A 55726-nucleotide genomic window follows, 5' to 3' on the forward strand; every position below is an offset into this window, starting at 1 on the left:
CTCTCTCTCTCTCTCTATATATATATATATATATATATATATATATATTAGTTCAGTGAATAATGAGTGACCTTTAATGAAGATTTCTGAAAGTGTTATCATTACTTCTTTTTTTATTAATTAATTAATTAATCTTTGGCCACGTTGGGTCTTTGTGGCTACACACAGGCTTTCTCTAGTTGTGGCGAGCGGGGGCTACTCTTTGTTGTGGTGTGCAGGTTTCTCATTGTGGTGGCTTCTCTTGTTGTGGAGCATGGGCCCTAAGCACGCAGGCTTCAGTAGTTGTGGCATGTGGGCTCAGTAGTTGTGTCTCACGGGCTCTAGAGTACAAGTGCAGTAGCTGTGGCACATGGGCTTAGTTGCTCCGTGGCATGTGGGATCTTCCCAGACCAGGGCTGGAACCCGTGTCCCCTACATTGTCAGGTGGATTCCTAACCACTGTGCCACCAGCGAAGTCCCTCATTACTTCTTTTTAAAAATTTTTATTGAAGTATAGTTGATCTACAATGTTATGTTAGTTATCATTATTTCTTTTACTATTTATTTTGGCAATAACTGTAAACTGCTAACTTCTACAGGTCCATCAGGCCTTATATTAAATGTCACTTCCTTCGGGAAGCCCTCCCGATTCCCTACGCTAAGCATTCCCGAACTCTGCTCCCTCTCACACCACTCATTACTGATAAGAGCTCGATGACAGAAGTTACTTTGTTCACCTTTGTATCCCCATTACAGAGTAGGTGCTTAATTGGTACTTGTTGAAAAAAATGAAGTAAATTAGGATGTAATTTGTCTCAGTCTAAAAGGCAAGAATTCATTCAACATAGCCAGGTATTCTTGTACTACTATTCACTTGTCAAGACTTTCAAGTCTTCTTCTTCTTCTTTTTTTTTTTTTTCAGAGAGCAATGCTTTGGATTTTTTTTTTAATTAATTAATTTATTTTTTGGCTGTGTTAGGTCTTCGTTTCTGTGCAAGGGCTTTCTCTAGTTGCGGCAAGCCGGGGCCACTCTTCATCGCGGTGCGCGGGCCTCTCACTATCTTGGCCTCTCTTGTTGAGGAGCACAGGCTCCAGACGCGCAGGCTCAGTAGTTGTGGCTCACGGGCCTAGTTGCTCCGCGGCATGTGGGATCTTCCCAGACCAGGGCTCGAACCCGTGTCTCCTGCATTGGCAGGCAGATTCTCAACCACTGTGCCACCAGGGAAGCCCAAGTCTTCTATTTTTAAAGAAACAACTTTAGTGAGGCATAATTTACATACCACAAAATTCATGCATTAAGTTTTCCTTACTAATGTCTTTTCCTCTCTCGTGTTCTGTGTGAAGGTCATTTTTCTGATGGTAAAAATGGGAAGAAAATAGAAGTGGAATGTAGTGGAATTCTGGATAGAGAATGGGCTCCTTGAGCCCAATTTACCAGGGTTTGCTTCTCAGTTTTACTCTTCAGTTGTGATCTTAAAGCAAATTAACCTCTCTAAGCCACAGATTCTGAGCTGTAAAACTGCACTATGAAGAGTTTCTTCATTGGCTTCTCTAAGGGTTGTGAGATGACATGCAAAAAATCTGATCCACAGTAGAGGTAATAACTCAAAAACAGCAGATCCCCTCCCTTCTCTATGTCATCTTTTAACCTTGGATCCCCTAAACAGTAGGTCTATTCTTTCACCATCATCATTATCTTGTTCTGAGCATAAGTGAAAAAATACCCAACCTTCTTTTCTTAGGATTCAGCAAGCCCCACTTCATTCTGAGGTTTTGTTTTCCTGCACTATTCTTACAGATTTTGTTCCATTTTTTATTCATTCTTAGGCATATGCTATTTGTCTCCATCTTTTGAATATGCTGGTAGAAAAAAACCCAAACCCCACCTGAGATCATTAGAGAACAGTGGTTTTTAAAGTTGCCGTTACCTTTCTTCTTCACTGGGAGTATTCTATTGTGAACTTAACGTTTTATTTTTCAAAGCCTCCCATTCCTTGAAAAAAGTGCGTTTCCTTTTACAGCCTCTCATCTTGAAATTATACCTGTCTTTTCCCCTGGATATGTTTCCTAAAGTCTCCGACAGCCTGCCTTCTCTGTGTGTCGTATTACAGCCACATCCTCCAGGTCTCTACCGCTTCCCCAAGACCAACCAATTCTTCCCTGGGAGTCACATTACATCAGCATCACTAATGCAATATATGCTTTATTACAGACTATGTTTTATTCTAGGCGGTCAATTAAAAACGAACCTCGGTGCTGGTTTGCTTTAACATGGAGGATGAATTACCTACGGTCAAATGCAAACTGCTGCTAGATTTATATTCATATTAAATATATACCTGTTGAATTTGGGCTTTTTCTCAGTGCTTCAGAGACTCTAAGCTTTCAGGTAACTGGGATGGTCTTAAGCGTGGGTTTCCAGAAACTTCACAAAAAATCAGACTCCATCAAAAGGACTGCTCCACACGCTCAAGGAACACCCACCAACAAAACCCATCTCCACAACCACCAGATTATCTCACCAGCAAGTGAGACTGCAAGGTTTGGGGGCTTGGCCGTACCACTCCGCGCTGCGCAAGGGGGGAGTTCGTGCCCATTTGGCTGCGACTGACCGTTTCTCCTCGCTTGCTTTTGCCTCTGCTCCCCCTGCGCAGGCACCCAAAGTGCGTCAGGCCGGTGCTTTATAGCTGCAGCCTGGGCGTCTCCGCTCTCTGTTTTTCCTCTTCTCTGGGTTGTGCTTCCCGCCGTCGTTCGCGAAGATGCAGCTCAAGCCGATGGAGATTAACCCGGAGGTGAGCATCAGGTGCACTGTTACTCGGGGAGCGCAGGGCCGAGGGTCAGCCCTCACCAGCTAGCGGTATCAGTGACTGCTTTTATCTTTGCTTTTTTTTTTTTCTTTGCATTTGCCTTCCAGATGCTGAACAAAGTGAGTGACGTCTCGGGCTGCCTCAGTCTCCCTCCCCCGGGAGCCCTGAGGCGGAGGCGCCCACCGGCTCCGGCTGTTTCTCAGGGACCGAGCGGCGCCCTGCGCGCTCCGGAGGCGGCGGGGCTGGGGCGCGGCCGGGGTGCCCTCACTCTGCCCCTGCCTCGGGGGCGGCGGTAACTGCGAAACCAGTCAGAGGTGGGATGGAGGAGGCTGCGCCCAGATGCTAGCCCCGGGCGTCGCGGGAGCCACGTGTGGGCCGCGCTTTGTGCTGTGTCATTGCGCTCGGCCTGGGTGGGGGGCGGGGCGGGGCTCCTCCCAGGCCCGGGGAGAGGTGCGAGGATGCAGAGCCCGCCCCGCCTCCCCCGCCTCCCGGTAGGTGCCCGCCACTCTCTGCGCCTGGCCGCCATGTTTTTTCCCCGCAGGTGCTGGCCCGGCTGGGGGTTGCGGGTCAGTGGCGCTTCGAGGACGTGCTGGGACTGGAGGAGGAGTCTCTGGGCTCGGTGCCGGCGCCTGCCTGCGCGCTGCTGCTGCTCTTTCCTCTCACGGCCCAGGTAGGGCGTGGGGCCCGGGGTGCGCAGGCGCTGCGCGCGCTGCCCCTAGACCGGAGTGAGGCGTTGAGGACGGTGCAGGCTCTCCCGTCCTGGCCTGGGCGCCCAGAGCTGGCACACTGCCCCTTCCTTGTGGCGGGTGGAGGAAGGAACTCGCACTTTCATGTAGCTGCTCACTGGGCTTCTGCTGTAACGGCGTTTATTGCCTGGTCGTTCATCCATCCAGTATTGCCTTGAATTTGAAGGAGAAGCAATATTTCAGTTCCATCATCCCAATTATCCAGGAAGACAGCTCACCCTACTCATGAGTGCACTTTGAACCTAGGCTTTTTGGCAGTTTGAGCCAAGGAATGGCTGGCTGGTTCTCCTTTAACGGCTGTGACGTGTGGTTTTATTGTTTGGTTCTCAGATTCCCACCTTGCTGTAAAATGGAGGGGGATGGGCTTGCCTAAACCACAAGAAAACAATAGGTTCTTTAATTTTCCACCTCTGCTGCCTGGGTCTTCAGTGGGTTCAGGGGTTTCTTCCCAACCCTCCGCTCCCTACAACGTACACGCTTGGTTTTTAGTTTCTCCAATGTGTTTTTCTAAAGCTTAATCATTTGTGTGTGGTGCCTGTGTGAGAACCTCCTTCTACCTCTCAACCTCTTTCCTCTCTGACCTTGTAGTTAAGTGAATAGGTGGGCATTAGACCAGTCTTGGAAATGCTTTTTCATTTCCCTTTAGATGGTCTTCCGCCTGCAAGTGTGCAAGTATATAGGTACCTCAAAGGCTGAGCATCAGATATAAAAAGGTAGCTGGGGTAGTTGTTGTCTTGGATGTGTGGAATCCCACTAATTAGCATGGTTTTGTCTGTCTCCTATTGCTGCCACTCCGACCCCTGATTGAGGAGTGGTTGAATTTTGCTTTAGTGAAACTCTGGGGTATTAGCATATACGGCATCATTCCAAACAGAATGAGCTAAACTGAAGCACCATCCTAATGCCAGGAGTTCTAGAAGCATCCTCAGCATAAACTAAGCCCTATGGGAAGTTCCAGGCATTCCTCCTAGTAAATGGGCTAATTGTGGGTTAAAAACACTTATTAAAGCTATTAGGATAGTCCCACTGACACGTTTGTTACTGCCAAAGCCTTTACTTAGGTGAAAATGGAGTTCCCCAATAATTGCAAGTCAAATTAGCTTCCCCATTGATCAAATCAAATGCAATGTTCTCTCTCATTTGAGCCTCTCCCAGAGGTTTCTTATTAGAGGAACCATGATGACTCGGAGGTTTTTGAGCAGCAGTACTCAAAGGCAAGGCCTTGGGGAGGCAGTGGTGCAGCACGTTTGTCTTGCAAAAGCCCACTGCTCTCATTTTGCTGGATCAAGCAGATCTTGGTTAGTAGAACATTCTGGGTAGAACATTTTACGTTTGAAAGAGCTCGATACTTTGTCTTTTCGCTCCAGTTCTGTCTGTCAGATTTACTGAATGGCACAAAACACCTATTGGGCTAAATATTGAAGCAAATTCAAAGAAAAGTCGAGGTTTATAGGTTGACTTCCAAACAAGCTAATGTTAATTTAGAAAGCATCTAATTTTGTCTAAGAATATTACGAAATCCAAAATGGACTACTTTTAACACATTTTAAGGGATCATGAAATATTTACAGAAATGTCTGCATGCAAGAGCTCAAACAACCCTGAAGGATGACGCTATCCCATTACAAAAAAATGAAACCTTTTTAGAAAAGTGAAAATCCTTAACAGTCAATGAGTAGCTCAACTCAAGGACCCAGTAGGTAGATACATGATGCTAGAACTTCCTACGAGTTGGAGTTTAAGTTGATCTTGTGGGACAAGAGAGCTTATTCCTCTGATGGTACCACAGACAAGGCTTACTTCAGTTCTGTGTACAGTAATGCAAGGCTGCTAGAATTAGAAATATATGTACTTCTCGGGTTCCATACGGTTTATACCAGTAGTAAGAAAGTAGTGTTTCTGTAGCATCAGCACCCTGCTTTTAACTGAGCAGTCATGCCTTTAAGGCCTTTAGAACTTGTAGTGAAAGGGCCAGACAAGCCCACTATATTACTGTACAAAGAGATAATGCTTTGAGGAAACTAGTCTCCTCAAATTGTGTAGTTGTCAAGGACAAACAAGAGTTACATCTTCCTCTTGTAGGAGGAGAAAGTTTTGTGAAATCACAGTCCAGCACCCCAGACCAGTTGTCTTCCCTTCGTAAAAAAGGATGAGGGAATAGTTAATTTCTTTAAATTGCTCCTTTCTTTAGTTAAGTTTTGTATTGTTTTGTATTTGAGGAGACATGTATTTGGGCAGAATAGATGTAGAACTTCAAAGAATAGTGAGGTATAAACTAGCTGGTGTTCTTGGGCATTCAGCTGACCAGCGCTTGATTGGAATGCCTGTGTGAAAGTCGTTAGTGTTAAAGGAAGAAAATAATGAACTTGTCTGTTTTTCTGACTTCAGCACGCCATCCATTTCAAGCTAAAAGGTTGCAGTGGTGTCTAGACAAAGGCTTGGGCAATATCCAAGGCCGCTACTGCACTGCAGCATCAGGGTGGGGTGTCAGAACCTCTCAGAACCCCACGGGCTGGTGTGGGTGTGGGTGGCAGATGGGCCATTCTCTCTGGGCACCAGCCAGCACCTAGAACCAAGGCTCCTGGTCACATATCCCACTTCTGTTTCCATTTAGGTGCTAGAACTCGCTGTGCTGCTGTCTGTTCTTTGCATTTTCATTTTGAGATGTAAAAGTGTTTTTTTGCACTCACAGCATGAGAACTTCAGGAAAAAACAGATTGAAGAGCTGAAGGGACAAGAAGTAAGCCCTAAGGTGTACTTCATGAAGCAGACCATTGGCAACTCCTGTGGAACCATCGGACTCATTCATGCAGTGGCCAATAATCAGGACAAACTGGAGTTCGGTGAGTGGGTTTTGAGGCCAGTCATCCTCTGGTTGACCTTTAATTAACTGTAATGCTTCCTTCCAACACCCCCAAGCCTCTGTTTGGCAAAGCCATTGCCTTAAATTTTTTTGAAAATCTACTTATGCAGATAGAATCAGTGGGTGAATTCTCATTGTTCCTCCCTTTTGAGGAAGGGAGGTGCATCCAAGAAGCATAGTGTGGTTTCCTCCAGGCGGGGTGGGTGACAGTGCAGTTTTGTACTTGCCTCTCCGCCTGGGCTCTTCATATGCAGATCCTCCTGCTAGTCTTGACAATTCTAAAGAATTAGAGATGCTGTTAAGGCATAAAATGGCAACCTTCAGGACCTTTCTTTAATGGTGCTGTGTCTCATAAGCAACAGGAGAACCAAAACAGCCTAAAGCAGCAGGACACAGTGCGAGGTCCTGCAGGGAGGCATAGCCGCAGGCTGGCACCTTGAGAGATCCATCTGTGAACAAAGCTTGGTCAGGAATTTTAGCTTGCCTCCAGTGGATGTCATGGAGGATAGAGAATAGATGAGTCTCAGCCCTTAAGTTGTCAGAAGTGCAAGTAACAGCATTGAAATATGTTAAAATACACGGCATTGTGTATGATTTTGGCCAAGGGTCAGCAAACTTTCTTAAAAGCCCAGAGAGTAAATCTTTTAGGATTTGAGGGCCATATAATCTCTGCCCTTGTAGTGCAAGAGCAGCCATAGACAAGAGGTAGAGCAGTGGATGTGGCTGTGTTCCAATAAAACTTTATTAGGTGGCAGTAGTCTGCCAACTCCTGATTTAGACAATGGATGGGGGGGGCTGAGAATTGAATAAGTTCAACTAACAGTCCATGCTGTTGCTTGTAGCAGGTCAAATACTTTTTTTTTTTTTTTTTAATTTAAACAAGGGAATTGTGGCCAAGATTCTACTCCTGGTATACTTCTGAAATTAAAAAAAAAAAAAAAGGCTCGTCTGGCCACAAAGGTCCAGATCTTCTAGAAGTTGCTTTTTTCAAATATTGACTTCAGTGAGTCATTAAAAAGTCGTAGTTTGATCCTTTTTATTTCTTCTGCAGTAGGTGTCATTTCTTTTAGAATACTGTGTTCCTGAGGTCACAGATAACTGTAACTCTTCCATAAACATGCTCATGATGGTGCCATCGGCTTAATCTGAGTCACAGCCCTCCTCATAAAGTTGAGAGGATTCCTATAATTTCCAAATTTTAAATGGTCCCCATTTAACAAATTGGTTGAAGTTTAGAGCTGAAAGTTCAGATTGAGGTCTTTTGAAATACAAGTTGCTCTTGTGTCCTAGACTCATCCACACTGAGCAATGACAAAATGCTTATGCCAACCATCAGCTAGTTAGCTGTCTCCAGGCCAGACTGTTAGGGTCTTTGTATTTCTATTTAAGATCTGTAGGTTGAAGTCTTTCTGGATAACCATATTACTAAGATTGCATTTTCTACCCTGAAATAAAAGTCTTCGTTTGAGAACTGTTGATATTGATAGATTAGAATGTTATTGTTACATCATGTATGCAATAAACATTAATTGTGCATTGCTAAGTGCTGTAGATAAGAGCAATAGACAAGACAGTTCCTGCCTTTATGGCACTGAAAGTCTCACAAATACATGTTACCAGTGGATCAGTGCTGTAACGGAGGTGGTAGGAGATCTGACAGGTGAGGGTGAGGTGGAACGTGGGGAGGGATCGGGTGACAGGGAGGATGTGAGAAAGAGCTTGGCATGCTGGAGGAACTGAGAGTTCTCTGGCTTGAATGCAGTGAGAGGGGAGTGGTTAGAAAAAGAGGCTGGGGAAGAGGCACCCTGCTCATCCACATCCTCAGAGGCCATGGTAAAAAGTCAGGTTGCCAAACGTGACAGACTATGCAGTGGCCTAAGTCAGCAATAAATTGCAACCATTTGCATTATACCGGTACTAACATATACTTTTTTTTTCTTTTCTCTTTTTTTTTTTAAAGAGGATGGGTCAGTTCTGAAACAGTTTCTTTCTGAAACAGAGAAGTTGTCCCCTGAAGACAGAGCAAAATGCTTTGAAAAGAATGAGGTAGGAAGAGAACTTCTAGAGCATCGATTTTCAATGACTCTGGATGTTTTCGTGCTAACTATTCTCTGTTTTCTGCAGGCCATCCAGGCAGCCCATGATGCTGTGGCACAGGAAGGCCAGTGTCGGGTAAATACAAGTTAGAGCCAGGCTGTCCAGGTGTCACCCATGTTTCCCCAGAAATATGTGCAAGAACCTCTTGCTGGAACACAGCACATGTTTCCACCCAAGGCTGATGAATGCCAGAAAATTCTACCAGAATAATGCCGTGACCAGACCTGTTCATAGAAATGGCTCTTCAAAATATCTGATTGGCAATTGACACAGTCTTGAGTAAATTCAAGCTGGTAGTGTTTTATATAGATCCAAATGGGTCTAATTGAGTAGCACCCATCTTAATAATTGAACATTTCACATACTCTTCTCACAGTCTATTGGAGAGCAAGCTGAACCAACAAGGACTAAGTTTCTAGATGACTTAAATGTACCATTAATCTGAACACAGCCTTCAAGTCAACTGTTGATTAGATTTAAGTCAGTGATAGTGTCTGTATAACGGCAGTTGACTCTGTCACATTCTAGTCTTGACCTTGGGTGAAGTACTTATCCTCCCTAAGCCTTAATTTCCTCCTCAGTAAAAAGCAAGTATTAGAGTTCTGAGAGTTACAGTATATCTACTTTAATGGTCTTAGAATAGTACCTAGTATATAAGAAATAAATATTAGCTATAATCATTTAATATGTAGGCAGGTTGGTTCAAGCATATTTACTTAGAGAATTTATTTTTAACAGATTAAGTTCTGCTTATAAAGTAATCATATTGCAAAATATGTGTATCAAATCAACAGGTTGTAGACCTTAAACTTACACAAGGTTATGTCATTTATATCTTAATTTTTTTCTTTCAGCTTTATTTTTAAATGCAGTTTATAATACAATAAAAAAAATACTCATTTTCGAAAAAATATCTTGACTCTCTGCAGGTAGATGACAAAGTGAACTTTCATTTTATTCTGTTTAACAACGTGGATGGCCACCTCTATGAACTTGGTACGTTTCACTCCAGTTTTGGAATCTAAAAGAGATGCATGCATTCTCTCAGACATAATTCCTCTTACAGTACTGGTGTGTGACTTTATGGCGGCACTTAGTATATCCGTTCATGAAGCCAGAACACCGAGGTATTCTCAAGGGGGCACTTAACCCTTTATCATACCCAGAGCACCTCCCTCAGGAACCTGGCCTGCGGGATGAATGGCTTTAGTCACAAAGAACTGATCAGCCAGTTCAAAGTATACACGTTCAGATTTTCTCTTTCCACCTTCCACTATAATAGCATCACCAGTATAATGTCTCAACCACCATCCTTTCCAGGCAAGGAATACTTTTGGAAGGAGGTAAATGCCTAAACACAACCTGGTTTGTGTAAAAAGAATTCAGACATGTCCATCTCTGCATTAAGAAGAGTCATCTTCTTTTAATGGAGAAAGACTTGCAGCTGTGTCATCTCAAGCCAAGATACTACCTATGGCCAGCAAGGGCAAAGAAAACTTGGGGCTGCTCAGCAGTCATTGAGGGGCAAATGAAATCTCAAGGATCCTTTTTCTTCCCTCCACCTTTCATGTACCTCATAGACTGCTTCTGACTTGCTTTGTGGTCCTTCCCAAGAGATGGGCACAAGCCCTCCTAGTAGTAGCTAGTTTGGCCTTGTGTGGTCTTGTGGTCTTGGTGCTTTAGATTAGAATTGCCTGGGGTGGATATCTAGGAACACTTGAACCTCATTTCCAGCCTGTTGATTCATAACCAGCCTAACCTTTGTGGGAGTGGCAGTGGTATTTGGAAGAATCTAAAACTTGCCTTTAAGCTGGACAAGCAAAGTAGACAGAAAATGTGCAGAGAAAATTGACATGCCGGGCTTTTTCGTTACAGATGGACGGATGCCTTTTCCGGTGAACCATGGCACAAGTTCAGAGGGCTCACTGCTGCAGGTAGTCTTTGGAATCCATTTCCACTAGGGCCCATATTTCTTTAGCCTGTTTGTCTATTCTAAGGTGCAAACCTTTTTCAGGCAGCATCAGTCATCTGGGATAAGAGCAGTCTTTAGGGCTTAAAGATAATCTCAGTAATTCTGTTTGCTTTATTTTATAGCAAATAGTTTTAAACAGCATCCTTTAGAGCAGCCCTGCCTAATCTGTGTTGTGTGCTGTCTTTAGCCCACAGTTAGATTTAGCCTGAAAGCCATTGTTTATTTCCTTGTGGGGTTAAGGTGACTCTTGTCCTCTTGTCAGATTACATCATAGCCAATGACTCAGACTCATGGAACAGCAACCCAAGCCTTTCCTGATCCCTCTCTGACTGCTGGATTTGGGTCAGTCTTGTAGGTAGCACACTATGGATTTTGGTTAGGCAGTTACCTCTGTGATTGTTTTCTTCCCACACGGTCGGTCCACTGTTAACAGGTCAAAGGAAGCAAATTCAAAACACGCCTGACCAGAACTTTAAGATCCAGGGTCACTGTGTAACCGTCCTGGTAAAAGTGACGGCAGAAATCTCTTAATTCTGAACATGAGTTGGTAGACTAGTCCTCTGCCCTCTAAAATATGAATCTCTAGAGTTTAGTCAATTTGCTGTTAGGAAAATGGCTTAATTGTGATAAAATTAAAAATGATTTTAAGGTATAATTACTTCATTTGCTGTAATAACAGCTAAACTTTTTTGCGTGCTTCTTGTGTGTAGACGGGGGGTGGCAAACTTTTTCTGTGAGGAGCCAGGAAATATTTTAGGCTTTGTATAGCATATGGGCTCTGTTGCAGGTATTCATTTCTGCTGTGACAGCTCCAAAGCAGCCCAATAGGCAGTGTCTAAATGAATGTGTATGGCTGTGTTCCATTAAAACTTTATTAACAAAAACAGGCAGCAGGTTGGATTTGGCCCGCAGGCTGCAGTTTGCTGACTCCATGCTAGATGCTGTTCTAAGTTAGTTACCTCTTTTATGGACTCCTTTTTAATGATGCTCTGAGCTAGTTAGTATTACTCACATTTTACAGATGAGGAAACGGAGGTGCAGAGGTAAGTGATGCCCAAGGTCAATGGCAAACTGCAGAATCATGGTTCAAATCTAGACAGTCTGTCTCTAGAGTCTGTGCTCTTAGCCACTGTACAATACTACCTTTATAGTAGACTTGTCTTTGGAACATCATAGACCTGATGACCTCAAGGTACTAGTGGACCAAATTATGCAGTCCTAGGAGGGACAGTCACTTTCTCTAGCCTGCTGTCATATACACCTGAGATCAGTCAGAGCTAATTCTTGGATATACCGGGGTAAATGAGAATAGTGATATGGAATGAGAACTAGACCTAGAGAAACAGAATGGGGATTTGCATGAGAGTCAGGATTCACTTATGGGAGAGAATAAGAACAGGGGCAGAATTTCTGGTTATGACCCATTTGGAGAAAAGATTCTGGTCCATCTAATAAAGCTTCCTAGGTACATACCAACTCCTGTCGAACACTATCCTAATACAGGCACACCTCACATTGTGGGTTCAGTTCCAGACCACTGCAGTAAAGCAAATATCACAATAAAGAAGTTTTGAGTTTTTTTGCTTCCTACTGCATATAAAAGTTATGTTTACACTATACTGTAGTCTGTTAAGTGTGCAGTAGCATTCATTATGTATAAAACCAATGTACGTATCTTAATTTAAAATATTGTTAAAACAATGCTAACCATCATCTAGTGTTCAGTGAGTCAGTCTTTTTGCAATAGTAACATCAAAGATCACTGATCACAGATCACCATAACAAATATAATAATAATGAAAAGTTTGGAATATTACGAGAATTAACAAAATGTGACACAGAGACATGAAGTGAGCCAGTGCTGCTGGAAAAGTGATGCTGATAGACTTGCTCCATGCAGGATTGCCACAAACCTTCAATTTGCCCAAAAAAAAAAAAAAAAAAAAAAAAAATGCAGTATCTACAAAGCACAATAAAGTGAAGTGAAATAAAATGAGGTATGCCTGTACCATAAAATGTACTCTGCATAGGATACTTAAAACTGTTATGTGAGTAGAATTTATGAGGTGTGGGCAAGGTAAAACTTTTTTGTTTAAAAAAAAAACCCTCAAATTAATTGACTAGAAAATAGCATCTTTTTTTTTTCTTTACATCTTTATTGGAGTATAATTGCTTTACAATGGTGTGTTAGTTTCTGCTTTATGACAAAGTGAATCAGTTATACATATGTTCCCATATCTCTTCCCTCTTGCGTCTCCCTCCCTCCGACTCCTCCAGGCAGTCACAAAGCACCGAACTGATCTCCCTGTGGAAAATAACATCTTGATTAGTGGAAATTATTATCCTAAGTAAGGCTGGTTCTATATGGTTAGAGATGTTTTAGGTTGTCTAAACTATACCCCGAATTAACTTGTTAAATTGGTGAGAAAATCCATAAACTTAACCCAAGTATCCTGAACTTGAGTGAATTAGGTCACTGCTTATTGTCTATGTAGGAGATGGCTGTTGTCTTTACAGGCACACCCTTAACATTTAATCAACAACATGGGTCCTAAAGGAAAGTGGCTTTGGGGAAGGCAGGTCTGGGGTATCAATATATTAAAAATTCTGATAGAATAAAATGTAGATGTTACTCTAGATCCTCTTCAGTTTTTCTAAGTGGTTCCAAAGCAGAAACAAAACCGGGGTGGGGTTGATGCTTTTTCAGGACCAGAACTCATTATCAGGTTGGTGATTTTTAGGCCTTAGGAGCTGATGTTCTGTGACTGTTCTCTGTCAGCATATCCACTGTCCTCTTGAAGGTCTAGTATTTAACATTGTTGGTGGGGCTTTCTTTCCACTGGACTTTTTGCAAATTGAACAGTGATTGATATTCTGATCCCAAGGCATTTAAACACCAGAATTTCTCAAGTAACATTGGGGTCAGTTTTCTATTCCCAATCTTTGTAATCTAGGTCTTAGAATTAGTAACACATGTCATTCCCTAAATATGTAGGAATCCATCACTTATCTGTACTTGGAATACCAGGTATTTAAACTTTAAGCCTGTTTTGTAAAATGTTTACTTGAAATAAATCTGTCTTTACTCTGGGAATTTCTGAGTTAGAACTTTTTCCTTATGGAAGAGAAATCAATTTTCTATCTTTGGATTTGAGGGAAAGAGCACCAAGAGTATAGTTTTCTTGTCAAAACCAGGCACAAGGTGGCAGAAGCACAGAGCATTTGGTAGAAATAATAAAGGAATCAAAGCTTCTTGAGCTGGATTTGTGATGTGGGTCCTTGTCTTTCCTATCACCTGATTTTTTTTTTTTTTTTTGCGTGGTACACGGGCCTCTCACTGTTGTGGCCTCTCCCGTTGCGGAGCACAGGCTCCGGACGCGCAGGCTCAGCGGCCATGGCTCACAGGCCCAGCCGCTCCGTGGCATGTGGGATCTTCCCGGACTGGGGCACGAACCCGTGTCCCCTGCATCGGCAGGTGGACTCTCAACCACTGTGCCACCAGGGAAGCCCTCATCACCTGATTTTTTTCCTCTTGCCTTAAGCCCTGGTTTTCAGGTTTATTAGGAGGTTTAAAGTGGGTCAGGGTGAACTTTGGGCATTAATAGACCTTACTAATACTTTCCCCTTGAAGCTTTCATTTTGAGCCGTTGCTGTTTAGACCTTAATTCGTGACATTCCTCCTCCTCAGGATGCCGCCAAGGTCTGCAGAGAATTCACTGAGCGTGAGCAAGGGGAGGTCCGCTTCTCCGCCGTGGCCCTCTGCAAGGCAGCCTAATGCCTTGTGGGGGGGCACTTCGCTTTCTCCCCGCTTCCCTTCATCGTGAAAGTATATCCCTACCTATGTGGTCTAAATGCTTCAGTACTTGTAGAGCACAGCTGTTCTCCTTCGGTTCCACAGATACGCACTTACCCTCAACTTCGCCCACGCACTAGCAGAGCTCCATCGAGCAAGTTTGGTGTCACCCTCTGATGGCAAAGCATTCCCCTCATTGTATGTCTTATACCTCAATATCTAATGCTTTAATGGCTACTTTGGTTTGTGTCTGTTAGCTAAGGTCTTGGATGTGGTTTGTTCTTAAAAGGAATAAAAGTTTTCTGCTGATAAGAGATGAGTCTAAACCAGTTTTCATTTTTCCTTCCCCCAATATATCCCAAATTATCATAGTAATTACATATATATCTTCCATATCAGAACTTACACAGTACAGGTAAGAAAATTACCATAAAAATGTTATCGGTTTAGTGTGTTTCTACACTTTTTTCTATACATTTATGTTACTGTGTGTACCTGTAGACTTAAAAACTAATTATTTTTTGGAGTAATTATTTTTATTGAAATATAGTTGATAATATTAATTTCAGATGTACAACATAGTGATTCGACATTTAAGTACATCGTGAAATGATCACCATGATAAGGCTAGTAACCATCTGTCCCCTTACAAAGTTATTGCAGTATTAGTGACCATATTCCTTATGCTATAAGAATGATTTTAGATTTACAGAAAAATTGAGAAGATATTAGAGTTCCCATATACCTTTCATTTGTTCCCCCCATTACATCTTACATTAGTACGATACATTTGTAACAATTGATGAACCATTATTGACAGTCCTATTGACTAAAGTCCATACCTTATTCAGATTACCTTGGTTATTACCCAATGTCTTTTTTCTTTTGCAGAATCCCATCCAGAATACTCTTTAGGCTCTTCTTGGCTGTGACAGTTTCTCAGGCTTCTCTTTTGATGGTCTTGACAGTTTCAAAGAGTACTGATCAAGTATTTTGTAGGATGCCCCTCTCTTGGAATTTGCCTAATGTCTTCTCATTAGACTAGTGTTACGAGTTTTGGGGGAGGAGAAGCCCGGGTAAAGTGCTGGTCTCATCACGTCCTGTCAGGGTACATAGCGTCAGCATTCCTTAGAGTTAATGTTAACCTTGATCACCTGGCTGGATGGCGTTTGTCAGGTTTCTTTGAGTAAAGCTACTTTCCCCACCCTACAGCCCTCTGTTACGTACTGGAAAGAAATCTATGCACAGCTGACCCTATAGGAGTAGGTTGAATTAAGCTCTGCCTTTTTGAAGGTAGAGTATATAAATTATTTGGAAATCTTTTGCAAGGGAGATATGTCTCTTATCCCCTATTCATTTATATCAGTTATGAACTCATGGCTATTTTATACTCTGGGTTATAATCTAGTACTACATTTTGTTCAAATTGTTCTAGCTTTGGCCATTGAGAGCTATTTCAGTTGGCTCCTGTGTCCCTTTGACATATTCCAATCAATGTGGGTTTTGCTTTTTTTTTTTTTTTTTTTTAAGCGATAGTTTACTTCCCAGAAATTAGTTTTTTAAAAATCAGTGTCAGTGGGGGGCCTGGATGGTGGCTGGAAACGGGGCTTCCTGGGAGGAGGAGGGCAACGGCAGCAGCTCCACAACCCCAATCCCTGATAAGTGCACCTGGGGCTCGTCTCTCGAGGCTGCCTCTGGTGGCAGTGAAGGCGGACCCCAACGTGATGCTCGCGGGACAGGAAGCCAGCTTCATTTTGGCACGAGCCGTGGAACTGTTTGTGGAAACCATAGCAAAAGATACCTACTGTTGTGCTCAACAAGGGAAGAGGAAAACCCTTCAGAGGAGAGATTTGGGTAATGCAATAGAAACTGGATGAAATGCTTTTCTGGAAGGTACTTTGGATTGATTGCTGAACTGGGCAGTTTTGTGAGCCTGTACCCGCATCCTTCAGCTAGGCCCTCTGCAGGCCTCAGCTTTGAAGAAGAGTCTTTGGAATACTGAACTTACACACTTTTCCTGTTCTGCCTTCACCTAAGCCTGGATAAGCAGAGATCTCACCTGTTAGCTTTTCTCTGTAAGGTCTTCCACTACTTGTGTCTTCCATTTCTGGCCTGGATGCAGCTGCTGCTGCTTGCGGTAGAGATATAGAAAATGATTTTGTAGGTTGCTTAGTAAATGATAAAGACCAAATAAAAGTTTCTGATCAACCTCAAAAAAAAAAGTCTTTGCCATTTGTTAAACCTTAACTATTTTATAGATTAGGATACACTAATATGTAACTTATAGGCTTGCGTTAAATGTTGACATTTGTTCTCAACAATTGATACTTGAATATAACAGTTACTCTAGTTACAGGGATTAAGCACTGTGGGGAAGAAACGCCCACACCTCCTGCTCTTAGTGTGATCCTCACAGAAGAGCCTTATCCTGTCTGTTGCCAGGAGCCCAGGTAGCTTGGGTTTCAGCTGCCGTAAAGTTTTCAACTCTTGATTATTCTGTGGTGATAATACTTCTGATTCCAACTTCAAAGTGAAGGGTATTTTGGTTCCTAGGGGGAAAGTGATCACTACTGTTCCTTCTAATATAGAAAATTAAATACATGGTGACTCAGGTGATTCTAATTGCTTGAAGTTGACGCCAGACGGATGCATTTTCAGTTCTAATTTGGTGTGTGACTTTCATGCAGTCACCTTGGAGATTGACTTAGGGGAAAAGAAACAGAACAAGCCTCCTTCCTGCTAATAAGAGCTGGTGGAAATACTGTTTTTGGTCTCAGGAGTACAATTATACCACTAAATGTAGCTGTAAGACTTTATGCATGAGAAGCATTATTAAAATGCTCACAAACTAACACACCTTAGCATGTCACACCATGGAGGGTCATGTAATGGCTGTTTTATGTGGGTGATCGCAACCCTGGAGGTGCAGAGAAATTTGTTTTACTGAGGAAACACAAGTTAGTTTACATGCCCAAATTCTCACTGCTAATTACTAGGGAAATCAGGGTTTAGACCGTGGACTGACCACCTAGAGGTGGTTGGGAGTCAATATTATAGACTTCAGGGCTTATCAAATGTCTTTGACCTCCACTCTGCCTCTCGGTAACTTTGGGCAAAGAAATTAACCTCTCCCACGTCTTCATCGTTGCATGTTAAAATGGACAACACAGGGCCTCCCTGGTGGCGCAGTGGTTGAGAGTCCGCCTGCCGATGCAGGGGACGCGGGTTCGTGCCCCTGTCCGGGAAGATCCCCCATGCCGCGGAGCGGCTGGGCCCGTGAGCCATGGCCGCTGAGCCTGCGCGTCCGGAGCCTGTGCTCCGCAACGGGAGAGACCACAACAGTGAGAGGCCCGCGTACCGCAAAAGAAAAGGACAACACAGAGTGAAGATGTCTGGGAAGGGCCTGGCTTCTAGAAGTTTCCCTCTAGTACCAGCATCTTCCCTGCTGCTCTCCCTGAGACCTCAGCCATGTGTCACCCCATGGGGTAACATCAACTTTGTATTCTATGTGAGGGCAGTACCCACTGGAGTTGTGCAACTCAAGAGGTTCTTGTTTCTCCAATAAACCCTATTAACTGACATCTTGGATTTATCAAAGATCATGTCCAGTTGGCTTATTCTTTAGAATGTTACTAATCTTTGGCAATGAAAGTAATTTTTGTTTTTTCAATTGAAGTATAGTTTGCTGTACAATATTATGTAAGTACAGATATACAATATAGATTCATAATTTTTAAAGGTTATATTCCATTTACAGTTATAAAATATTGCCTACATTCCCCTTGTTGTACAACATATCCTTTATTTATTTTTGGCTGTGTTGGGTCTTCGTTGCTGTGTGTGGGCTTTCTCTAGTTGTGGCGAGCGGAGGCTACTCTTCGTTGCAGTGCGTGGGCTTCTCACTGCAGTGGCTTCTCTTGTTGCAGAGCATTGGCTTTAGGTGCGTGGGCTTCAGTAGTTGTGGCATGCAGGCTCAGCAGTTGTGGCTTACAGGCTTTAGAGCACAGGCTCAGTAGTTGTGGCGCATGGGCTTAGTTGCTCCACAGCATGTGGGATCTTCCCGGACCAGGGCTCGAACCCGTGTCCCCTGCATTGGGGGGCTGATTCTCAACCACTGTGCTACCAGGGAAGTGCCTACAACATAGCCTTGTAGCTTATTTTATACCTAATAGTTTGTACAACTTAAGCCCCTACCCCTATATTGTCCCCCGCTTCCCTCTCCCCAGTGGTAACCACTAGTTTGTTCTCTATATCTGTGAGTCTGCTGCTTTTTTGTTATAGTCACTAGTTTGTTGTACTTTTTTAGATTACGCATATAAGTGATATCATACAGTATTTGTCTTTCTCTGTCTGACTTACTTCACTCAGCATAATACACTCTAGGTTCATCCATGTTGTTGCAGATGGCAGAATTTCATTTTTTTAATGGCTGAGTAATATTCCATTGTATAAATATATATATGTACCACATCTTTATCCATTCATCTGCTGGACAGCTAGGTTGCTTCCATACTTAGGCAATTGTAAATAATGCTGCTATGAACATTGGGGTGCATATATCTTTTGGAATTAGTGGTGGTGGTGTTTTTTTTCCCCCTGTATATATGCCCAGGAGTGGAATTGTTGGGTCATATGGTAGTTCTAAGTTTAGTTTTTTGAGAAACCTCCATATTGTTTTCCATAGTGGCTACACCAATTTACGTTCCCACCAGTGGTGTACAAAGGTTCCCTTTTCTCCACATCCTTGCCAACATTTGTTATTTGTGTTCTTTTTGTTGCTGTATGCGGGCCTCTCACTGTTGTGGCGTCTCCCGTTGCGGAGCACAGGCTCCGGACGCGCAGGCTCAGCGGCCATGGCTCACGGGCCCAGCCACTCCGCAGCATGTGGGATCTTCCCGGACCGGGGCACGAACCCGTGTCCCCTGCATCTGCAGGGGGACTCTCAACCACTGCGCCACCAGGGAAGTCCCCTTTTGCCTGTTTCTTAATCGGGTTTTTGTTTTTTGATGTCAAGTTATATGAGCTGTTTATATATGTTGGATATCAATCCCTTATTGGTCATATTGTTTGCAAATGTTTTCTCCCATTCAGTAGGTTGTCTTTTTGTTTTGTGGATGTTTTTCTTTGCTGTGCTAAAGCTTTTAAGTTTAATTAGCTTCCATTTGTTTATTTTTGCTTTTATTTTATTTGCTTTAGGAGACAGATAAAAAAAAGTGCTGCGATTTATGTCGAAGAATGTTCTGCCTATGTTTTCCTCCAGGAGTTTTATAGTATCCAGTCTTACATTGAGGTCTTTAATCCATTTTGAGTTTATTTTTGTATATGGTGTTAGAGAATGTAAAGAAGGTGACTTGTGCTTTCAATAGATAAAGCCACCTGATGCTAGGTTCCCCCCTTTTTAACTAATACCCAGAATGTCCAGTTGAGGAATATTTAGGTTACACATCTATTCAGTATAATATGGTCTGTCTTAAAGACCCATGATCATGAAAAAATGTTTATGCATGAAACTAGTGAGATAGTTTTGCAAAATGTGTATGCATATGTGTTTAGAAAAGACAGGACCATAATAGCTAGATGTTTACTATATTCTAAATTAAACTTAGTCACAGCGAAGCTTAAGCAACTTGCCCAATCTTACTCAGCTAGTGAGGGATGTTGCTGACATTCAAACCCAAGCAGACTGGCTCTAGGAGCCCACGATATTAATGATCATTGCCGGGCAGAGGTGGAACTACCTTAAGGTGAATGAAGTTTAAGCTTTAGGGCCTCACACTTTAATGGCTCCTTCCAGCATCCTGGCTTTTGTGTCCTTTTGAAATTTACAAATCCTTAAAAAACGTGGGTCTGCTCCTGCCTCTGGATGTTGAGATTATGAGTGATTTTAACTTTATATCCTCATTTTCCAAGCTTTCTAAAATTGCTATATTACTTTTATAGTAAAAAAGCTTAAGTTTTTCTCTAGGACTGTAATGAATGAATTATGGAATGAATTCTGTCTGAGCTGCTGCTGGTTAGTTTAGCTTACCTCCCAAGTTTCTTCAGTTTATAACTGAAGTCCGTGCAACTGAGTCTTCTAAGATGAAATGGGCTTCATTACAAGGCTACTTTAGAACTTTAAAAGATCATCTTTATGTTCTCCTAAACCCCAAGTTACTTGGAACCTGTTCAGTTTCCTGCACATCCTGACATGTTCAATAATGACTTGACATTTGGGAGTTACTTTCTGTGTCCCCTGAATGATGTGATCTTATTAATTCATTTGTATTATAGTGTTAAGTTGTTCATCCTTTTCATTCTTGACCTGGCTTGGTGTAGCGGCGAGGAGTGGGGTGCTGTGGATTGCCTGTGTGGTTGGGTTGTCTGGTATAATCCTGTAGAATGGGCATTACAGGACCTCTCCCAGGATTAGGAGGTTGGAGCTAAGATAAGGCACGTAGAGCTCAGCACATCGTGACCATGCCTTGAGCATTTTTATTAATGTAACATAAACTGTTATAGGAGTGGAGTGTGTGTGTGTGTGTGAATATTTATGAACAAAAGAGAAAGAGAAGCAGAGAAGTCTCAGCAGATGAAATAGTATGGATAATGTTCCCTCCTAGAACAAAATACCTGGATTTGGACAATTTAAGTCACCTGATGGTTTCCTTTCCCTGGTCATGTTAATATCCTTAACCTGATTCAAAATCAAATTCTTAGGAATCAGATGCTTTCCACAGTGTTCATCATTCTCTAAAAAACAGGCTTTTTAATTTTTTTAATCTTACCTTAGTATGGTAGTACATTTGTCACAATGAATGAACTAACAATGATACGTTATTATTAACTTAAGTCCAGACTTTATTTCTTTAGTTTTCACCTAATGTCCTTTTTCTGTTCCGGAATCCCATCTAGGATACCACATGATATGTAGTTGTCCTGTCTCCCTAGGCTCCTCTTGGCTGTGATTTATTGAACTAAAACCAATTACGTTGATCCAAGGTGCTGCTTTGGCTCTGGCTCTTGACAATTCCACTTCTGGGGCCAGTGCAGGCAGCACAGCTTGTGGTTGAGACCTGAGGGTTGTGGCTCTCAGTCCGTCAGTGCCTCATTCTTTGCAGTGAGTGGGGTATATTCTGTTTCACATCAAGACATGAGTAATCCAAGTGTATTTGCCCTCTTGTAGGCCACTGATTTTTAAGAAGGGAATCATATGATTGAACTTTAAGAGTATAACTTTATAAGGACAGAAGAGGGGCTTTGAAAATGGAGTTTCATAGGTTTATTTGCTTTGCTTGACATTAAAGTTGCTCTAGTAATTAGAGGAAACAACTTTAAATGTCCAGTGTTCGGACGTTTGAGTCCAAATTGAGTGGCCAATACCTGAATTCCCTATTTCACATTAAAATACAATACGTAGGAAGACAAAAGCTTTATTTAACTATACTCACTACATCCAGTAGGTGGCAGCAAAGGAAAGCTTATGGCAACTTCAAAGCTAAGTAGGGTTGAACAAAGTTGAGCCAGGAAGGAAAAACCAGTAGCTTTTGGTGACTGGCCCTTCTGGGGAAGATGGAGAAGTATGATAGTGCTCGGGCCTTCATTTTGGCCCACTGTTTTGGACTGGACTAACCAGTCCTAGTGTAGATTGGCTAAAATCAGCTTTGTGAATTGCTTGTTGGGCTATTCTAAATTTTGCCCAGGTTCTATTTATTTTATCAGAAAAATAAATAGAAATGAGCAGGAATAATTTCAAATCACAAGTTCATTAAATAAATGCTTCCTCTGCTGATGTTGAGTTAGCTATTATCCCAAATACAATTGATTTGATATAATCAATTCTATAATCAACTCTACATTAGTAGAATCTGGCTTTCAACATCTTAACATTAGAAAATAGTAGACTTAATTGTATAACATTAAATTGTTATAACAGATCTTTAGGATAATATTTTTCTCAACACTTCAGTTACACACTGTTAATTTTATTTTCAAGTAGTTTCTTTTTTTTTTTTTAAGACTGCACCAGGCCGCTTATGACATCTTAGTTCCCCAACCAGGGATTGAACCTGTGTCACCACAGTAAAAGTGCTGAGTCCTAACCACTGGACCACCAGGGAATTCCCTTTCAAGTAGTTTCATATGGATGGATTTGACCTTTACCATTAAGAAAACTGGGTCTGGTCCAGTATTAACATATAAGTAGTTGGGTGACATTAACCAATTCCCTTTTCTGGCCTCAGTTTCCTCTTTTTTAAATAAAATAATTAAATCGACTCAAAGCTCATTGAAGTGCCTCATCTCCACAAGTTTATATACCACAAGCTCCACCATTCTCGCTCTTGGCCAATCCCAGCTTCAGGAGGTGTATGCAGTAGACCTTTGGCTCTCAGCTCTTCAGATCCATGGCCCCTTATTATAAGCACTATGTTGAAATGCCCCCTTTACAATCCTGAAAGAGTTCATAGCTAATGTAACCTACCTATATACATAATCTTAAGAAATCAATTTAAAGAAAATATGTTTCAATGGGTAAGTGCTCAGGTATCATCATATGAGAAGACATAAAGTGAGGTGAGGCTTGTACTTAGGATCACGAAGACAGGGACAGCTGCAGGTGGAGCAGGGGGTGGCGCGTTGACAGTTCAGATTCCACGAGCAGCCTTGTTATCGGTCATGCAATTTTCCCCAAATGGTGAAAATCTTGGTAAAGTCCCAAACAAAGTAATTACATTCTTCCCCTGACTTATCCACTATTGTATTTATGTAAACTTCAGTGCAAACAGCATGCAAACAAAATAGAGTTTCAGACAGTTATACACAGATTTTTCATCGACACGAATGCCTCGAGGGAACTTTGAAAGCTGTGTAACATACAGCACAATTCCTCACTGTGTGAGGCTGTCTTTTTAAGACCTGGCCCCGAATACGAAATGCTGGTGGAACATATCCCCATTACCACAACAAAATATTTGCCCACGAATTTCCAAAACATCCATTAGGGCTTGGTACCACCCGTCCTAAGGATCACTTAGCTGCGCTGGAGAAGCTTTCCTAAGTAACTTGTCGCAGGTAGAATTCCAGAGTGGCCCCCAAGCCTCCCAGGTCCTGGTGTGTAAACACCTTCTCCTGGGCACTCAGTCAAACACTAAAGGGAGTTTGCAGATGTAATTAAGGTCCCCAATAAATTGGCATTAAGATAGATTATCCTCAGTTGGCCTGACCTAGTCCTCAGAAAGGACTAGGCCTTTCTTGGCAAAGGAATGTGGGCAGCCTCTAGGAGGTGAGAGTGGCCTCCAGCTGACAGCAGGGAAATGAAGGTCTCAGTTCCAGAGCCTGAAGGAACTGAATCTGGCCAACAACCAGGAGCAGATTCTTCCCCAAAGCCTCCAGAAAGAAACACAGCCGACACCTTAATTTCAGCCTTGTTAAGACAACCGAGCCAGGCCAAGCTGGACTTCCGGCCTGCAGCACCATACGCTAAGAAACGGGTATTGATTCAAGCCTCTAAGTTTGTGATAATTTGTTATGCAGCAAAAGGAAACTCAGACATAATAAGCCGATGCAACATGTTCGAGAGTCACTGGACTGCCCTGACCGTCCTCTCTAAACCACCCCTATGTGGTCCCCACCACTGACCCCCGTGGCTGCCCGGGGAATAAGTCACATTGGTTCTTCTCAGTCCCTTTGCCCTCCCCACGTCTCGGAGCGCGAGGGCGTGAAGAATCTGCTGACAGTCCGGGAGACGACAGCCCTCCCTTATATTCTGCGTCTCCCGCTGGGGTGTGTCAGGCCACTCGGTGCCCTGATCCAACCCGCAGCCCGAGTTTGCCTCACGAGCACCCTCCCAGCTCTGCCGGTGCCTGTCCTCAGCAGGCACCAATTGGGTGACGCGTAAACAGGTAAGGTGATGCGTAACCTTAATCACTTACTGAAATCTGGCCTGCACATTTGACTCATTGCTACAGAAGGTCACATGAATCCAAACTGTATGAATATAGTTAAAAAAAGAATGGCCTTAAGATGCATGGTACTTGGGAGTTCCCTGGTGGTCTACTGGTTAGAATTTGGTACTTTCACTGCCGTGGCCTGGGTTCAATCCCTTGTCCGGGAACTGAAATTCTGCAAGCCGTGCCTCGTGGACAAAAAAAAAAAAAAAAAAAAAGGAAGGGTACTAAAAAGTCATATTTTGTGTGTAGTGAAGAATTCCAGGCCTTCAGGTATGAGCTGCTGCCTGCTTCTCTCTGGGACTATTTTTTTCTATAGCTCCTCCTGTAGTCCCCTCCCCAACCCAGTACTGCTCAGAAAGGCCACCAACAGAGCCACATCACTCTGGAAGGCTCCCTTTTTTATTCCTTTTGAAAACATGATGCTACATTTGAGAGCTTTATAATAATTATTTAAACATTTAAGACCCATAAAATCTTCTTTGAAATAAATGAAGAATAACAGTTGGCTCAGAGACCAGGCCTAGTTTTTTTTTTTTTTACCTCCGTGCCTTTATTTGCTTCTGTGGGATGCTATGGGCCCATGTCCCTTCTTCAAAGACACGTGCTGACAGTATAGAGGCCATAAGTTCATTATTATTTGTGCCAAGTCGACTTGCTTCATGGATTTTCCGTGGGGGTCTCTTCTGATAGTCTTGAGCCATCACAAAAGGGGCCTTCAAATATATATATGACATTTCTCTCTCCCTTTTCCTTCCTTCTTTCTTTCTTTCCTCCCTGCCCCCCTTCCTTTCCTTCTGCCTTATGCTATACTTTTTATTCCTCAACCTTTTAAAATCACAGCATGCATTGTATATGAATTTTCTTCCTAATCTTTCCCTCTGATTACATTTATTCCCAATTCCCTTAATGACTTTATTAAGGTGTAGTTTTACGTACCATAAAATCCACCCATTGTTAAGTATTCTATTATTTTAGTAAATAGAGTTGTAAAATCATCCCCACAAATCCAGTTTTAGAACATTTCCATCATCCCCCAAAGTTTCTTGTTTCTGTTCACAGTTAATCCCTGCTCCTACCCCAGCCCCAGGTAATGACTGATCTGCTTTTTGTCTCTACCAATGTGCTTTTTCTGGACATTTCATATAAATAGAAGAATACAAATGTATGCTTAGCACAAGCTCATTCATATTGTAGCATGTTCTATCCTTTTTATTGCTGAGTAGTATTTCATGGTATGAAAATACTTCATCTTTTTTATCCATTCATCAGCTGATAGACAACTGTGTCATTCCCAGTTTGGGGCTATGATGAAAATTGCTGCTCTGAACAGTCAAATACATGTGTTCGTGTGGATGTGTTTTCATTTCTTGTGGGTAGACTCCTACAGTGGAATTGCTGGGGCACATAATTAAGTTTATAGACTGCCCCCAACACAGGGTAACATTCCTTCTCAACAAGTACATACTACTCAAAAAGTATGATAGGAAATCAACTTTGTAATCGGTATCAAAAGTCTTATAAGTATGTAGCATCTGATCAAGTGACTCGAATTCTTAGAAATAATGAAAGGTCTATGTGAAGATTTATGTAGTAAGATGTTGTTCTTAACAATATTATAGTAGTGAAAAAGGAAACAATATAACTGACTAGGGGAAAGACATCTATATAACCACAAAATAGACAAAAGTCTCTGGGTAAACAATAAACATATAAGTAAAGTATCTGGTATGGTAGGAGGTGATGAAAGCTATGGAAAAAAAAAAAAACAGCAGAGCAAGGTAAGGAGGTGTGGGAGAGGCAAGTGGTTGAATGGAAATGTCAAGGTCAATCTTGAATGTGTTGAATGAGGCAGTCAAGGTCAATCTCATTGAGGAAATGACTCTGAGCAAAACTGATGCATCTGGGGAAGAGGATTCCCCACAGAGGGAAGAGCTGGTGCTGAGAGGCCAGTGGGGTCGGAGTGAATGAAAGGGGAGAAAAGTAAGAGCTGAGAGCAGAGAGGTCATGGGCGGGGGCAGGTCATAGGAGACCTCGCGGGCTGCTGTAAGGACTTTGGCTTTATTCTGTGTGAGACGATTGATGGGAAGCCATTCCAGGATTTTAAGCAAAGGGGTGACATGATATGATTTTTGTTTTAAAACAATCCCCCTGGCTGCCGGGTGGAAAATGGACTATAGGGAAATGAGAGAGAAACAGAATAGAGGTACAAAGTGAATACTGTCCAGGTGTGAATGATAGGGGAATGGAGAGTTTACAGTACTGTCCTTGCCCACCTTCCCTCTCACATCTGCCTCTTTTCCTTGCCCTTTTTACAAAACACAAACACACCTCAATATACACACCCCATCAGATAGGAGTGGTAGTGTAGTTGGGATTGTGACAGGAAGCCCACCTCCCGGTTCTGATTTTCTTATCTCCAGTAAAATCATGCATGGACATGGTGCTGGTTCTGGAGGCACAGAAATAGCAGCACACAGTCCCTGAGAGAGACAGAGACAGAGAGAGACAGGGACAGAGAGAGACAGAGACAGAGGGAAGAAAGAGAGGCAAGTAAGAGCACGGTGATGACATGACGCAACTGCTCATAGGTCTCTGGCACGGACTGGGTGCTTTGTGCGGGGAGAGTGAGGTCTCTAACTCTGTGGCGGGGCGTGGGTGGGGGGAGGAGCTAAGGGGGCAGTGGAGCCTCACAGGTGGCTGGGGGCTGAGGTAAGCCTTGAGGAGAAGAATGTTAGGAAAACCTGTTTAGTGGGGAAAGTGTGTTGTGGGCCAGGCAGAGTGAAGTCCCAGGCACAGGGGAGAGAGAAAGCGTGCTTTTCTGATTCAGAAACTGCTGACAGTTGAGGGCTGGGTGAGGGGAGTGGGACGGCAGTGGGAATACGAGGGTTTGGGAACCTGTGCTCAGGACTTTGGCTTCTGTCTCTGTGCAGAGAGGAGTTATGAGTTTTAAGCAGTCCAAATGGTTTTCCATGTAACCTCTGTGATCCTCACAGAGGTGGCAGCCCCCGCCCCTTTTCCATCAGGGGCGACTTGGAATCAAATTCATTTAATGGGCGCTGGCGCCATTGCCCTTTACTGTGAGCGTTTACAGCTGGGTGGTTTCTCCACTAATGCAAGCCAGGCGCGGCGGGGCAGGAAAGAGGTAAATCTCCTTCATTCAATAACAGCAGAGTCTATGTTGCTCCAAAAGGGCAAAGCCAACAGTTTTTGCCTTCTGTTCGCTAAACTCCCTGCGAAAGAGCAGGGAGTAGTGTCCTATATTTATACTGTACTCCCAACACCAAGGATTATGTCTGGAGCTCAGTAGACAGACATTCAAGACTTAAAAACAAATTTCTTTTAAAAGGGGTGGAAAGACCAAAGCCATGTTAATAAGGAGAATCATCCTTGCCTCTGCACGAGGCATGGATAGCATGCTGACTGTGTCATGGTGAGGTGTACTTGGTCCCCTTGGGTGCCTGCAAGGGATCATCTGTAACTCTCTCTGGTGGGAAGACTGAATACGGTACTTACAGCTGCCCTTGTTCATGGCACTGGGAGATACCACCCTCATCCCCCCGCCCCAAGCCCTAATCTCAGCCCTGTGCTGACACTAAGACCCTCAGCATCCTCAGCCTTGAATCTACAGTAGGTACTCAATAGATGTATTCACTGACTGAGCAGAGGAGAGCCTGAATGAACATCTGGTTGAATCCAAACCATTGCTCGTGTTTGCAAAATGCAGAGAGACCCAGGGCTTGAAACTCCTTTTCTTGAGGGGAGGGACCAAGTTTTCTGACTGGGGCCACTGGGCTGAGGAAGTTGATATGGGGCTCAGAGAGTGTAAAGCAGGTTTGGGAAAGGAGAAGGTATTCCTGGGAGACCCTCTCCTGGGGAAGAGGCAGTAGAGGAAAAGACCAAGTTAGAATTCCAACGTGTTTCCTATCACACTTTACCGGCATTCAGAGGTTCGTCCTGACTCTTCATCGAAGGACTTTGAGAAGTCTGGTGCTGGTCTGATGGTGTCCATCCAGGAACCACTGCCTTGTGAAGTGTCTGCAGAGAAGGAGGGGAGTGGAAGGGACAGGTCAGTGTCTTATCACCGGATATTGGCTGAGCTGCCATATGTGGCAGTGGTCTCCTCAGGCATGAGAATCCCTAAAGTAGAATCCACTGATGGTCCCTGGGAGTTCTCAAGGAGCACACTTCAAGACCTCCTTTTTAAATGTTCTCTGTTACTCTTGTGAATTTACAGTGAGAGGCAGTGCAAGTCAGTAAGAATTTCAGATTCAGAAGACTTGGACTTGGATCTTGGTTCTGTCACTAAATATATACATTTCTGTGGTCAAGCAGCTTAATGTTTCAGGATCATTACCTAAACAGGAAAATACCTACCTAGGAGGGCTGTCATGAGGATTAAAGGAGAGAATGCTTTTAATGCGCTTAAAAAATTAGAATGAATATATTTTATTGTTTAAACCTTTCAAATTATAGTATATAACACAGAAAGACCTATAAACTAATTGTCCAACTTGATGACAAAAATTTTTAAATAATGAGTGGTTTCCTAATCTTTTATTTCCCACAGCAAATCTGCCCTTCTAGCATGTTATTTACCTGGCTCAGCACTGGCTCAAGGTAAAGTTGAAATGTACCAAGTATTTTGGATGGCTTTCACTTCCCTTTCTGTGGTACTTCCCTTACTGTTACCTGCTCGTGAGATGGTCTGTGATCAAGTTCCGAAACTGTCCAGGCATCAGGGTTGGGCAGGCAGTTCAGGCGTCCTTAGAACATCTTACATGTGAACATCTTACATGCTTCTTCCTAAGGCCAGCTGTCTAGCTCATGAACCTAGGATTGCTTTTTCTCTCTTGACCAGACTATATTTTTTAGTCTTCTTGTTTGCCTTGAAATAGATATTTTGGATACCAAGTATCAGAGTCCTTGATTTTCTGTTAAATGCAATGCCAGGTGCACACCTTGCCTGCACAGCTTTCAGCTCTCTGTCAGAAAACAGGATCTTTTATTGTCCCAATCGTCCTAAGCCCCTAAAGATAGGATTGCTCCTTGGGTGATTACTGATGAATTATTATAAGGCAAGCACACTTGGAATCACCACCCAGGTGAAGAAATAGAACTTTGCCAGCCACCCAGGAGTCCTCTGTGTGCCCCATCTCAGTCGCAACCCCCTGCTGCCCCCAACAAAGGAACCATTATCCTGACTTTAAAGATAATCACTTTCTTGCTTGTTGTCACTGAAGTGTACATCCCTAGATGCTATAATTTTGTCTTTAAAAAATTCTGTCTCTTAAGTCCCTTTTTACCTACAGGTGTTTTTTTTTTCCCCCAATCTGCTTTTAAAAAGACTGTATTTTAGAGCAGTTTTAGGTTCACAGCAAAACTGAGAAGAAATACAGAGATGCCCACATCTCTCCTGCCCCCCACCCCATGCACAGCCTTCCCCATCATCAACATCCTCCACCAGAGTGGTGCGTTCGTTACAGCTGAGGGTCCTACATTGACACATCATAATCACCTAAAATCCACAGTTTACATTAGAGTTCACTCAGTATTGTACATTCTAGGAATTTGGACAAACATAATGACATGTATTTACCATTATAGTATCATACAGAGTAGTTTCTCTGCCCTAAAAATTCTCTGTGCTCCACCTATGAATCCCTTTGCCCCCATGATGCATTTTTTAATACAGTGTCTCCAACTGCCTCCCTGACATAGTTTGAGAATGAATTCTAATAGAGATGGCTAATCAAAATCTTCAAACATAGCAAGTCCAAAAGATTGCAGCCCCATTCAGCTTTTTTGTTTTTGTTCTTCCTGTTCCTAAAACCAACTGAGATCATCCCTGCCTTGGCTTCTTTGTGCGTGACGTTTCTTCCATCTGATATACTCTTCCTCCATATCTTTGAAAAACAGACTCTATCTCATCATTTAAGACACAACTCAATTATCACCTTGACAACCTGTATCGCCATCACCACCACATCGTCCTCTTTCATTTCTCCTGTACCACTCTCACTCTCTGCTTTTATCTGGGACGTTACCTATTTTCCCCAGTTGAAATCTCCTTGAGGCTTGTGTAGGTTGCCTTTTTACTCTGTTGATTGTGTCCTTTATATATAGAATTTAAAAAATCTTAGTTGCCCGACCGGGGATCAAACCCGTGCCCGCTGCAGTGGAAGCGTGGGGTCCCAACCACTGGACCACCAGGGAAGTCCCAGAATTAAAAAATTTTGATGTCACCCAATTATCTATTTTTTCTTTTGTTGTCTGTGCTTTTAGTGTCACATATGAGGAATCATCGCCAAATCCAATGCCATGAAGCTTTTCCTGTTTTCTCTTAAGAGTTATATAGCTTTACCTCTTACTTTTAGGTTTTTGATCGACTTTGACTTAATTTTTATATATGGTTTTAGGTCAGGGTCCAACGGTATTCTTTTGTGTGTGGACATCCAATTTTCCCAACAACACAGCAAGCTTTTAACTAATAGGCTTGCCTTACCTTGACCCACCTAAACCATCCTCGTCCCCTGGTCAGGGTGACCGTTCACAAATGTTTAAAACCCTGTTTATTGCTTCCACATACAATCTACACATAGCCCTAATAATCTGGCCCCTGCCTTCTCCAGTCTCAGCCCTCCCCACTTCCCAGGGTTAGCTACACTGAACTGAAAATTTGGCAGTACATTTTCTCTCGGCCTGGAATCTTTCTCCCCCAATCTTTGCTAGTAAGCTTCAAATAGTGCTTCATCTCTTCCAATATTGTTAAATTAAAAAAAAAAATTTATCGGAGTATAGTTGCTTTACAATGTTGTGTTAGCTTCTGCTGCACAGCAAAATGAATCAGCCATACATATACATATATTCCCTCCCTTGCAGAAACAGAGACACAGAGGTAGAGAACAAATATGTGGATATCAAGGCGGAAAGGGGTGGGGTGGGAGGAATTGGGAGATTGGGATTGACACATATGCATTATTGATACTATGTATAAAGTAGACAACTGATGGGAACATACTGTATAGCACAGGGAACTCTACTTAATGCACTGTGGTGTCCTGGTATTTTTAAATTAATTAAAGAAGGAGGTCATTAGACTAAGTGTTCTAATGCCTTAGCAGATGACAAAAGCAAACCCAAACCTATGTCTGTAAAAGCCTCAATCAACATCTAACTAAGGACAATCACAGCCAGTTAGGCTTTCCCTTAAATAAGGCAACTGCTTAAGCTACAGCAATCAAATTATTTCCTTGCTTCTCTTCTGCATCTTCTCTGTAAAAGTCTTGCCCCTAATTCCTATGAGTAGAGCACTCCTAACCACTTTGGGTTTGATGCTGACGAATTCAAATAGATTTTTGCTCAAATAAATAATTACAATTGTTAACATGTCTCAGTTTATTTTTTAACAGTTCCGTGTTTCTGAAACACCCTCTTCCCTTTCCAGTGTGTATTAGATCAGGAGATGGAGAATGTCAGCCCTCAGATCAAATCAAGCCCACCACTTGATTTGTAGCATTGCCATGCCCAGTCACAGATGTATTATTTCCTATGGCTGCTCTTGTACAAAACGGCAATTGCAGTTGTAGACGGCTCCAAAAGGCAAAGAAACCTATTCTTGGCTCTTTACAGGAAAAGTCTTTGGATCCTTGTTTAGATACCTCTCTTTATGTATTCCCATTTTCATCTTGCTGTGATGGAATGTCACAGTATAGGCCATCTTGTCCTATATCTGCTTTTCCCCTCGATTCCCATCATGAGAGTAGGGCCTGGGCTAGCATAATGCCTGGCACGTAATTGGTGCTCCATCTATGTTTACCAAATTAGTTAAACAATTGCTTCCTAAAAATATCCTTGTAAGGTTACTCTAAATAAACTCATTCAACTGAATGTGAACCTTTGGGATCAGGCCCATGACTAGGCCCCCAGGAGGGGTACGAAAGCCTTAGGAAATTTTGTCACCATTTCTGAGAAGGACATAAGAATTTAAGGGTCTTAATGGGGTATGAGAATCAAATTAATAAAAAAGAGAACGAATAAAGCAAAGTAAGGATGCACTTGGAATGCAGAGGACCAGGATGAGAGACCCTGGTGGGACAAATTAACAAATGCTTTCAGAGCATAGGAATCCTGAGTGGTTCCAAAGTTGACTGCACATTGTAATCAGCTGGAATGTTTTAAAGAGTACTGATGCCTGGGTCCCACCCTGGGGATTCTCATTTATTTGATTTGGGTACAGTCTAGGCATCTGGATGTTTTAAAAATCCCTAGATGAGTGATGAAAATGTTCTGGAGCTAGATAGTAGTGATGATTGCACAACATTGTGACTGTATTAAATGTCACGAATGTGACACGTGTAAATTTCATGTTTGTGTATTTTAATACATACATGTGCACTCATGCACGTGCTCATCTCCAAACGTGTGCAGACAGACACACACACACACACATATACACGCACAGAGTTCCCAGGTAATATTAATGACAAGCCAAAGCTGGGACTCAATGAGCCTGTATTACCATTTCTCAGGTAATAAGAATCAAGTGGAGATCTTTATTAAATAAATAGGCTGCCAGACCTCTGAGCTAGAAATTTTGATTCTTTTGGTCTGGTTGGGGGCAAAGAAATTTTCTTTCCAGCTAGAGCCCCAGGTGCTTCTTATCACAGAGAAGTTTGGGAAATCCAGCCTAGTTTAGTGCTTCCCAAACTTACTCAATCTAAAAAACACTTGGGGGCTCTCTTAAGCTTTCAGATTCTGGGGCTACCACCGCAGACCTATTAAATAAGGGTCTACAGAAGAAAGATGGGACTCAGAAGGTTTAACAAGCTACCCAGCTGATTCTTTGGACCAGGCAAATTTAAGAAGCACCCTTTAGTTCAGTCCTTGATATTGGTTGGCTCTTCCACAAAAACTTCTGAGGGCTTGAAAAAGTGTCAAGTTCTCTTCTCCTAGAGATGCTGATTCTGGGGCAATGTCTAAATGTCTATAGCCTTTTTTTTAAGGTACCACCTCTGAGTTTGAGGAATAACTAGGGTGAATTATAATTGTAGCCATTTTTTGTCTTTCTACTTCCCTATTTTCTCCCTTCTCCGAGTTTTACTGAGGTATAATTGACAAAATTATAAGATATTCAGAGTGTACAGTGTGGTGATTTGGTATGTGTATACACTGTGAAAGGGCCCCTCCCCTCGAGTGAATTAACATATCCATTACCTCACGTATTTACTGTTTTTTTTTGAAGAGAACAGTTAAGTTTTACTCTCTTAGCAAATTTCAATTATGCATAGTGTTATCAAATATAGTTCCTATCTTATACATTAGATCCTCAGACCTTGTTTATCTTATAACAAAAAACTTGTACCCTTTTTACCAATCTTCCCCTATTTTCCCCACCCCAGAGCCCCTGATAAGCACTTTTCTACTCTCTGTTTCTACAAGTTCGACTTTTTTTCCCCTCATATAAGTGATATCATGCAGTATTTATCTTTGTCTGGCTTACTTCACGTGGCATAATGTCCTCCAGATTTAGCCATGTTATCACAAATGAGAGGATTTCCTTCTTTTTTAAGGCTGAAAAAGCCTTATTGTATATTTGCAACTGTATATTCTATTGTATATTTATATATACCACATCTTCTTTATCGATTCTTCTGTCAATGGACACTTGTTTCCATACCTTGGCTATTGTGAATAATCCTGCTATGAACATGGGAGTACAGATAACTCTTTGAGATAATTATTTCATTTCCTTTGGAGATATATCCAGGAGTGAGATTGTTGGATCATATGGTAATTCTGTTCTTGAGGAACCTCTATACTGTTTTCCATAGAGGCTGCACCAGTTTACATTCCCACAATCAGTGCACAAGTGTTTCTCTCCACATCTACTCCAGCATTTGTTATCTCTTATCTTTTTTTTTTTTTTTTAATTTTTTTTTTTTTTTGCGGTACGCGGGCCTCTCACTGTCGTGGCCGCTCCGGACGCGCAGGCTCAGCGGCCATGGCTCACGGGCCTAGTTGCTCCGCGGCATGTGGGATCTTCCCGGACCGGGGCACGAACCCATGTCCCCTGCATCGGCAGGCGGACTCTCAACCACTGCGCCACCAGGGAAGCCCTATCTCTTATCTTTTTGATAATAACATCCTAACAGGTGTGAGGTGATATCTCACTGTGGTTTTGATTTGCATTTCCCTGATGGTTAGCGATGTTGAACATCTTTTCATCTACCTGTTAGCCATTTGTGTGTTGTCTTTGGAAAAATGTTCTTTGACCATTTTTATGTTTAATATTTTAATTTTTTTAAAATTTATTCTTTGCATTGGGTCTTCACTGCTGCGTGCAGGTGTTCTCTAGTTACGGTGAGCTTGGTCTCCTCTTCGTTGTGTGGTGCACGGGCTTCTCGTTGCGGTGGCTTCTCTTGTTGTGGAGCACAGGCTCTAGGTGTGCGGGCTTCAGTAGTGTGGCATGTGGGCTCAGCAGTTGTGGCTCGCAGGCTCTAGAGCACGGGCTCAGTAGTTGTGGCCTAGCTGCTCTGCTACATGTGGGATCCTCACAGACCAGGGCTCGAACCCGTGTCCCCTGCACTGGCAGGCGGACTCCCAACCACTGTGCCACCAGGGAAGTCCCTGACCATTTTTAAATTGGGTTGTTTTATTGCTATTGAGTTGTATGATTTCCTTGAATATTTTGGATATTAATCCCTTATTAGATATTGCATCTATTCTTTTGGAAAACGAATTGCCCTCATGTTTCATGGTTACATACTGACTCATCAGGCATGTACAGTTATACCTGGCACCATATCTAGAAGCTGAAAATTGAAAAGGTAAGGGGTCTGGACCTGCCTGCTCAAAGGGCTAAGAAACAGTCACAAAGGAAGGAAGAGAGGGATTAAGATGTATCCAAACTAAAGAAATAGGATCCCCAGTGACAACTTGGTGTCATGTGGTGGGAAGTAGAGTCCCCTGGTAAGCTTGGACATCTCCAAAGGGTATAGTTGGCAGAGTGACCAAGGCTCAGTCTTGGGGGACAGTTCTGGTGGGCTGTGTCCATCCTACGGCCTGGTCCCACCCTAATTAGGAAGTTAGGTATCTTCTACCTTCCTCCCAGCCAGGAAGCTCAACAATTGATTCTGACCAGGATATAGTTCTACCTGGGGCTGACAGGAATAATGCAAGAGGCTGATAGTAAATTAGAGTGAATCAAAATCCATTTATTTTAGTAAATCTTTATATCTATACAAGGCAATCCTCTACTACTCTGCCTGTCCAAGTTAAGAGTTTTAAATAGTCTTCCACAGTCATATGAGCTTATTCTCTCTGTCTTGCAGGATCTTAGTTCCCCGACAAGGGATTGAACCCAGGCCACGGCAGTGAAAGCACCTAACCGATGGACTGCCAGGAAATTCCCCAAATACTCTTTTCTTGTGTCGAAAGTGTAGAGGAAAATAGACACAGGCATGGCCTGTTGTCCCACAGCGCCTTGAATGGTCCTCAGATCAAATACGTTCCAGATCTAGACAGACAGAATTCCAGCCAAAGCAGTAACCCATAACAGTGCTGCTTATCTAGCTTTTCCTGTTCTGGTCCCTAGAATCTTGGCGGCCATGGTCAGATAGGGTTCAACAGTTCAGTGCTTATTGAATGTGCTTAACTATAAGGAGACAATTATATTGTAAGGATTAGTAATCTTCCTTCAGATTACTTATTTCCATGTCTGTCTCCTGGCTGGATGGTGAACTTCTGGAGACAGGAGCTTTATTTATTGTTGTATCTCCAGCAGTTACCTCAAGGGTTTGGCACAGAATGGAGAGTTGTAATTGTTGATAAAATTAATGATCGGGATAGACTCTGTCTCTTTGGAAATAACAAAATGATGGTAAGTCTAAATTTATAAGAGAAATATAAACGGTTGCACAGATAATAACCCATGCACTTTGATGTGTATGTATCTGCAGCATGCAAATTATGTTCCAGTGGCCTCGCTGTCGCCAAACACTTCTACTCCTGTTGTTAGGTATTAAGATCTGCTTCAGATGGTTTAATTAAGCTTTTATTTTTTTGTTCCACTCTCCATTGTGCGATTTGAAGAAAATATTCATGCTTTCATAATGTACTTTATTTTGATTGTCAGTTCCCCCCCCACATTTTTCATTTGTCAAATTATATTTATTCATAGTTTGCTTTCTCATCAGAGCAACACGTTCTGAACTCATCTACCTGCGGGATTTCCACCTTCAACCATAATAGAGCATGAAGGTGGAGCACATAGAAGAGTAAACATTAAATCTCAGCCTAAAAACACAGTAGGAAACCTCAGAAGTTTTCGCCGGAATGATTGCCACATACAAAGGAAAACCACAACAGCAATCACCAGCTGAAATGTTAGTGTCCACTGGAATCAGCACTGGTGACCTATTTTGGCAGAGACAAAGCATTGTGTTGCTGCATCCTCCCAACATAGAACTTGAGTCAGCGTTTTGGAAAAAAAAAACAAACACTCATTTTCAAAGTAAGCTTGAACTTGTGTTTTATGAGCTTTTATAATAGCAGCATCATAGTGTTTGCTACAGTTTAATTTTTTCTAAAGAGTCTGTCCCTGGGCCTTCATCTAAACTAAAACTGACATTATAGTACTTAAAATGTAAAACATTCAGAACTAACAGAGTAGAAAGAATGGGCTGATTTTCATGTATGTCTAAAAGACAATGGATCATATTGACTGCAATTTTATTTGGGAGTCTCCTCACATGCTAGGATTTTTCAATATGAAAAATTCAAGTTTGGGTTAGCCAAAGGCAGAGGAAATATTTTGTCCTGTTTTTGGGTCCATGTGGAGATGGAAGAGAAAAATCTTCTCTTGCAAAGATCTAGGAAAGCCATGCTGCTATCCTTTAAAACATGATTTGCTAGTGAGTCTGGTCTATATTAGAGAATTCTACCTTACGTTTCATAACCCCCTCATTTGAGGGTAAGATTTAAAGAAGCACCAAGATGTAATATCCCATTGGTAGTTTGGAATATTTCTTAAGTACATCTCAATTCCAGGCTGGTCTTCCCTCTTGGTTGCAGGCTTCAGCTGCTCTCTAGTGATCTGATGGTATTTGTGTCTGACTGTTATTACATCTGGTTGGTACTGAAGATTTAGAAGAATGTTTACGAAAAGACTTATCAACTCTTTTTTAAAAAATTTAATTTATTTATTTATCTATTTATTTATTTTTTTGGCTGAGTTGGGTCTTTTGTTGCTGCGCGCGGGCTTTCTCTAGTTGCGGTGAGTGGGGGCTACTCTTCATTGCGGTGCGCGGGCTTCTCATTGCAGTGGCTTCTCTTGTTGTGGATCATGGGCTCTAGGCACATGGGCTTCAGTAGTTGTGGCTCGTGGGCTCTAGAATGCAGGCTCAGTAGTTGTGGCACACGGGCTTAGTTGCTCCGCGGCATGTGGGATCTTCGCGGACCAGGGCTCGAACTCGTGTCCCCTGCATGGGCAGGCGGATTCTTAACCACTGTGCCACCAGGGAAGCCCAACTTATCAACTCTTATATAGGTTTTCACTGTCCAAAAGCATCAGTGACTGACATCTCTAATATCTACGCCTGTGAGACCGTGCCCTTCCTCACCCACATGGCCACTGTGGGAGATGCATTTTCTTCTGTGACCCCAGCCCTTAACCTAAGATGAGCTGGGTCTCTTCCTTGAATTTATTGTAATATGGAGAAAGCCAGTCTACAGTGATAGCCAACAGAGCCAAAATAGAGAGACTAAGAAGAATGACCAAGAGAGGAAGGAACACTGGCTGGTTTTAGGACCCTGGTTCTAGTCCTGGGCTCAGCCACATCCCTGCTGGGTTTGGTCTAACTCTTCTTGAGTTCTGCAAACCAATAAGTTCTGCTTTCTCTCTCTTTTGCTTAGAGAAGTGTTTCTATCACTTGAAACCAAGCAAATATTGGGTTTACCAAAATGTTCCTTCGGTTTTTAAAGTAAAAATGAAAGACACATTTTTCATTTTCACCAAGACGTTTATTGAACAACGTATTCGCCCTTTTCTTCCACTACCTTCTGCCACTTTTTAGGCAGCTTCATAATTCCATCTTCCCCAAACTTTTTGTCTTTTTGAGCAAAGAACTGTTCCAGGTGCCTTTTATAGTCTTCCAGGGAATTGAAATTTTTTCCATTAAAGAATTTTGTAAAGACCGAAATAAATGGAAATCCAAAGGTGCAATATTTGGTGAATACAGCAGATGAATCAGAACCTCCCAGCCAAGCTGTAACAGTTTTTGCCTGGTCATCAAAGAAACATGCAGTCTTGCATTATCCTGATGGAAGATTATGCATTTTCTGTTGACTAATTCCGGACGCTTTTCGTCGAGTGCTGCTTTCAAGTTGGTCTAATTGGGAGCAGTACTTGTTGGAATGAATCGTTTGGTTTTCCAGAAGGAGCTCATGATAGAGGACTCCCTTCCAATCCCACCATATACACAACATCGCCTTCTTTGGATGAAGACAGGCCTTTGGTGTGGTTGGTGGTGGTTCATTTCACTTGCCCCACGATCTCTTCTGTTCCACACTGTGGTACAGTATCCACTTTTCATCGACCGTCACAATTTGTTTTAAAAACGGAACGTTTTCATTACATTTAAGTAGAGAATTGCATGTGGAAATATGGTCAAGAAGGTTTTTTTCACTTAACCTATGTGGAACCCAAACACCAAAGTGATGAACATAACCAAGCTGGTGCAAATGATTTTCAATGCTTGATTTGGATATTTTGAGTATGTCAGCTGTCTCCCGCGTGGTATAACGTTGATTGTTCTCAATTAACATCTTGATTTGATCGCTATCAACTTCAACTGGTCTACCCGACCGTGGGGCATCGTCCAGTGAGAAATCTCCAGCACGGAACTTCACAAACCACTTTTGACATGTTTGATCAGTCACAGCACCTTCTCCATATACTGCACAAATCTCTTTTTGCGTTTCAGTTGCGTTTTTACCTTTCTTGAAATAATAAAGCATAATATGCCGAAAATGTTGCTTTTTTTCTTCCATCTTCAATATTAAAATGGCTACACAAAAATTCACCAATTTTGATATATTTTTTTAAAATGCACACTGATATGACAGCTGACACAATATAATCTAAGAAAATTGTTTTGAATGAAGTTAAAGACAACTAAGCGCTATTGGAGCCATCTTACGGAAGAAAAAAAATGAAATTTTTGGCCAACCCAATACAACATCAAGAACAGTTTATGGTCACCACCAGGCAAAGTTCTTTTTCCGGCACTTACTTGAATGATCTGTATCTCTAGACTCTATTTGACTGCTGGAAACAGTGTTATCTGAGTTGATATCTTCAGTAGAAATTGCTGGTGGAGATAAAAGGGGAGAACTAAGCTCTATGAAGATGTGTTTTTTCCTTAAGCCAAGAGATACAAAAAGATGGCATTACAGACACATGATAGAATGGCTTTTAAAATAATATTTATTTGGCTGAGCCAGGTCTTAGTTGCGGCACACGGGATCTTTGTTGTGGCATGCGGGCTCTTTTAGTTGCGGCATGAGGAATCTAGTTCCCTGACCAGGGATTGAACCCGGGCCCCCTGCATTGGGAGCGTGGAGTCTTAACCACTGGACCGCGAGGGAAGTCCCTAGAATGACCTTTTTCTTTTTTAAGTATTTGTAAGTACACTTATATGTGTTTAAGCCTTCATTCTTTTTTTTTTTAAATTTGTTTATTTTATTTATCTTTGGCCGCTTTGGGTCTTCGTTGCTGCGCGTGGGCTTTCTCTAGTTGCGGAGAGCAGGGTCTACTCTTCGTTGGGGTGCGTGGGCTTCTCATTGTGGTGTGGTGGCTTCTCTTGTTGCGAGGCACAGTCTCTAGGAGCACAGGCTTCAGTAGTTGTGGCATGTGGGCTCAGCAGTTGTGGCTTGTGGCCTCTAGAGCACAGGCTCAGTAGTTGTGGCTCACGGGCCTAGCTGCTCCGCGACATGTGGGATCCTCCCAGACCAGGGCTCAAACTTGTGTCCCCTGCATTGGCAGGCGGATTCTTAACCACTGCACCACCAGGGAAGCCCTAGAATGACTTTTTGAATAACTTTTCTAACAACTGTAATTATCTTTCATGTAATTCAAATTAAAAAAGCATACACGAACACCTCCTATGTGCTAGGCATTGCACATACAGAGATAAAAGGCCAGTTCCTTCCGTACAAGAAGTTCATGGTCTAGCGCAGTGATGCTCAAAGTGCGGTCTTTGAGCTGGCAGACTCAGCATCACCTGGGAACTTGTTAGGAAGGCAAATGATCAGACTCTGGAGGTGAGCCCAGCAGTCTGTTTTAACAAGCCCTCCCAATGATTCTGATGTAGCTAACGTTTGAGAACAACGGGTCCAGGGATTTGTTTATATATACCTGAGTGTCCCGTCTTCCTTCTCACTAATGGCACAATTTGTGACTCTCCTGAACTATAGTTAATGCAAACCCGTGCCTCACCTCTGATTTAAAAGATTGAAAATGGAAATCACTCTGAGCTCTCTGAACAATAAAGCCAAGGGTAGAAACCCTGGGAAAATCTCTCTTCTCCTTGCCTCAGGGCCAACAAGAAAGGAAGGTGTGTTCTCTAGGCCTGTCTGAAGTGGCTCCAGTTTATCGTGGCAGAGCAGACAACATATGGAAATAAGTGTGAATGGTTGTTCGTGCCGTCCTGGACTCCATTTTGACACCACCTCACTAAAACCCAGTCTATGAGCAGGGTCTGTGCCAGAGCCTCTGAGGGGAGGTGTCTGAGAAAAGTCAGTGATATTGGCCCTCAAACACCATCGCAGGGCTCTTCATCCTCTATTCAAACTTACTACTTGGTTCAAAAAGAAATAGAGGGATAGTTCTATTTTTAGGTTTTTTTTTTTTTTCCCCTGGGAAAACCAGAATTCAAAAAGAGTCATGTACCACAATGTTCATTGCAGCTCTATTTACAATAGCCAGGACGTGGAAGCAACCTAAGTGTCCATTGACAGATGAATGGATAAAGAAGATGTGGCACATATATACAATGGAATATTGCTCAGCCATAAAAAGAAACAAAATTGAGTTATTTGTAGTGAGTTGGATGGACCTAGAGTCTGTCATACAGAGTGAAGTAAGTCAGAAAGAGAAAAACAAATATCGTATGCTAACACATTATATATGGACTCTAAAAAAAAAAAAAGGTTCTGAAGAACTTAGGGGCCGGACAGGAATAAAGATGCAGACGTGGAGAGTGGACCTGAGAACACGGGGAGGGGGAAGGGTAAGCTGGGACGAAGTGAGAGAGTGGCATGGACATATATACACTACCAAATGTAAAATAGATAGCTAGTGGGAAGCAGCCACAGAGCACAGGGAGATCTGTGACCACCTAGAGGGGTGGGATAGGGAGGGTGGGAGGGAGATGCAAGAGGGAGGGGATGTGGGGATATATGTATATGTATGGCTGATTCACTTTGTTATACAGCGGAAGCTAACGCACCATCGTAAAGCAATCATACTCCAATAAAGATGTTGAAAAAAGAAATAGAGGGATAAATTGAGAACCAACTAAAATCAGTGTTTAGAGAATGTAGCGATTCTTCCCTCCTGAGAGCTTCTCCTTGACTTTGTCTTTCTTAAGACTCTGTCTCCTCCTTGCCTTCTAATTTGTTGTTTTCTATCCTTTTGCTTTCTTGCTTCTTAACTTTTCTATTTCCCATCGCTCAATTCAATCAAATCCTCTGTGAATACCTATCACGTTCCAGGCTCTGAACCAAGCACCATGGATGAGTGAGATTTAGTGCCTGTGAAACCGTGAGTAATCATTAGTCAAATCCATTTCACCTACCTTCACTAAGCGGGGTCATTTTAATTGTCGCTATAACAGACTTGCATGTCCTCCAAGCAGCACGTAGACTAAACAATAAGTTTGCCCAAGTTGTTTTCCCGGAACTTGGAGTCAGCTGTGTCTAGTTCAAGCTGACCTGGTTAAGACTGGGTAGGACCACTGGCCCTCCAACTGGGCACGTGTGAGTGTCTGCTCAGTGACCTTTTGGTGTCAGAGGGCTGGAAACTCCAACCTCAGGTCTTGCTAAGTGCCTCCATTTTTTCATGGGCAGCAGCTTGTAGCTTAGTTACACCTGCGCAGAAAGACTGTTTACTAGACTTGCTTCCAATCACCTTTCCCCACGGTCCCCACACGTCAGGCCACCCTGTTTCTTTATTCTTCGTGCCGTAAAAAGCCCAAGCCCCTTGCCGTCAGGGAGGCAGATCTGAGACTTGTTCTTCCTGCTTCTCACTTGGCTGCCTTGTAACCAAACTGGCTCTTTGCTGCGAACCCCTCCTCTCAGCGTTTTGGCTTGTTGTGCAGCGAGCAAAACGAACCTGTTTCGGTAACACCTGCTCGCAAGGAGCACATAGTCAGGAATACTTCACAATCAGTCAGTCGCCACTGATGGCTGAACTACATGGCAGGCATTTGAACTAGGTTCTGAGGGTTCACAAATGAATACAGCATGGCCCCTGCAGTGAAGGAGTTTGTCAGTAGGAGGAGACGGGCACAAGTCAAACGTGATAAGAACTGCAGTGAAGGTAAGAAGGCTCAAAGAGACAAGAGTGGTGGGCTCTGTCTGAAGGAGCGGAGGAGGGCTGGAAGGAGAATTTATCCTTGGAACCGGGTTGCGGGGTGAGGGGGGTTGGATAGGGATGGCATGTGACAACATGGTGAGACCAGAGTAAGGGGAGAAGCTCATGGTGCCTAGAGCGCAGGCTTCATGATTGAAGGCTAGGATGGAGCAGTAAGTGAGGGCTAAGTTGTGGCATATGCCACATGCCACGATAAGGAGCTGAGACCTGATTCTCTAAAGATAGGTTCATCAGGGTTTTCTTAAGCAGGGAAGAGATATGTTCAGATACAGGCTTGGAAAGAACTGGAAAGCAGTGTGGAGAAAGGATTTGAGGGGATAAAAGCAAGAAGCGTTTTAATTATCACCATAACAAATGACCCCAAACTTAGTGAATTAGAACAATGATGATCTATTTCTCATAATCTTGTGAGTCACTTGGGTGGCTCTTCTAGTCTCACCTGGGCTCACTCACATGGCAGCATTAGCTGATACGTCAGCAGAGGGCTGGACAGGCCTCTTTATCCACATGGTCTCAAGGCCTTTCTCTCTCATCCTGAGTGCTTGGTCATCATTTAGCGTCTAGGCCATGTTTTCGTACATAGCGGTGAGAGCATTCCAAGAAGGCAAAAGCTGAGGCTTCACATCTCAAGGCCTACCTCAAAGGTTGCACAATGTCATTTCTACTGCAGTTGGCTGGTCAAAGCCATGTGGGAGGAGACAGCACAAAGATGTGACTACAGGGAAGCATGGTTTATTGGGGGCCACACAACTAGGTTATTTTTAGAGAAAAGGGAATAGACAGTGAGGGGCTGAAGTAAATTAGCAGTTGTGTGAGTGGAGAGGAGCAGATATTTAGAAAACATAAGAATTAGTCATACCGTGGGACACTGTATTAAAGCTCAGATGAGAGTTATAGGCAAAGTGTAGTGAAAAACAGGTCACAGGTGTAGTGGTTGCTGTCGGTACTCCCTCCCCCATGCTATTCATCTGCTAATCTCCCATCCCCTAGCTGCTGTGCTGGCTGATAGCAGCTCACAGCTGGCCCTTTCTCTGGAAAGTTGCTCCTGGCTGAACAAGAGCTGTCTTCTACTCCACCCCACGATTGAATGGCACAAGGTGCAAAAGGCCACCCCTTGCCTCTTGGTGTTACAATGGTACAGTTTGTGTACCAGAGCTTTCCTGTGGGATCAGACTCAAGCTCGTCTCGAGTGAGATGGCACCTTTGCTTAGCTGCCCCCCTGCCCTATGTTACTTCCCTCGCTTCCCTTCTCCTGAGAGCATTCCCTGGATCTGCTTTTAGGAAACCCAACGTAAGAAGCAAGGAGAAAATATTCAAATAGACACTGGAATCTCTGATGGGCTTTGCTCCGCTATGCTTTCTTAGTTATGGCATTTTCTCTGTCTATTTTCAGTTTATGCTTCTCTCTCTACTTTCTGTCTTCTCCTGTATAAATTAGTTTCCCTCTTCTTAGTTACAGATTTTTTTTTTTTGGCATAGCTGGACAGATTTATTTAAGTATGCTTAAATGATTCTGTGAGCCTGAATAGATCTGCAAAAGATATGGCTTTTACAGAAGTAAAGCCAACAAGTGAGGCTTAACCTAAAAAAAATGACCTCAGTCTTATAAAGTAATGGTTGTTCTGTGGACAAAGAATGCAGACTATGAGTTTGAAGACATGGCCCAGTAGACATCTGTTATTTTTGTCCTTCAGCATCCATCTACCCTCTGGCAAATAGCCTGATTCCTCCCCCCAGGGACCTCCCCCTCCTTATTCCCTGGTCTTCAGGTGGGGTTGCATTTCTGATTCAGAGGAGAGCATGTAGCCTAGATATGAACTAGTCAGAACCTGGAGTCAATGACTGGCTCACAGATAAAGAGTACAAGTCAGGCCAATCAGAGACAATCCGACTTGATACATGGCTTTTCCTTGAGTTCTCAGAGAAGGAGCTCCCTGCTTTTTTCCTGTGGTTGTGAATCAGGAAGTATGTAACTCCAGGAGCTACTGGCAGCCATTGTTTGTTGGTGAGGGGAGACTCAAAGCCGAAGGGAGTCCACACAGAGGAAACAGAGCTAAGAAATAGACAAACTGGTCCTGATTGAATCACATGAGCTCCTAGCTGCGCCTGGACTCTACGGCTACATGAACCACTAATTTTTTTTTTTTTTTTTCAAAGCTGGTTTGAGTTCAGTTCTGCCATTTTCTACCAGAAGAGGCTTAAGCTCCAACTAAAACACATGGGATTTTTTTTCTTAATGAACTACTTGGTTTATTATACTCAGACATCTACTTTCTGTTTGTCAAACATGTGCTGTGGATATGAAGAGTTTATATGGACATTTAAGCAGGGCGGCAGCTTCTTAACTAGACTATAAATAAAGAGCAGACAGTGTTGGCTGAAATGAAGGAAGACTGGCTGGTGGCGGAGGAAAACACATGGATTCTTATCCTGATCTTGCCACAGAGTCACCCTGAGACGGCTGGTCCAGCATCCAGCTTGTCACGTGGCCACTCAATTCTCAAGCACTTCTATGGGGCTGTTCTACCTGCTCCCTTGTTTCTATTGAGTCTTTGGATATTTTTCCCCCTCATTTCTTTTAAATCTCTAATCAAGTGATGGAGCTAAGATTTGAGACATTCATGCAAACAAAGCCCTTTGCAAATATGAGACCCCGGTTTCCATGTCTCTGGCCTCGTTTCAGATATTTAACCTCAAAGTGTGCCCCAAACCTTACCATGGTACAGCCATGCACACAGACTGTTTCACCAGTAATTTATGAATGCTTGCACAAGTGACCATCAATTCACATATATTAATGCCTTCAATTCTTAGAGCAACCTTGCAGGGTAGGTATTCCTGGATCCATCTTACAGATGAGAATGTTTAAGTTCAGAGTAACTTGCCCAGAAAAAAAAGCTGAAAGCTGGTAAGTGAGAGGATTCAAAGTGAGTTCTGACTCCATACACTCTGTTCTTTCTATTCCCTTCCAGGAGAATACAAGGCTTTCTACAACAGGTACTTTTGCACACACTTTCCCCAACCCTGAAACCTCTTTGAAGGTTCTCCGTGGGAATAAAGCTGCACATTCATTCATTCAGTAACTTAAGAAAAAATTAATGAGTGCCTACCAGGTGCCAAGAATAGTTTTAAATGCTGAGAATACAAAAGAGAACAAGAGAGAAAGCGTTCCTAGTCCTCAGAGAGCTTACAGACAGACAATAGGACAGACAATAAACATGCCAACATGTGTATGTCATGTCAGGTGGTAATAAGTCCTATGGATTAAAAACGAAGCAGGTTAAGGGTGTTAGAGAGTGATAGAGTGCTATTTTATTTTTATTTTTTTATTTTATTTTTTATTTTATTTATTTTATTTTTATTTTTTTTTGCAGTACACGGGCCTCTCACTGTTGTGGCCTCTCCCGTTGCGGAGCACAGGCTCTGGACGCACAGGCTCAGCGGCCATGGCTCACGGGCCCAACCGCTCCGCGGCATGTGGGATCTTCCCAGACCGGGGCACGAACCCGTGTCCCCTGCATTGGCAGGCGGACTCTCAACCACTACACCACCTGGGAAGCCCTAGAGTGCTATTTTAGATGGAATGTTCAAGGAAGACATCTTTGAGGAAGGACATTTGAACAGAGACCCAAATGGAGCGACAGAGTGAGGTATGCAGTTTTCTGGAAGAGAAGTGTTCTGTGCAGAAACTTTTCCACTACTGTGGAGTATCATCAGCTGTAACTTTTATCTGGCTCACCATCCTTCTGCTAGATGGGATGTGGGGAAGCCCTGCAGAAGAAGAGCAGAAGCTCCAGTGGTGATGGGAGTGCCTGGGAATGAAGGGAGATAAGCAGATGCTGACCACAGACAGGAATCCGCTCTCTAAACATGCTGGCCACCTAAATGCTATGTGGTAACCTGAAGCGGATCCTGGAATAGAGAAAGGACAGTGGGATAATTGGTGGGAACCTGAAAAAAGTCTGCAGTTTAAGTTCATAATATTTACCAATGTTAATTTTCTTAGTTTTTTTTTTTTTCGGTACGCGGGCCTCTCACTGTTGTGGCCTCTCCCATTGCGGAGCACAGGCTCCGGACGCATAGGCTCAGTGGCCATGGCTCACGGGTCCAGCCGCTCCGCGGCATGTGGGATCTTCCCGGACCGGGGCACGAACCTGTGTCCCCTGCATCGGCAGGCGGACTCTCAACCACTGCGCCACCAGGGAAGCCCAATTTTCTTAGTTTTGATCAATGTACTGTGATGTTAACATTAGGCAAAGCTGAGTGATGGGTAGGTATGTGGGAGCTCTGTACTATCTTTGTAACTCATAAATCTAAAACTATTTCAAAATAAAAAGTAAAAAAAACAAAAAAATGCTAGACACTGTACACTGGAAACTATATAATATTACTGAAATAAAATAAACGAGGCTGAAATAAATGGAGAAATATACCATATTCATGAATCAATGGACTTCAAATTTTAAAAACACCGATTTTCCCCAAAATGATCTATAGATTTGATGTAATCCCCCCAAATCACTGCAAATTTTGTGTATGGGAAATTGATGATTCTAATTTATATGGAAGTGCAAAAGACCAAGAGAGCCAAGGCAATCTTTAAGGAGAACATACTAGATATCAAGACTTACCATTACTAAGACAGTGATAATACAAGGGTAGACAGAGACTGGAACAGAATAGACAGTTCAGGGCTTCCCTGGTGGCACAGTGGTTGAGAATCCTCCTGCTGATGCAGGGGACACGGGTTCGTGCCCTGGTCCAGGAAGATCCCACAGGCCGCTGAGCGGCTGGGTCCGTGACCCATGGCCGCTGAGCCTGCGCGTCTGGAGCCTGTGCTCTGCAACGGGAGAGGCCACAACAGTGAGAGGGCCGCGTACCACAAAAACAAAACAAAACAAAACAAAACAGAATAGACAGTTCAGAAACAGACCATATAAAGTCACTAGATTTATACCAAAGGGACAATAAAGTACAAGGAAAATAATGGTCTTCAGTAAATTGTGCTGAATCAAATTGGATATCCACAGAGAAGAAAATGAATCATGATCTCTATCCTACATGATATGCAACAATCAATGCTATATGAATTGTAGGAAAACAAAATAAAGCTTCTAAGGGAAAACAAAGAAAATATTTTCATGACCTTGGTGTAGGCAAGTGTTTCTCAAACAAGGCACAAAAAGCACAAACCACAAATTATGTGATAAATTGGATTACGTAAATAAGAACTTCCTTCATTAGAATATCCCATTAAGAGAATTAAAAAAACGTAACATGAGAGAAGACATCTTGTATTTTATATAACTGACAAAGGATTTGTATCCAGAATATATAACTAACTCTTACAAATCAATATAATTCAACAGATACTTTCAATACACAAAGTAACATGGATGAATATCACTAACATAATGAGTTCAAGAAGATAGACCAAAAAAATGTATATATTGTATGAATTAATTTTTAAAGTTCAAAAGCAGGCAAAAGTATTCTGTGTGCCACGCTGGTTACTTTTAAGGTGGCTATGTAACTGGAAGAGACTTCTGGGATCTTGGTAATATTTTATTTTCTGATATGAGTGCTGTATAATAAAGGGATGTATTCTTTTAGGATCTGTATACTTAAAAAATTTTTTTGGCTGTGTTGGTTCTTCATTGCTGCATGTGGGCTTTCTCTAGTTGCGGTGAGCGGGGGTTACTCTTTGTTGCAGTGCGCGGGCTTCTCATTGTGGTGGCTTCCCTTGTTGCGGAGCCCAGGCTCCAACGGGCTTCAGTAGTTGTGGCATGCGGGCTCAGTAGCTGTGGCTTGCAGGCTCTAGAGCACAGGCTCAGTAGTTGTGGCGCACGGGCTTAGTTGCTCCGCAGCGTGTGGGATCTTCCCAGATCAGGGATCGAACCCCTGTCTCCTGCATTAGCAGGCGGATTCTTAACCACTGCACCACCAGGGAAGCCCCAGGATTTGTATACATTTTAACATATATGTTATACTTCAATAAAAGTTTATTGAATTGCTATATGACTTAACTGGAAAGAAAAGTCTAAGTTGGGATTACATGAATAATTTTCTGGTGAACTGTTGAACTCACTATTGTATTATGTACTGCTATATAACAATTATTCCAAAACTTAGTAGCTTAAAACAACAAACGTTCTCTCACATGGTTTCTGAGGGTCAGGAGTCTGGGGTTGGGTTAGCGGGGTAGTTCTGGCTCAGAGTCTCTCATGAGGTTGCACTCAAACTGTTGGCTGGGGCTTTAGTCGTCTGAAAGCTTGACTGGGTCTGGGGGATCCACTTCTCCCCTCATTCACCTCTTTGGCAGGCCCCAGTTCCTTGTCAGCTGTTGGTTCCTCATAATGTGGCCCTTTCCATAGGTTGCCTGAGTGTCCTAACATCATGGCAGCTAGCTTCCTCCAGAGTGAGAGAGGTGAGGGAGAAAGAGAGTCCAAGATGAAAGCCACAGTGTTTTGTTTTGTTTTTTATAGCCTAATTGTAGAAGTGACATACCATCACTGCTGCTGTATGCTGTTGGCTACATAGATCAACCCTAGTACGGTGAAAGGAGACTACCCAAGGGCATGACTGCCAGGAGGTAGGGATCCTTGGGGGCTATCTTGGGGACTGGCACTCTTGCCCATTTTCCTCACCACCTCTTACTAGATTATTTGTAGAAATTCTAAGATTGCCAAACTTCCTATTTCTCCTGTTACAATTTCTTCAATATGCATAAAATGCTCCAGCTGCTTTCAAACTGGTGACCTCATTGGAAGAACTTGCTGGTAGAGGCTCAGAGAAACCTGGGAAGGGGGACAAATTCTCCCATTGCTGTCCCATGGGACATTTGCACTGTGAAGATGGCCTTTCAGGCCTGTGATTACAGAAGTTCCAGCAGGCCTCCTCGTCCTTATTACCTCAACATAAGTTCTTTTGATCACTAATGGCTGAGATTCCACCAGTAGAAACCTACACCATTAGCAAGAGATGTTGTTTTCTGGCCAAATGCAGGTACATGATCAGAACATTACAACAGTGTTTCTCAGTCTTGGCTGCCCATGATAATCCCTTGGGAAGAGGTTAAAAGTACGAATTCCTGAGCCCACCTAGAACCACTGATTCAGATCTTCCAAAGGTAGGCTCCCAGGATCCATATTTTGACAAAACTTCTTAGGAGATTCTGAGTTAGCCAAGCATCTCACAACAAATCCCGCAGTGGCGCTTGGAAACCACTGATATATACCATTAATGTATGGGATTTCAGAACCTTTCCAGAGAGTGAGTTTCAGTGAGGGGAAGCCATTTGTTCACAAAGAGCCCATTTTCCTTTCTACTTCCATCTGCTCAATGTACTGAGTGAGATAATGCTTCTTGGCCTCTTTGAACGCTTTGCAGTCTCAGTTTTGTTCCCATCACGTCAGCCTTGAAGGTGGAGTGGACTGTCAGCACCGTGGGCTTCTGAGTGGAGCCACAGAATCAACTTTATCCTCCTCAGCTTCAGACTCTGCTGTGTGAATCCAGTCTAGGAGGGTCCAGAGACTTAGGGTTGAGAGCATGGCCATCCCTTGACACAGCCAGATGTTTCCTCTTTGGCAGTAGAAGGACACAATGCCTTCTAGAGTTGCCACTTAATATACGTGAGATTACAGTTTGTGGACTGGATGAATCTAGAGACTTTTCTCACCTATGGGAAAATACACAAAGCATGTGAAAATCCTGCAAAGCACATTTTAAACACAAGTGTTTGTGTTTTCATTCGTTCCCTTGACAAACATTTACTGAGCATCTCTAACCTTTCCTTCTGCTCTCTTGCTTTCTCCATTCCAGCCACAGTGGCCCCGTTGCTGTTAGTAGAACAAACCAGGCACCCCCCTGCCTTAAAGAACGTGCTTTACCTGATCCTGGGCCGAGAACACTATTAACCAGGTATCTGCTTGGCTAACTTCCTTCCCTTCTCCAAGTCTTGCTCAAATCCCACCTTCTCAGTGATGCTTAAGCTGACCACTTTATTTAACACTGCAAGCAGCTTCCCTTCTTGACCTTGCTCTACCTTTTCCTTTTTCGATGGCGCTTTTCTTCTTTTAACATACCATGTATTTTATGCTGATCATTTATTGTTTGAGTTCTTGCTCTTGCATGTATGTTTCATCAGGTCAGGAAACTTTGTTTTGTTCACCAAGCATCCCAAGGAACTAGTGCAGTGGCCTGGCACATAAAAGACACTTGATAAATATTTGTTGAATTGGTAAGTTGGTACTAGAGTAGTGGGAAACAATACAAATGTGACCACTGCTGTCCCAGAGCTTATGATTTATTGGAGGGGACAACGAACAATTATAGAAATGATTATTTAGTGATCATCATGAGCTAGGATGGAGATATATGGAGTGCTATAAGAGAGTGTATGAAGGGCCCGACCTATTAGGGTGTCAGGGATGGTTTGCTGAGGGAGAAATATTTAGCTGGAGACCAGGAGGTTGAGTGGAGTAACCCGGCTGAAGGAAGGAGGGAAGGCAGAAGAAAGAACCGTGAATCTACTTGCTTCCCAGATTTCAATTAGTTTACAGTAGCCTAGCTTCTTCTGACAACTGAGTAGGCCCATAACAGCCTCATCTGAAGGTGCCTCTCTTTTCTCTCAAAGCAGCTATTCAATTAAGTTTCAAAGAATCTGTAAACAATTTCCTCCACCACTTGTGTCAACATCTGAACATCACTGCGGAACATTTCTCCTGCTATAGATGGATATTCTTTGACGATTACATTCTTTATCTTCTGAACTTCTCCTTAATCAGATGAAAACACATATAAATAAATGTTTCTAAAAATTCAGGGATCAGTCCATTGAATAAGTAAAGTTTAGGTGTGCTTGGCAATGAATTGAGAGTTTCAGAGATGTTGTCTCAGAAACAAAACCAAATAAAGGCTGAGGTAAAAATGCTTCATACGGAGATGAGAACCTCAGTTGATGAGTAATTCTTCAGGTATTCTTCCAAGCACTTGAAATAAAGTACTTTGCACAAGGCAACTGAAAAAAAGCTCTGTGGGGATTCCAAGGTCAAAGTTATAACAGTTGATCACCGGCTAGAGATCACCTGACTGCATAGGGCAGCTTTTTTCTTTTTATTTCTCAGAAGAACAAACACATTTAAAAGAAAACACACACATATGGAATACTGAGTAAGTGGTAAACACTGTGAAAACGATTAGAAAATCTCATGAACACTAACAGACCTTGAATATTCACTTGTTGACAAGGATGTGGAAAAAAGGGAACCCTGTGCACTGTTGGTGTGAATGTAAATTGGTGTAGCCACCATGGAAAGCAGTATGGAGGTTCCTCAAAAAATTAAAAATGGAACTACTGTGTGATCCAAAAATTCCACTTCCAGGTATTTACCTGAAGAAAGCAAAAACACTAACTCAAAAAGATATATGCACCCCCATGTTCACTGAAGGATTATTTACAATAGCCAAGACATGTACACAATCTAAGTTTCCCTCAACAGATGAATGGATAAAGAAGATGTGGTACATGTATACAATGGAATATTACTCAGCCATAAAAAGGGAATTCTAACATGGATGGACCTTGAGGGCATTATGCTAAGTTAAATAGTCAGATAGACAAAGACAAATACTGTATGGTCTCACTTATATGTGGAATCTAAAGAAAAAAACAAAACAAAAACCCAAAACCCAGCTTACAGAGAGCAGATTGGTGGTTGTCAGAGTCAGGGGTAGAGGTGTGGGCAAAATGGGTGAAGGTGGTCAAATGGGTGAAGGTGCTAGTTATGAAGTAAATAAGTCATGGGGATGTAATGTACAGCATGGTGACTATAGTTAAAAATACTGCATTGCATATTTACAAGTCGCTACGAGAATAAGTCTTAAAAGTTCTCATCATACACACAAAATCGTAACTAAATATGGTGACAGATGTTAAGTGAACTTGTGGTGACCATTTCACAATATATACATATATCAAATCATTATGTCGTACACCTGGAACTAATATGTTATATGTCAATTATATCTCAATAATAATAAAGAATAAGAAAAATTCACTTGTTAACTCATCTCTGGGAACTCAACCTTGGAACTGGAAGCAGGAGGAAAAACAACATCCTTTCTGGAACTCTGTGTTCCCAGCTTCAGAGATGCCCCTGTGATCAAGCCACAGATGAGATGGTACCTGAGAACCAGACTTAACGCTTACTGGAGGAACATGTAAGTGCCTCCCCAGAGGACTGTAGCTCCATTAATAAAGCCTCTGAGGACTCAGTGTTCTTTTTGCTTTGTTTGTATTTTATTTTGTATTTGCTCAGTTAGCCAGATTATGGAGAGGAATGCATAACTTCACTTGAGGCTTGTGATGGTTGTGATCATTGCAAGGGAAGCAGTAACTTTATTTCAGGATTTCTCTCTATATCAGTCAGGAAAAGCTAGGTTATGCTGCTGTAACAAACAAGCCACAATCCCAGTGGCTTAAAACAATTGTTCATGTAAGATTACATGTCCATTTTGGATTGGGCAGGAGGGATTGGCTCGTCATATCTAGGAACTCCTGCTCTCCTGCTGATGGAGCAGCCATCATCTCTAACACTGTGGGTCATCAGACCGGAGGGAAAAACTGGAGGGTTTTGCACTGGCAATTAATTGGTTATAACTCATTGCCCCAAACTAATTACATGACCCCACCCAATCCCAAGAGGAATAGGTGGTACAATCTTACCATATTCCTGGAAAGGAGGAAAACAAGAAATATTTGGCAAAAGCAGCTTTAATAGCTATCATGCCAATCCTTGACTTGGCCATTTATTATTGGGTGTAAAACCCTCTCTGAAAGAGATGGGAGTACTTCTTTGCAAGGGTCAAAACGAGCCTGGAAATTGCTGTCCTTCTGGTCTTAAATGAGAAAGTATAAGTCTCTGCTGAGTCATGGAGGGAGTAACTGAAGGGAAATCATGAATCCACATCCTGTTATACCCCTGTTACTTTTATTTCTGATGAAGACGTGTTGTTGTCACCCATCCTTTTCTTTAATACACATACCACACTAATTTTAGCCAGCTGAATCTATCAGGCTAGACTTAGTTTTGCTGTGGTTATAAATAGTCTCCAAATCTCACGTCCTAACTGTAACAAGTTTATTTTTCATCCATGCTACTCTCCACTGTAGGTATGTATATATCTGCTTACCTCAGTCACTCAGAGACACAGGAGTTCTGAGGCTGCATCACCACCTGTGTTTCCACATCACCCTGCAGTTGGAAAGTGAGGTGGTGACCCCCCAAACCACTCTTCAAGCTTCTTCTTGGAAGGGACACACATCACTTAATGCTCAAAATTCACTGGAGACACCAACTCACATGGCCATATCTGATTTCAAGAAGACGGAAAAGTGCAATCCTACCATGTGCCCAGAAAAGGGAGAAACCAGGAAAAGTTGGGGAGCAACCCCATAGACTACCCCACCAACCAGACATGGAACGAAGGTTAGAAACCCTCTTGGAATTGCTACAGTAATCTCTAGGCAGCCCAGGATTGGTAACTAATACAAGCAGCTGAGCAGGTGAGGAAGAACTTGACTTTCCCAAAGCATTGTAAAGTTCAAAACTATTTTCACGTTCCTTCTCTCTTTTGCGAGATAAACCAGGCATGAGTTATTATCCCCATTTTAAAGAAAAGAGAGGCTCCGAGAAATGACATGTTTTTCCAGATTCCACACTGCTTCAGTTGACAAAGGCAGAACAACCACCAGAGCTCCAGTTCAGAATCATCTCCCATCCCTCTGTGCCAGCCACCACCCTGGGTACATCTTTGGGCACCAGCGACTCCTGAGCCCCAATCTGTGTGCTAAAGTAAGGCGTGATGTGGGAGATTGGAGTGAGTGGCTAGAAAGCAATAAGACTGGCAATTAGTTTGGTGTTTTAAGTAAAAAGATGCCTTGTTCATCAAAAACAAAGAATTCAATATTACTCTTAATATAGACTTTTTGACTATATAAGCAATATATGGTCATTGTAAATATTTGGAAAATATTAAACATATTCAGAAAAAGTTAAAATTATCCACCAAAATTTAAATACTGTTTTTGAAAAGCTCCTTGTTCAAATGAAAATTCTGGGCCTGTAAAAGCATATGAAAGAAACCCAAGTGTACTCACCATGCAGCTTTAGAACAAGTCATCATTGTAAGTGCAGTTGAAGCCTCCTCCTCTGTAGCTTTCTGATCCTCTCCCTTTCCCTCCAGAGGTAACCAGTATCCAGGATTTGGTGGGGGTTTTTTTGCGGTACGCGGGCCTCTCACTGTTGTGGCCTCTCCCTTTGCGGAGCACAGACTCCGGATGCACAGGTTCAGCGGCCAAGGCTCACGGGACCAGCCGCTCCGTGGCATGTGGGATCTTCCTGGACCGGGACACGAACCCCCGTCCCCTGCATCGGCAGGCGGACTCTCAACCACTGCGCCACCAGGGAAGCCCCAGGATTTGGTGTTTATAAAATTTTCTGCATGTCCTAATGTCAACTACATGTGAATATACTCATAAAAATTTGCTCATGTTTTCAAATTTTATTTAAATGGCATCATACTATACTAACTTTTGGCAACTTGTATATTTTTTTCTCTGAATATTATGTTTTTAAGAGTTATCCAGGTTGACACGAGCAGCCCTAGTTCATTCATTTAACTGCCTTGAACCGTACTTCTCAAACTTTTATAGGCACAAGAATCACCAGGGGATCTTGTTAAAATACAGATTCTGGGGCTTCCCTGGTGGCGCAGTGGTTGGGAGTCCGCCTGCCGGTGCAGGGGATACGGGTTCGTGCCCCGGTCTGGGAGGATCCCGCATGCCGTGGAGCGGCTGGGCCCGTGAGCCGTGGCCGCTGGGCCTGC

The 55726-nt window shown here is 42.7% G+C and overlaps 1 protein-coding gene across 1 annotated transcript; it reads left to right on the forward strand.

Annotated features, from left to right (window-relative positions):
* Nucleotides 1-2641: 2641 nt before the first annotated feature.
* UCHL1 (ubiquitin C-terminal hydrolase L1) lies at nucleotides 2642-14571 on the forward strand. Its single transcript, XM_007453041.1, has 9 exons — nucleotides 2642-2771; nucleotides 2894-2905; nucleotides 3328-3456; nucleotides 6225-6375; nucleotides 8356-8441; nucleotides 8520-8567; nucleotides 9422-9488; nucleotides 10368-10426; nucleotides 14153-14571. The coding sequence occupies exons 1-9, from the start codon at nucleotides 2739-2741 to the stop codon at nucleotides 14237-14239; spliced, it is 672 nt and encodes a 223-aa protein (XP_007453103.1). The 5' UTR covers nucleotides 2642-2738; the 3' UTR covers nucleotides 14240-14571.
* The last annotated feature ends 41155 nt before the right edge of the window (nucleotides 14572-55726 follow it).

The sequence above is a fragment of the Lipotes vexillifer genome, unplaced genomic scaffold, assembly GCF_000442215.2.
Source record: "Lipotes vexillifer unplaced genomic scaffold, Lipotes_vexillifer_v1.1 scaffold1272, whole genome shotgun sequence".
NCBI lineage: Eukaryota > Metazoa > Chordata > Mammalia > Artiodactyla > Lipotidae > Lipotes > Lipotes vexillifer.

Coding starts and splice junctions, on each gene's coding strand:
- UCHL1 (XM_007453041.1), top strand. CDS start 2,739: ATGCAGCTCAAGCCGATGGAGATTAACCCGGAG. Junction 8,442..8,519: donor AATGCTTTGAAAAGAATGAG/GTAGGAAGAGAA, acceptor TGTTTTCTGCAG/GCCATCCAGGCAGCCCATGA. Junction 9,489..10,367: donor TGGCCACCTCTATGAACTTG/GTACGTTTCACT, acceptor TTTTCGTTACAG/ATGGACGGATGCCTTTTCCG.